Below are 72089 nucleotides of genomic sequence, written 5' to 3'. Positions count from 1 at the left end.
GAAGCCCTGAAGAAATTCTCTGACAAAACTCTGCTTGACCTTCTCCCATCCACACCATGAAGCCACTGTCGGGAGCCTGTGTCCCCAACCTGACCAGGGCCGCAGCTGGTCTCACCGGTCTCTCGTTTCTCCCATTTCCCATTTCCTTCATCACTGGGTTGTGTGCAAACCAAGCGTCAGGCAGGTGTCACCAAAATGTTCATGTCACTTTTACTTGTCATTGTGTAATTAAGTTAAAAAACTGGGTAAACTGATAAATACAAGAGTAGAAAAAAGTTGGATGCTTTGGAAACACTTGAATTTTTAAAATTTTTTTATAAATTTATTTTTCGCTGCGTTGGGCCTTCGTTGCTGTGCTCGGGCTTTCTCTAGTTGCGTCGAGCGGGGGCTACTCTTCGTTGCGGTGCCGTGGGCTTCTCATTGCGGTAGCTTCTCTTGTTATGGAGCATGGGCTCTAGGCACATGGGCTTCAGTAGTTGTGGCACACAGGCTCAGTAGTTGTGGCACACAGGCTCAGTAGTTGTGGCTTGCAGGCTCTACAGCGCAGGCTCAGTAGTTGTGGCGCACAGGCTTAGTTGCTCTGTGGCTTGTGGGATCTTCCCGGACCAGGGCTCAAACCCGTATCCCCTGCATCATCAGGCAGATTCTTAATCACTGCACCACCAGGAAAGTCCAGGAAACACTTGAATTTTAAAAATGGAATTAGGTATGAATGAAAAAACAGTGAAGGACTGAGGAAAAGATAAAAATCTTTAAAGATTCTGCTCTTAGATTTGTTCAAAACCTGTCACTTTAAAGAAACCGTAACAGTAGAAAACACGTTGTGGGGAGAAGGCCTCGTTCCAACAACCAACAACCAACTGATGGATGAGTGGACACATGTTTTAAGTTTAAATAAACTAATTAAAGTGCGCTTTGTGCTTCTTTTTTTTATTTTTATTTTTGCGGTATGTGGGCCCCTCACTGTTGTGGCCTCTCCCGTTGCGGAGCACAGGCTCCGGACGCGCAGGCTCAGTGGCCATGGCTCACGCGCCCAGCCGCTCCGCGGCATGTGGGATCTTCCCAAACCGGGGCATGAACCCGTGTGCCCTGCATTGGTAGGCGGACTCTCAACCGCTGTGCCACCAGGGAAGCCCTGTGCTTCTTTTTTTATGATTCTCTCCTTTAGTTGATTTTTTTTCCATTAACCACCCACTGCATATTCCAGTTCTATCAGCCGAGAGGGTGGATGTACCATAGCAGACAGGTAACAGCCAAAGGTACTCTGAACCCCCTGAATGAATCAGCAGGACAAAACTCCATGTATAGGTATCACAGCCTGAAACCTAATTACCAACTCAAATTAAATATGGTTTATCACTACAGCTCTGCCTTGTACCAATTCCTCCGTATCCCAGTGGCCACCCCAGTATTACTGACCTCCCAGCAGCACTGCCCAACAAAAATATATTTTGAGCCATATATGTAATTTGGAACTTTCTAGTAGCCACGTTGTTAAAAAATAAAAGTAAAAAGGAAGAGGGGAAATTAATTTTAATAGTAAAATTTTTAACCCAATATATTCCAACTATTATCATTTCAACTTGTAAACAATAGAAATATATTAATGAAATACTAAGTCTTCAAAACCTGTTGTGTAATTCACATCACAGCACATCAGCACAATTCAGACTAGCCATATTTCCAGAGCTCACTGGCCACAAGTGGCTGGTGACAGCTGTATTGGACAGTTGAGATATATTGCTGTTCTTATATTCCTATCTTCTAAAATTATTCCTCCTGTTTTATCTTCCCAGTTAATGCCTTAGTCCAGGCTCTGGTTATTTCTTGCCTGGACTATGGCAACATCCTCCCCTGAAGATTATTCCTCTCATCACCAGTTAATCTCAGTTTCTAATCTTGCTGCCAAAACCACCTTCTCCATCATTCACCTTGATTATGCCATCCACCATCCTGTCCTGTCCATCACTCAGGGATCAAAGCCAAAGCCGTGGTCCTCTTCCTCGGAGAATTCCTTAGAGAGCCTTAGGAAAGCTCACTTCCTTCCTGCACCCCCTCCTGCTTCTTTCACTATCACACTTCCTCTCTCAAATTCCTGCACCGTCATCCCCCAAGCCACAATGTAGTTACACCTACCCCATCCTTACGCTGTGCCGTCCTTCCCCCTCCCCAGGCCAGCCTTAATCCCCCACCGAACTCCTGCCCCACGTCCCCACTAGGCAGGCTTCCTGTCTCCTGAAACTGTACCTCTTTGCTCTCCTTGCACTTCCCTTTGGTCAGCCCTCTTCTCTCCTCTGGAAAAAAAACTGAAATTCTCATTTGAGTTTCCTTTCCCCATTAGTTATCATCCAAACACCTCAACTTTCTCACAGCTCATTCCCCTCCCACTCGACTTCTACTCTGTGGGTTCTACCCACCCAACCAGACTTAACGTCCTCTGGCCTTGCCTGGGCTTCCTCAAGCCCACACTCAGCCTATTGTTCTGCTCTCTCTTCACGTGATCTGTCTGGGTGAACTTATCCGTGCTCATGGTGTCAAGTATCACCTCTCTGTTGCCCTGTTTGTAGCTCCTAAGATTGAGTCCTATATCCATTCCCTCCCACTGAGAGACAGAGACTGGCCTGCTTGTGTGTTTGCCTCCACAGCCCAGCACAGTGAGAGCCACGGCCACTGGGGCTCAGTATGCTTGCCATGAGTGGATGAACTACTACTGCCACCATCTACCTTCTACCTTTGGCACTCAGACTTATGCCTGTGTTTTTAATGCTTTGCTCACTCTGCAAACTCCTGGGCTCTTACATTCTCCTGCAGGATCCCTTCCTAGGTGTGACACAGCCAGTTCAGTCCCCTCTGCACTCATCAACCATATTTACCAAGTTGCTTGCATGTAACAAGTCGTTTGCTAATGTTGTCAGTTTATATAATGTAGTTCCTATTTCTGTCTTCATTATTATTGTCTATGTTGTCAGTTTATGTCTACCATGTCACAAATACACTCTTTAGCTATGATGTTTATGTTGACCATCTTACAAATTTTTAAATATTATAAATTAACCAATCTTGTAAATAAATAAGATCTTTATTTATGGTGTGAGTTAAGTTGCTCAGGAATCTACAGTGGTAACTCTAAACATTGCCCAGGTGTGCATGGCACATCCCTCCCTCATCTCCTCTCCCCCATCACCTCTCCCCTCCCCCTCCCTCTCCCATCTCCTCTCGCCCATCTCCTCTCCTAGGTCTCCCAGGCACCCCTGTTACCACCTGTCAAGTCTTCAGGCTTATTTCCATCTTCACACTTATCACAAGGTAATGTTTCTTTACTTGTGTTGTCTCTTTTCCCTTGAGAAGGTGAGCAACTTAATGGTAGGCCCCTACCACCAGAGTCTAGCCCAGAAAAAAGATAATAAATATTTGTTGAAAAATGAGACATGTCCTAACATGTTAATTTAAGTCCACAAGAACTTTGTGCCTTTTAACCTTTAAAGATTTCATGGAAATAACCAATTTACCTCTAAAAGAAGAGTATCATTTCTAATAGTCTCAATATCTAAAATCTTTGAACTAAGCACTGTACTAATTATTGGCTTTAATCCTCCAGCATCTTACCACATTTTACAGATAAGAAGACTAAGGTTTAGAGAGGTTAAATAATTAGTACAAGTTTATATGAATAGGAAGTGATGAGAGCAGGATGGTAGAGAAACATGGCTTTATTTCCATGGAGTACTGTAGGGCTTTAAATTCACCCGTTCATCCAACAAACTTTTATTTAGAACCAGGTACTTGGTAGTTACTTGGTGGAATGTGGTCAGTGAGGAATACAAAATTGATTAACACATAGCTCCTGCCAGAGAGGAGCTCAGAGCTCACTCTCCAGTGTGGAAACCCAAGATAGTCTTGTCCATGATGAGTGTGTTCACTGTGAATGGGAGAGTTTGTTTTAATTGGGATTTAGCAGAATTAAAGTCTGGGAAAAACACATACTATTAAGAAGTGACTTGTTGAGTGTTTTAAACACCTGGAAAGTGATATACAATAAATATCCAATAACTAGATTGGTCAAGTAATTAATTCACAGATTCAGAATGCACTACACTCTAGCTGTTTGGGAACCCACTTGTGGCAGGAAGTGTCACCAAACACACTGAGTCATTAAGTCTTCCTAGTTGGGTAAAGAAATTAGCTTCAGCCACCACATTGCTCAAATTGTTTTATGAAAGATTCTTCCAAACTTCAGTGTCTTACTTCTGTCTGATTCCTGGCCTCAGGAAATTAACCTTTTGACTTCTTGACTTTGCTTATATTTTATTTTACACTTGCGAAACCCTGATAGCCCAACTACTGTCCCATCTTTACTCTAGTTTCACCTCTTCCTAGGAGCTAGTTTTTATCTCCTTACCTTGTTCAGGCTGCCTACCAACCTCTGCTATTTTGTTAGCCATTTAACTCATCCACCCCTGGATGTCTATGAGTGACTCAGGCTCAGCAGGGCAGCTGACAGGGGCTGAGCAACAGCACCACAGAAATGGTACCTTGAACTGATGGGATTACGTAGGAGAGGAAAGAGTGAGCCAGTGAGAGTCACAGGTGCTCTGATGGAAAATGAGCCACATGACCCTCGGCCATTCTTCCATCCAGCTGGCCTCTAGTTGCCGGCCACAGGGCAGGGCAATCTCTCTTGTCTAAAGTGTCTCTCAAACAACTCCAAGCACAAGCACAGCTTCTCTCACCTTCACCCCTATTGCTTCCATCCTTCTTTCAGTGTATGGCAGTGTATTCCATACTCTCTCATCACCAGATCTTAGCATGAAGTCCCCTGACTTGGATGAATCATCCCCTTCTGCCCTCCCTCCCCCCCCCCCCACTTCCTGGGTAACTTGCTGTCATTCAGGTCTCAGATAAACATGACTTCCTATGTGAACCTTCTCTAACAGCCTCCATCAGGCAAGAAAGATCCTGCTGCTCTGTGACCCCAAAGTTCCTTGTGCCTCTCTCCCTTCTCAGAGCTCTTTCATAATTACTTGTTTAATCAACTTTTATCTCCCTTATACTTTACATTTTGTGAAGGCAGGAATCACCTCTCTCACGCCTACTAGTGTATCCCAGTGCCTAGCAGAGTTTGATACATAATTGAAACTAAGTAAATATTTGACTGAAAAGGGCTTCCCTGGTGGCACAGTGGTTGAGAGTCTGCCTGCCGATGCAGGGGACACGGGTTCGTGCCCCAGTCCGGGAAGATCCCACATGCCGCGGAGAGGCTGGGCCCGTGAGCCATGGCCGCTGAGCCTGTGCGTCCGGAGCCTGTACTCTGCAATGGGAGAGGCCACAACAGCGAGAGGCCCGCATACTGCAAAAAAAAAAAAAAAAAAATTTGACTGAAAGAATATATAAATTCTTAGACATCAAGCTCTGCTCTCAGTTGACATCTGATACACCACCAGTTACACCTCAACAATTCAAAAATAACTTGGTTAAAATCTATGTTCACTAAGCTGCAACCACTTCCGTCACCACAGGAAGCAGCTCATAGTTATGGATGAATGCAGATCTGAGAGGAGTGGCGTTCTGAGCTTGAGGAAGGACCCCCTCCTCACTGCCTACTTCAGCCAGTTTATGTGGAAATACACCTGGAGCCAGACAGAACCTGGAATATAGTCCAGTGACTGTGAGGTCCTGAGTAGGTGAACTGATCAGTACTCGCTTTGGTGCAACTAAAATAAACTGAATTCAAAACTGCATAAGTAAATAGGAAGGAAGGGAGGGACGGAGGGAGGAAGGAGGGAGAGAGGGAGGAAGGGAGGGAAGGGAAGGTAAAAATAAAGTGGAATAGAATGAACACAATTTAAGAAGACCATTAACTTTGGTCAACTAAATTGTCAGGGGGAATAGCCACCTGGACCATCTAGTTCCAGAGTTATTTTATGCTTTCAGTCCAGGACAGTCCTCCTCCCAGCAGGAAAATCACTTTCATTTTTGAAGTGTTATAAAAGATGCTGAAAAATAAAACATGATTTGTCTAGACTAAGAAAACCTGGTAAAATGGCTGATAAACATCATTCCAGCATAAACTTTCCAATCAAATTGAAGACAAATCAGGAATTCCCTGGTGGTCCAGTGGTTAGGAATCCATGCTTCCCCTGCAGGGGGCACGGGTTCAATCCCTGGTCAGGTAACTAAGATCCCACATGCCTCACAGCATGCCACCCTCCCCCCCAAAAAAGTCAAAAAAATTGAAGACAAATTTTTCAAGTTGTTATTTTTAATAAATATGCTAAGTTATAATATTGTGAACTAATAACTATTATAAGTTTAAATGTGCATTTGGTACTTATATCAATTTAATTTATTGAGTATATCTACCCACCACATTTTACATAAAAATGTTTGTAAAGGCTGTATATTATCAATTAGCGTGCATATGGGAAAATAGGACTTTCCAATGAAAACGATCAATATTGGTTCAAAATTTTTCATTTCCTTGACAGTGCATTTGAAAAACATTAGTCAATTAATTTAGAAAATCAAACCTTGGTTGCTTTGTTTAATTTTCAGCTTTTTGTTGCTATTGTTTCTATTTTGTGTTGGGCATTTTGCTATAAAAAAGTTTTTTATAGCTAACTGTGCAAGGTAAGCATTACTAGTCCCATTTTATAGACAAAGAAGCAGAGACTCAGTTAAGCAACCCACCCAGGTCACACAGACAGGCCGCACAATAAACTGACTCCAAACCAGGGTCCATTGTAGTTCCTGTGCCCTTTCCTCAGACCTCAGGGCTTCAAGCTAGATACTGTCACCTATCGGCAAGGGAGCTACTGCTGGATGGTGAATTGCTTGCCAGTGGTCCCGTTTCCAAGCCCGGTTTCATGACTATCCATTATAGAAAGGAGATTCAAGTCTAGGTAGGTGATTAAATTAAATGACTTTTAAGGTCATTGAAGGATACAGAAACATTCTGAAATTTCATCACCAACTCTGGAAAAGCTCCACTTCCTCCAGGTAAGTATTCAAGCTAACAGGAGGTAGAAAAATATCTTCTCTCTGTATTACAGTCTTACAGTCTTAAAAAGAGAATGGGATGTGTTCTTTAGAAGGAAGCAAGATTCTAGCATCCTGGCCTTCTATTTAGAATCAAAGAAAATAATAATGTCCTTACTGTTGCTTATGAGTTGAAATGTGTTCCCCCAAAAGAATTTGGAGTTCTAACCCGCAGGACTCGTGAATGTGAACTTACTTGGAAATAGGGTCTTTGCAGAAGATCAGGTTAAGATGAGGTCATTAGGGTGAGGCCCTAATCCAATAGGGCTGGTGTCCTTATAAAAAAGGGGAAAATTTGACACAGAGATACACACACACACACACAAAACACCATGTGAACGTGAAAGCATAGGTCTGGGGAATGCATCTATAAGCCACAGAACACCAGAGATTGCCAGTAGTCCACCAGAAGCTAGGAGAGCGGCATGGAGCAGACTTTCCCTCAGACTGTTCCTCATGGAATAGACTGTGGAAGAAACCAACCTTGGCAAAACCTTGATCTCAACTTCTAGCCTCCAGAACTGTGAGACAAAAATTTCTCTACTTTAACCCCCACCCAATTTGTGGTACTTTTGTTATGACAAACTAACACATCGTTAACTAAGGTTCGTTTGTTTTTAACAGCTTTGTTGAGATATAATTCACATACCATACAATTCACCATTTTGAGAGTACACTATTCAATGTCTTTTAGTGTATTGACAGGGTTGTGCCACATCACCAGTCTAATTTTAGAGTATTTTCATTTCCCGTGGAAGAAACTACATACCCATTAACAGTCAATTCCCATTCTTCAGCTACTCCCATCCTTCACCCACCTCCAGACCTAAGCAACCAGTACTCTACTTCCTGTCTCTATAAACTGCCTCTTCTGGACATTTCATACAAATGGAATCATACAATACGTGATCTTTTGTGACAGGCTTCCTTTGCTCAGCACGTTTTCAAGGTTCAACAATTCATGTTGTAGTACGAATCAGTACTTCATTCATTTTTATGACAATGATTTCTGTGCTACAGATATTTCATATTTTATTTACCTATTTACTGGTTGATAAACATTTGGGTTGTTTCCACCTTTTGGCTATTGTGAACCATGCTGCTATAAACATTCACTTACAAGTGTTTGTGCTCACATACATTTTCATTTCTCTTTGATATGCACCGAGGGGAATTGCTGGGTCATATGGTAACTATGTTCAGTATGTTGCAAACTCTTCTCTCTTTTTTTTTTTCTTGAATTTCTTAGTGTTTATTGATGTGCCAAAAAGAGAAATAAAGAAAAAAAATCAGCAAACACAGGCTAAACTGCTTGGAGTTGGGGTGGGGGAGTATATCCATGCCCTGCAGTATTTGTTTCATTGGTTTTTTTTTTTTAACATCTTTATTGGAGTATAATTGCTTTACAATGGTGTGTTAGTTTCTGCTTTATAACAAAATAAATCAGTTATACATATACATATGTTCCCATGTCTCTTCCCTCTTGCATCTCCCTCCCTCCCACCCTCCCTATCCCACCCCTCTAGGTGGTCACAAAGCACTGAGGTGATCTCCCTGTGCTATGCGGCTGCTTCCCACTAGCTATCTATTTCATGTTTGCTAGTGTATATATGTCCATGCCACTGTCTCACTTTGTCACAGCTTCCCCGTTCCCTTCCCCATATCCTCAAGTCCAGTCTCTAGTAGGTCTGTGTCTTTATTCCTGTCTTACTCCTAGGTTCTTCATGACATTTTTTTCCTTAAATTCCATATATATGTGTTAGCATATGGTATTTGTCTTTCTCTTTCTGACTTACTTCACTCTGTATGACAGACTGTAGGTCCATCCACCTCATTACAAATAGCTCAATTTCGTTTCTTTTTATGGCTGAGTAATATTCCATTGTATATATGTGCCACATCTTCTTTATCCATTCATCTGATGATGGACACTTAGGTTGTTTCCATCTCCTGGCTATTGTAAATAGAGCTGCAATGAACATTTTGGTACATGACTCTTTTTGAATTATGGTTTTCTCAGGGTATATGCCCAGTAGTGGGATTGCTGGGTCATATGGTATTTGTATTTGTAGTTCTTTAAGGAACCTCCATACTGTTCTCCATAGTGGCTGTACCAATTCACATTCCCACTAGCAGTGCAAGAGTGTTCCTTTTCTCCACACGCTCTCCAGCATTTATTGTTTCTAGACTTTTTGATGATGGCCATTCTGACTGGTGTGAGATGATACCCCATTGTAGTTTTGATTTGCATTTCTCTAATGATTAATGATGTTGAGCACTCTTTCATGTGTTTATTGCCAGTGTGTATATCTTCTTTGGAGAAATATCTATTTATGTCTTCTGCCCATTTTTGAATTGGTTTGTTTGTTTTTTTGTTATTGAGCTGCATGAGCTGCTTGTAAATTTTGGACATTAATCCTTTGTCAGTTGCTTCATTTGCAAATATGTTCTCCCATTCTGAGGGTTGTCTTTTTATCTTGTTTATGATATCCTTTGCTGTGCAAAAGCTTTGCAGTTTCATTAGGTCCCATTAGTATATTTTTGTTTTTATTTCCATTTCTCTAGGAAGTGGGTCAAAAAGGATCTTCCTGTGATTTATGTCATAGAGTGCTCTGCCTATGTTTTCCTCTAAGAGTTTGATAGTTTCTGGCCTTACGTTTAGGTCTTTAATCCATTTTGAGCTTATTTTTGTATGGTGTTAGGGAGTGATCTAATCTCATACTTTTACATGTACGTCTCCAGTTTTCCCAGCACCACTTATTGAAGAGGCTGTCCTTTCTCCACTGTACATTCCTGCCTCCTTTATCAAAGATAAGGTGACCATATGTGCATGGGTTTATCTCTGGGCGTTCTATCCTGTTCCATTGATCTATCTTTCTGTTTTTGTGCCAGTACCATACTGTCTTGATTACTGTAGCTTTGTAGTATAGTCTGAAGTCAGGGAGCCTGATTCCTCCAGCTCCTTTTTTCGTTCTTAAGATTGCTTTGGCTATTCGGGGTCTTTTGTATTTCCATACAAATTATAAAAGTTTTTGTTCTAGTTCTGTGAAAAATGCCAGTGGTAGTTTGATAGGGATTGCATTGAATCTGTAGATTGCTTTGGGTAGTAGAATCATTTTCACAATGTTGATTCTTCCCATCCAAGAATATGGTATATCTCTCCATCTATTTGTATCATCTTTAATTTCTTTCATCAGTGTCTTATAATTTTCTGCATACAGGTCTTTTGTCTCCTTAGGTAGGTTTATTCCTAGATATTTTATTCGTTTTGTTGCAATGGTAAATGGGAGTGTTTTCTTGATTTCACTTTCAGATGTTTCATCATTAGTGTACAGGAATGCCAGAGATTTCTGTGCATTAATTTTGTATCCTGCTACTTTACCAAATTCATTGATTAGCTCTAGTAGTTTTCTGGTAGCATCTTTAGGATTCTCCATGTATACTATCATGTCATCTGCAAACAGTGACAGCTTTACTTCTTCTTTTCCGATTTGGATTCCTTTTATTTCCTTTTCTTCTCTGATTGCTGTGGCCTAAACTTCCAAAACTATGTTGAATAAGAGTGGTGAGAGTGGGCAACCTTGTCTTGTTCCTGATCTTAGTGGAAATGCTTTCAGTTTTTCACCATTGAGGACGATGTTGGCTGTGGGTTTGTCATATATGGCCTTTATTATATTGAGGAAAGTTCCCTCTATGCCTACTTTCTGCAGGGTTTTTATCATAAATGGGTGTTGAATTTTGTCAAAAGCTTTCTCTGCATCTATTGAGATGATCATATGATTTTCTTCTTCAGTTTTTTAATATGGTGTATCACGTTGATTGATTTTCATATATTGAAGAATCCTTGCATTCCTGGAATAAACCCACTTGATCATGGTGTATGATCCTTCTAATGTGCTGTTGGATTCTGTTTGCTAGTGTTTTGTTGAGGATTTTTGCATCTATGTTCATCAGTGATATTGGCCTGTAGTTTTCTTTCTTTGTGACATCCTTGTCTGGTTTTGGTATGAGGATGATGGTGGCCTCGTAGAATACGTTTGGGAGTGTTCCTCCCTCTGCTATATTTTGGAAGAGTTTGAGAAGGATAGGTGTTAGCTCTTCTCTAAATATTTGATAGAATTCGCCTGTGAAGCCATTTGGTCCTGAGCTTTTATTTGTTGGAAGATTTTTAATGACAGTTTCAATTTCAGTGCTTGTGATTGGTCTGTTCATATTTTCTATTTCTTCCTGATTCAGTCTTGGCAGTCTGTGCACTTCTAAGAATTTGTCCATTTCTTCCAGGTTGTCCATTTTATTGGCATAGAGTTGCTTGTAGTAATCTCTCATGATCTTTTGTATTCCTGCAGTGTCAGTTGTTACTTCTCCTTTTTCATTTCTAATTCTATTGATTTGAGTCTTCTCCCTTTTTTTCTTGATGAGTCTGGCTAATGGTTTATTAATTTTGTTTAGCATCTCAAAGAACCAGCTTTTAGTTTTATTGATTTTTGCTATCATTTCCTTCATTTCTTTTTCATTTATTTCTGATCTCATCTTTATGATTTCTTTCCTTCTGCTAACTTTGGGGTTTTTTTTGTTCTTCTTACTCTAATTGTTTTAGGTGCAAGGATAGGTTGTTTATTCGAGATGTTTCCTGTTTCTTAAGATAGGATTATATTGCTATAAACTTCCCTCTTAAAACTGTTTTTGCTGCATCTCATAGGTTTTGAGTTGTCATGTCGCCATTGACATTTGTTTCTATGTATTTTTTGATTTCTTCAGTGATCACTTCGTTATTAAGTAGTGTATTGTTTAGCCTCCATGTGTTTGTATTTTTTACAGATTTTTTCCTGTAATTGATACCTAGTCCCTTAGCATTGTGGTCGGAGAAGATACTTGATACAATTTCAATTTTCTTAAATTTACCAAGGCTTGATTTGTGAGCCAAGATATGATCTATCCTGGAGAATGTTCCATGAGCTTTTGAGAAAAATGTGTATTCTGTTGTTTTTGGATGGAATGTCCTATAAATATCCATTAAGTCCATCTTGTTTAATGTATCATTTAAAGCTTGTGTTTCCTTATTTATTTTCATTTTGGATGATCTGTTCATTGGTGGAAGTGGGGTGTTAAAGTCCCCTACTATGAATGTGTTACTGTCTATTTCCCCTCTTATGGCTGTTAGTATTTGCCTTATGTATTGAGGTGCTCCTATGTTGGGTGCATAAATATTTACAATTGTTATATCTTCTTCTTGGATCAATCCCTTTATCATTATGTAATGTCCTTCTTTGTCTCTTGTGATAGTCTTTATTTTAAAATCTATTTTGTCTGATATGAGAATTGCTACTCCAGCTTTCTTTTGGTTTCCATTTGCATGGAATATCTTTTTCCATCCCCTTACTTTCAGTCTGTATGTGTCTCTAGGTCTGAAGTGGGTCACTTGTAAATATCATATATATGGGTCTTGTTTTTGTATCCATTCAGCCAGTCTGTTTCTTTTGGTGGGAGCATTTAATCCATTTACATTTAAGGTAATTATCGATATGTATGTTCCTATTCCCATTTTCTTAATTGTTTGGGGTTTGTTATTGTAGGTCTTTCCCTTCTCTTGTGTTCCTTGCCTAGAGAAGTTCCTTTAGCATTTGTTGTAAAGGTGGTTTGGTGGTGCTGAACTCTCTCAGCTTTTGCTTGTCTGTAAAGCTTTTAATTTCTCCATCAAGTCTGAATGAGATCCTTGCTGGGTAGAGTAATCTCGGTTGTAGGTTTTTCTCTTTCATCACTTTAAATATGTCCCGCCAGTCCCTTCTGGCTTGCAGAGTTTCTGCTGAAAGATCAGCTGTTAACCTTATGGGGATTCCCTTGTGTGTTATTTGTTGTTTTTCCCTTGCTGCTTTTAATATGTTTTCTTTGTATCTAATTTTTGATAGTTTGATTAATATGTGCCTTGGTGTGTTTCTCCTTGGATTTATCCTGTATGGGACTCTCTGTGCTTCCTGAAGTTGATTAACTATTTCCTTTCCCATATTAGGGAAGTTTTCAACTGTAATCTCTTCAAATATTTTCTCAGTCCCTTTCTTTTTCTCTTCTTCTTCTGGAACCCCTGTAATTCGAATGTTGGTGTGTTTAATGTTGTCCCAGGGGTCTCTGAGACTGTCCTCAGTTCTTTTCATTCTTTTTTCTTCATTCTGCTCTGCAGTAGTTATTTCCACTATTTTATCTTCCAGGTCATTTATCCGTTCTTCTGCCTCAGTTATTCTGCTATTGATCCCATCTAGAGTATTTTTAATTTCATTTATTGTGTTGTTCATCATTGCTTGTTTCATCTTTAGTTCTTCTAGGTTCTTGTTAAATGTTTCTTGCATTTTGTTTATTCTATCTCCAAGATTCTGGATCATCTTTACTACCATTATTATGAATTCTTTTTCAGGTAGACTGCCTATTTCCTCTTCATTTGTTAGGTCTGGTGGGTTTTTGTCTTGCTCCTTCATCTGCTGTGTGTTTTTCTGTCTTCTCATTTTGCTTATCTTACTGTGTTTGGGGTCTCCTTTTTGCAGGCTGCAGGTTCGTAGTTCCTGTTGTTTTTGGTTTCTGTCCCCAGTGGCTAAAGTTGGTTCATTGGGTTGTGTAGACTTCCTGGTGGAGGGGACTAGTGCCTGTGTTCTGGTGGATGAGGCTGGATCTTGTCTTTCTGGTGGGCAGCTCCACATCTGGTGGTGTGTTTTGGGGTGTCTGTGGATTTATTATGATTTTAGGCAGCCTCTATGCTAATGGGTGGGGTTGTGTTCCTATCTTGCTAGTTGTTTGGCATAGGGTGTCCAGCACTGTAGTTTGCTGGTCGTTGAGTGAAGCTGGGTGCTGGTGTTGAGATGGAGATCTCTGGGAGATTTTCACCATTTGATATTTTGTGGAGCTGGGAGGTCTCTTGTTGACCAGTGTCCTGAAGTTGGCTCTCCCACCTCAGAGGCACAGCACTGACTCCTGGCTGCAGCACGAAGATCCTTTCATTCACATGGCTCAGAGTAAAAGGGAGTAAAAGTAGAGGGAAGGAAGGAAGGAAGGAAGGAAGGAAGGAAGAAAAGAAAGGATAAAATAAAATAATGTAAGATAAGATAAAATAACGTTATTAAAATAAAAAATAATTATTAGGAAAAAAACTTTTTTTTAAGAGAAACAACAACAACAAAAAAAACGGACGGATAGAACCCTAGGACAATTGGTGAAAACAAAGCTGTACAGACAAAATCTCACACAGAAGCATACACATAAACACTCGCAAAAAGAGGAAAAGGGGAAAAAATAATAAATCTTGCTCTCAAAGTCCACCTCCTCAACTTGGGATGATTCATTGTCTATTCATGTATTCCATAGATGCGGGGTACATCAAGTTGATTGTGGAGCTTTAATCCGCTGCTCCTGAGGCTGCTGGGAGAGATTTCCCTTTGTCTTCTTTGTTCGCACAGCTCCCAGGGCTCAGGTTTGGATTTGGCCCCACCTCTGCGTGTAGGTCACCGGAGGGCATCTGTTCTTCGCTCAGAGTGGACGGGGTTAAAGGAGCCGCTGCTTCGGGGACTCTGGCTCACTCAGGCCAGGCGGGGGGGGAGGGAGGGGTGTGGATGCGGGGCGAGCCTGCGGCAACAGAGGCCACGTGACATTGCACCAGCCTGAGGTGCGCCGTGTGTTCTCCCGGGGAAGTTGTCCCTGGATCCCGGGACCCTGGCAGTGGCAGGCTGCACAGGCTCCCACTGAAGGGAGGTGTGGATAGTGACCTGTGCTCGCACACAGGCTTCTTGGTGGCAGCTGCAGCAGCCTTACCGTCTCATGCCCGCCTCTGGGGTCCGCGTTGTTAGCCGCGGCTCATGTCCATCTCTGGAGCTCCTTTAAGCAGCTCTCTTAATCCCCTCTCCTCACGCACCAGGAAACAAATAGGGAAGAAAAAGTCTCTTGCCTCTTTGGCAAGTCCAGACTTTTCCCTGGACTCCCTCCCGGCTAGCCGTGGTGCACTAACCCCCTGCAGGCTGTGTTCACGCCGCCAACCCCAGTCCTCTCCCTGCGCTCCGACCGAAGCCCAAGCCTCAGCTCCCAGCCCCGCCCGCCCCGGCGGGTGAGCAGACAAGCCTCTCGGGCTGATGAGTGCTGGTCGGCACCGATCCTCTGGGTGGGAATCTTACCGCTTTACCCTCCGCACCACTGTTGCTGTGATCTCCTCCTCGGCTCCGAAGCCTTCCCCCTCCGCCACCCGCAGTCTCCACCCGCAAAGGGGTTTCTAGTGTGTGGAAACCTTTTATCCTTCACAGCTCCCTCCCACTGGGGCAGTTCCCGTCCCTATTCTTTTGTCTCTGTTTATTCTTTTTTCTTTTGCCCTACCCAGGTACGTGGGGAGTTTCTTGCCTTTTGGGAGGTCTGAGGTCTTCTGCCAGCATTCAGTAGGTGTTCTGTAGGAGTTGTTCCACGTGTAGATGTATTTGTGATGTATTAAAGGCAGCCATCGCCAGGGCCAGTGTGACAATAATCCAAACTCTTTTCAAAGCAGCTGCACCCACCAGCATTGTGTGAAGCTTCCAATTTCTCCACATTCTTGCCAACACTTGCTATTGTTTGTCTTTTTGATATAGCCATCTCCATGGGTGTGAAGTGATACCTCACTGCGGCTTAGGTTTACATTTTCCTAATGACCAACGATATTGAGCATCTTTTCCTGTGCTTATTAGACATTTGTATATCTTCTGTGGAGAAGTGTCTATTCAAAACTTCTGCCCATTTTTTTTAACTCAATTTTATCTTAAGCAGTAATGTCCAGGAAATGATGTGTAGGATGTACTGGCTAGTTGTTTTCTAATATGTTAAGGTAAATATGTAATTATGAAAAACTACTTGTCCACACTTTGGAAAACTGTGTTTACTACCCCAGAGCTTCCCAATCAGTGTGCTGCAGCCTGTGTACTATTAATGAGGTACAGATGTCCCTGATGGCAAGCAGCCTCATCTGTTTAACTCAGTGTGCTAGATAAATATTGTCTGCTGCCCAGTTTGAATTGAGTTATTTATTATTATTAAATTTGAGTTCTTTATATATAGAAGATACAAGTCCTTTATAAGATATAGAATATGCAAATGTTTTTTTCCCATTCTTTGGATTGGATTTAGTTTCTTGGTAGTATTGTGTGCCACACAAGAGTTTTTAACCTTGATACAGTCCAATTTATCTATTATTTTCTTTTGTTGCTTGTGTTTTAGGGTCATTTCTAAGGAACGATTGACCCAATTCCTATGTTTTCTTTTAAGAATTTTATATTTAAATCTTTTACGTTTAGTGCTAGAATCCATTTTGGGTTATTTTTTTTATGTATGGACTGGGTAGGGATCTAACATCTTTCTTTTGCATGTGGATATCCAGCTGTTCTAGCACCATTTGTTAAAAAGACTATTTTATACCCATTTAATTGTCTTGGTACTGTTGTCAAAATCAATTATCAATTAAGGATTTATTTTTGAATTTTCAATTCTGTTCCCTTTACTTATGTCTTTCCTAAGCCAGTGCCACATTGTCTTGATTATTGTAACTTCATAGTAAGTTGTGAAATTGGAAAATGAGAGTCCTTCAACTTTGTGCTTTTTCAAGATTATTTTGACTATTCTGGGCCTCTTGCATTTGCATATAAATTATAGGATCCCGCTTACCATCTTCTACAAAAAAGACAGCTGGGATTTTGACAGGGATTGCACTGAATCTATAGATAAATTGGGGAAGTACCTTAACAATATCGTCTGGTGATCCCTGAAAATATAGGATGTCTTTACCTTTATTTTGATCTTTAATTTTTTTCAATAATGTTTTGTAGTTTTCAGTGTATGTCTTGTATGTCTTGTATTTCTGGTGATCCCTGAAAATATAGGATGTCTTTACCTTTATTTTGATCTTTAATTTCTTTCAATAATGTTTTGTAGTTTTCAGTGTATGTCTTGTATTTCTTTTGTTAAATTTATACCCAAGTATTTTATTCTTTTTGATGCTATTGGAAATGTAATTTTTTTGTTAATTTTATTTTTTAGAATGTTCATTCTTAGTGTTACTGGCCAGAATCAGAACTGAACTCAGGTTCGGCTGCTTGTCACTCAAAAGTCAATGTTTGAGAGACAAGGGTTGGTGGAAAAAGAAAGATGCTTTATTCAGGAAGCTGGCAACCTGGGAAGATGGTGGACTAGCATCCCCCAAACCAGCTCCAAGTTGCCAATCAGAGTGCAAGAGCTTTTAAAGTAAATCTTCAAGGACATGCAGGTGGGGGTTATGTGCAGAACAGCACAGTCAGTTCCGAGAATCATCTTAAAATTGGTCATGCAATGTTCTGGTCAAGGTCATCTTGATTGTTTTAAGCAGTTAATTTTCAGCTCCATTTTTTTTCCCATTCCCTTGAGGTCAGTTCCTGGAATTGTCCTAGCCGTAGATTTAGTACTACTCAAGATGGAGTAGCTTATGTCATGGCTACAGTCTGGTCATCATGCAGTTAGCTTTTTCCCTCTGGTGGCAGTTTTAGTATCTGCAAAACAACTCAGGAATGTGCATCTGACAGTGTTATCTATGTCCTTCAGGGAGGAACTAAAGATTCTGTGACTGCTATATGGCCAATTTACTGTTTAAACTGTTACCAGTTCTCTTGGCCTAACAGCTATTTTTGTCATACAAGTCTATATCTTTTCAATCACTAATTCTTGAGCGATGCTTTTGTGACTTAGGGGATGCCCCTAGTGACTAAAGCCTTTTTCTGCAAACAAGAAACAGGGGACATGGAAGGGCTTTTGTACCTGGGAGCTTCCCACAGTGTCCTGCTTGGTTTCATTAATGTATAGAAACACAATTTATTTTTGTATATTGGTCTTGTATTCTGCAACCTGGATAAACCCATTTAGTTATTCTAATTAGTTTTAGTAGATTCTTTAGGATTTTTTAATATAAAAGATTATGCCATCTGCAAATGGAGGTAATTTTACTTCTTATTTTCCAATCTGGGTATGTTTTATTTCTTTTTCTTGCTCAATTAGCCTGCCTAGAACCACCATTACTATGATAAATAGAAGTGGCAAGAACAGACATCCTTGTTCTGTTCCTAATCTTACAGGAAAAGCCATTAGTATTTCACCATTAAATATATTAGCTGTGGGTTTATGGTAGATGCCCTTTATCAGGTTGAGGTAGTTCCCTTCTAGTGCTAGTTTGTTGAGTGTTTTCATCACAATAGTGTTGGATTTTTGTTGAATGCTTTTTTCTCTTTTTTCATTGATATGATCACATGGTTTTTATTCTACTAACACGATGTTTGTTGGTTTGGGGATGTTAAACTAACCTTACATTTCTGGGATAAATCTCACTGATGTTGGTATATAATCCTTTTTATATGTTACTGGATTTGGTTTGCTAGTATATTCTTGTGGATATTTGCATCTATAGTCATAAGGGATATTGGTCTGTAGTTTTCCTTTCTTGTGATATTATTGCCTGGTTTTGGTATCAGCATAATACTGGTCTCATAGAATGTGTGTTAACTGAATGATAAACAGTTACTATTTTTTTTCTCTCTCTCTCTCTCTCAAGTCACTGCCAAGTATTTTCACTTTCTTGAAAAGTGTGTGTACCTATAGGTATTCTGATTTTTTTTTTTTTTTTTTTTTTTGCGGTACGCGGGCCTCTCACTGTTGTGGCCTCTCCCGTTGTGGAGCACAGGCCCTGGACGCACAGGCTCAGCAGCCACGGCTCACGGGCCCAGCCGCTCCGTAGCATGTGGGATTCTCCCGAACCGGGGCACGAACCCGTGTCCCCTGCATCGGCAGGCGGACTCTCAACCACTGCGCCACCAGGGAAGCCCAGGTATTCTGATTTTGGTCAACAGTTGATTGAATATTCATCCACTTAATATTTACACTGAAATAACTTTTAGGCATTTTTTTGTCAACGCATTCTGGTTTCAGTCCCAAATAGTCATGTTTTCATTTTATTTGGCTTTCCTAGTAACCCCAGACACTGTGTAGGAACTGGGGAGGCTACTATGAGTGAGATAACCACTACGACAGTCCTTGAGGATTTTCCAGTCTACTGGGGGACCCAGACAAGTAAAGTGGCCTTTGCAATGCAGCATGCTGAGAGCCATGATAGGGGAAGAACAGTGTTAAGAGAGTACATCAGAGAAGTGCCCATGTCAGACTTGGAGAGAAGAGATCAGAAAATGATCGCCAGAAATGTCTGATCTGAGACAGGAGAACATGTGGGAATTAGTTAGTTAGGTGAAGAGGACAAAAGTTCTTAGAGAAGAAAGATTGTTCTAGGCATCAGGAAGAGAAAATAAAAATGTCAAGAGGAAGGAGAGAACAAGGCTGTGTGCAGGGCTGAGCAGCTCTATATGGACCCAGCTGGAGCGGTGCAAGTAGGAGCCATTGGGACAAAACCTTGTAACCATATGAAAAATTGTTATAACAAGAAAGTAAAATATCTCCACTAGAACAATGGACAGAGCTGGAAGTATCATTGGAAACAACTCTGTTCAAACTCTCCCTCCTTTCAAGGATCTCTCTGTGACATACTGATTAAGGATCCTATAGCTGCTGCCTAAACCATCAAGGAAGGAGCAGGCAACAAGCTCTGATGGTTAGAAAGTTCTTTCAAAGTTTGAGTTATTAAAAAAATTTTCTATAACTTTATTTCCTAGTAAAGTTCTTCCATCTGGGGCAATAAAGAATGCCTCACCCTCTTTTACAGAAAACCATCTCAGATATTTGAAGACAACTTTGATATTTCTATTTAGTCCTATTGTCACCAACCAGTGCTTTCCAAAAGACCTTCTGTAATGACGAAAATGTTTTATAATCTACTCTGTCAAGTGTGTCAGTAGCTACATGTAGCCAGTCACTCCCATACTCAATAGAGCTGCTCTAGACCAGGTCTCTACATTCACTTACACTATTTTTGTGTCATTATTGCTAGGCCTTAAGCCATTCCTAGTTACTGTTTTGAATCAAAATGCACCACAATAAACATGATATGCTTCTCCGTGTGCAGCCAACCAAGCAGTCAAATAAGATGATTGATTACCTTCTCTGCAGTTTGGGCTTGCCAATAATTCAGTTTAAGATTGTCTTAACATTGGGGTAAGTTAGTGCCTGTAGTCTACTAAAATTCTTAAGTTTTTTGGATATGTGTTGCTATTAATCCAAGTCTGTAACTCTCAACCTCCATTTGAACAGCTGATCCTTAAATGAAGGCAAAAATTTATTGGTTCTTGACTCTGTCATGTAGGACAGAGCGTTAGCTTTCTGTTTTTCCTTTGCCTTGATCATAAATTTGATAAGCTCACCTTCAATGGCATTATGCAAGGAAGACACACGTGTTTAACAGGACAAGGCCACAGCAAAGTCCCCTGTCACGACACTAGAAACTCTCATTAATCAAGATAATTTGTATTCAGTTGTTCAACCAGGTAAGAATATTATAACTATATTATATTATATTATATTATATTATAACTATAACTATAACTATATTCCTGGTCAAAAGTGATCAAGGAGGTAGTCAAGTTCTTGATCTGGATAGTGACTCATGGATGGGATCATTCATCAAGCTGTGGGCTTTTGCTTGTATGATGTACTTCAATTAAAACTTTCTAACAGAGTATTGAAAAATACTGACATCCAGCATTGCAATCTCTATTCAGAACTCTGTTCACAAAGGCTTTAGGTCACAGGCCTCTTCCCCAGCTCTGCATGGCCACCCCTCCTAGGGAGCAGGTTTATTCTCTGGAGAAGTTGAATAGAAATTGAACAAGAGAGGCTCAGGACTCTCTAGATACTGGGGAGGCCTCGTGTGAGGTGGGCATGAGGCTGAGAACAGAAGGATTTTGTGAAAGGACACCTGCTGAACTTGGGGTCCTAGGTCCCCTTTCCATACCTGATCCCCAGAATGATGGCATCTGGGCATATTCTTCCCCAGACAAATTAGGAAATTCTTCTCTGGAGAAACTGAAACCAACCTACAGAAAAACACAAAGTCTGAAAAGATGGAGTGCTGCCTGATCGTCTAAAATGGTTTCAGGATCACATTTCAAATCCTTTCCCTCCTCAAAAATGTAACTCATTTGAAGCTGGAAACTTCAAAGTTAATTTAAATCTATTAGGTGCTTGATTAAATATCTCCTCCGCTATATTGGGATTCAGTTCCCTCTCAACAGGGCTATTTTGCTTCCTTTTCCACCTTGAACATGGTTTTCCCTTGATAAAGGAGTGCAAGAATTGAGTTGTTCTGAAGCCCCCTCGCATGTTAATGGTGTGCCACCTACCCCTGAGGGGTGGCCCCTGCTTTATTCTCACGGCTTCCTTTTTACCTTCTTCTAGCACTAGCAGATGAATTATTTTCTAGCAAAAGAAATCTCAGAGACTCTTTTTTATTTTTAATTTATTTTTGACTGCTTTGGGTCTTTGTTGCTGCATGCGGGCTTTTTCTAGTTGCAGTGAGTGGGGGTTACTCTTCGTTGCGGTGCTCGGGCTTCTCATTGCAGGCTTCTCTTGTTGTAGAGCACGGGCTCTAGGTGTACAGGCTCAGTAGTTGTGGCTCGTGGGCTCTAGAGTGCAGGCTCAGTAGTTGTGGCGCACGAGCTTATTTGCTCCGCGGCATGCGGGATCTTCCCGGACCAGGGATCGAACCCGTGTCCCCTGCATTGGCAGGTGGATTCTTAACCACTGTGCCACAAGGGAAGCCCTCAGAGACTCTTCATGGAATACAAGAAGTCTGGCTCAAATCTTCCAAAAGACAAAACAAAGTTTTACAGTTTCCTTATCAGGTAGATACAGTCTTTGTTCAAGTTAAATACACACACGCCCTCTAACCTGTAATTTGTTCCCTAAAAGAACACATCAAGCTGCATATCCCATGAGAATCTGCACTTATTAAGTCAAACCTTAGGATCCCGAAGTATTAGCATGCAGTCAGACTTCAACTGGCCCCGGCAGCCCCACATCTGGCTCTGGCTTTGGAGTGCACATCAAACACCCCTCTCTCTCTCTTCTGGCACCCCCACTATATGCTGTTATTATTTAAAACTTTCTGAATTGTTTAAATGGCAATGTAATTGCCAAATCCTACATTAAGTTGCTGTTACAATATTCTCCCCTTTTAAAAATCAGTAAGGGGCTTCCCTGGTGGCGCAGTGGTTGAGAGTCCACCTGCTGATGCAGGGGACACGGGTTCGTGCCCCGGTCCGGGAAGATCCCACATGCCGCGGAGCGGCTGGGCCTGTGAGCCATGGCCGCTGGGCCTGAGCGTCCAGAGCCTGTGCTCCGCAACGGGAGGGGCCACAACAGTGAGAGGCCCGCGTACCGCAAAAAAAAAAAAAAAAAAAAATCAGTAAGACATTTCTTGAACTCCTACCATGTACAAGGCATCGCGCCAGGTGAACAGAGGATACGGAAGGAAAGATGGAGAATAGCAAAGTCCCAGCTCTGCAGTCAGTGCAGCCACTCATGACCTGCATGACTTTGACCTTATTAATAACCCTCACTGAGCCTGTTTCAGGCTAAGAGATTAGCATGAGAAAAGGTACAGGAGAATGAAATTACATAGTGCAAAATAGAAATCTTTGGATTAAAAGAAGTAGCAGAACAAGGCAGCACGTGCTGAGGTGTGATAGAGGTGAGTGATGCAGAACGAGGAGTGAGGGAGAGTGGCGAGAGGTTGCTGTCACCTGAAGCAGGGATAGGACCTCGGTAAGGAAGGTGGGGCTGGGGTGGGGAGGCTGGAGCTGGTTCATTAGAGAAGGGGAAGGAATTTATAACACAATAGCTAACGTTTATTGTGCACAGCAACACATACTTCACATGGAGCGTCTTACTAATCCTCACAAATTCCCTATGAAATGTTATCATCCTCATTTCACGGATGAGGAAATCAGTGTAGAGTAGCAGGAGGGGGAAGGGCTTTCTAGGAAGTGGACCAGTTACCTGGAGCCAAGGGGCAAGGCCTGCTGTCCCAGCAGCTGCAGCTCAGTTCCCTGTCCTGCCTGGTGATGGGTTCAGTCTTCTGTGAGCAGGTCTCCTGGGAAGGTACCTTGGGCTCCGAGCCTCCGAGTATGCAGTGAGCCTCCACCCATCCTGACTTTTGCTTATTTTCTCAATAGTTTGAAGGTAGTATTTCATATAGTGGGTTCTACCCTCTCACATCCTTCCTTTCAATGTTCGAAACACAACAGTACTCCTAAGTGTGTCGTAAAGACATTTTACCATGGTCCTCTGGTGATTTTATGGAAGAATGTCAATATTTGACAGCCACCATTTGACGAAGGGCACGTCACTCTTCTGAACATTAGCTGAAAGATTCTGATCTTTTCGAAGAATGGATTAGAAGCTAAATCCTCAGAGACAAACATACAGCCCTCTGTGCACTCATGCATGAAGATCTTGAACAGCGTCTTTCTCCAGCTAGGGGAATTTAATAGCCCTAGGCTTTATGCGAGAGTTTATGAATCGGAAGTTGGGATGAGAATTTAAGTATTGCAGACCCAAGCTTTTCCAAAGGTCTACATGTCTTTAGCTAGATTATATAGAAAAAAATAAAATTCTAGTTAATTATGACTTTGTAGATACTAACTCTAAGCATATCCTATCCATTTTAATTACAATATTAACTTTAAGCTTTCAAATTACATTAGCAAAATCCAAAATAGATAATCCAAGAAACAAAGAATCTCTTGTTTTCTAGAATAGACTCAGATCTATGTATTGTTTTTGTACTCTAGTCTTCGTATTTATTTCTGTCTCACCGACAAGTGCTAAAAGACAGAACGCTTAATTCAGGTAACTTTAAGTCTGGCCAGTGAATCATATCAAAATCCATTTGTACTAAAGTGCTTGTGAATGAGTCTTACTACTTTCTGGATGGCTACTGGCTTAGAACTTTCTTTCTTTTCAAGTGTCTTCTTAAAGACTGTGCATAAGAATGAGGGGGTATTTGGGAAGTATCCCCTGAGATTTTCGCAGATGCAAGTCTGCAGTGCATGAATGGTCAATGTAGTGGCCACAACCATGGCTTCTCAAGTCAAGTCTGGTCCCGTGGGTCTGAGGTAACTTCACCTCTCAGACAATTCCCACAAATATAAATGGAAAAAAATGGCATCTACGTCAGAGCGATAAGTGAGACCATGCACAATTCAGGGTGTACTGTCAGTGCTCAGTAAAACGTAACTAAGTATGAAAGAAAATTAGAATGTACCAAGTTGTTTAAAAATGTTTAGCACCATTTTCAACAGTAGGTGTCGCTCTCTCCCTAAGTGCTGGAAGGCGTTGCCTTCTGTTAGTTCAGACACCTGTGTGTTCCAGAAGTATTAGGGAATGAAAGCAGATGATAAAAGAATTCCCTTATATACCTTACAACTAAACAGCACAGTTTTAGGTACAGCCCCCAACTTGCTGTTTGAGATTTAAGAGATTGATTAAATAGACACACACACACACACACACACACACACACACACACACACACACAGCAGTAAGAGTTGGAAAGGGAGAATGAAAAAGGCCATAGAACCAGGTACTAGTTAGAAAACATGGTCTAGCAAGAGTCTCAGCTGTAACTTTCTCAACTCTTATTTGAACCTGTTTACTGTATAAGTGTTAAAAAAAAAAGAAAAAAGAAAAAAGAAAAAAGAAACTTACCAGAAGATGGCTCCATATTTTTTAAAAATTATAATTTGGTACTACCGTATACAAAGTTAGAATTATCACCTCTTGCTTTAAATTAGACTCTAGATACTTGAAATTAAACCAGCCCTAATAAGTTTAGCTCCATTCTTCTTTACATTTTCTAAGTGGAGAAAAGACCTGCTTCGATATCCTCCATTTTATTAGGTCAATACAATTTCCCACAATAGGTAGCCTGATAAATACATGTTGAGACTGCCAAAAGTTTAGCAAATGAAGCACTTAAAAAGATAAAAACTATTCCTTTTATGACAAAATTTAATAATTTAGTGATTTCTATACTTTTCCTTATAAGAATAAAAGGTGACAAATGGTGTTCAAAATTGGAAACCAAATAATCAAACAAAATCACATTTATTTCAATAGCTCCAAGTGCAAATACAGCAAGTAAGTACACAAAGTTTCAAGATACAGCTTTAAGTATAATGAAAACTTGATATACAAAAAAGAAAGGGTAAATAGCAGAAATAAAGCTCAATGTTTAAAAAATTCAAGTAACCTGAAAACCTTTAGACTAAAATAGTCTTTCAGAAATGCCTTAATTTATAGATAAGAGTAGTACATTACAGTCAAAAAGGACTTCTCAGAAAGAGAATCACCCCAAACTGGTCAGCTCCAGATATGAGCAGAAATTCCCGGTGCTGGCTATTTCAGAGTTAGCACTCACTCACACTATACAGATTGGTGTGGTTCAACCCATGGCATCTGATCTTTAAGCAAATTCCAAAATAGTATTTAAAGTTCAGTACTACTAAGAGTTCTTGAAATGGTCACTATATATTTAAAAGGTTTGAAGACCAATTTCAGCTTCAGGCCTATGGTACAACTTGGGAAAAAGACATACATTAATATTCCTTCCATTACTTAAATCCTTTTTGTAAAGTTAGCAACATGGCCTTTAAAGCTTCCTCAGGGAAACTGTACTTAAACATATAAAAGTTCCCACTAGGAAGATAATTAAAAGTTGTTAATGTTCTCTTTATCACTTAGCAACCAAGACACATGTTTATTTCCACTCCCCAGAAGCAATGTTAGTAACTAGCTTCAATTCAGGAAATGTGTATCTGCAGGAAGGTTTATGTGAGATGCTTATTCAGTCTTTTTCTCAACCTTCTTCGTTTTCTCAATGTAGGCAATAAATTGAGAGTCTGTTCCAAAAAGTCTATCCCACCATGTAAATGTCGAAGCATAGTTTCCAATGAAGTTCATGTGGTGGAAATCGTGATGCCGAGAACCAGCATAGAAAGGAATGAGATTTAAAGGGTTGAGAGGAATGTCATAACCACTGAAATAAAAATGATAAAGAGTATTAAGAAAGTAAATACACCCTAATCGACATTTTCATTGATAGTAATATGCTTGTTAACCATTCAAATAACATTCCACTTTACCTAAGTCACTTATTTCTGACATGTTTACAAAAGACAAAAACTCACAGCAAATGGTGCATATTCTAGAAACCACTTTAAGAAATTAAAAAAAAACTTCAACAATTAATAGACATTAATATTACACATCAGGGGATGAAAGAGGGGTTATAGTAATGAATCTTTAGACATAGATTTTCATGACTTTTTTTTTTCTGTTTTAGAGGACTTTCTTACCATAGTTTGTAACACCCATAATACTACATATTTTTTTTAGTTAAAGTTATATGAAATTAGTACCAAGCATTACAAAGGTTAAACCTGAGGATTACTGTTTTGCAACTTCTTTTAGAGTACCCACCTTTATTTCTAACTACAAGTCTAAAATCTGATATCTACAATTATACCAGTCTGAATCACCCCAATCCTTCCCGCCCTTAAGGAGTATGAAGGGGGAAGGAAGGAGAAAAGAGCAATGGAAGGAAAGAATGAAGGAAACACCATCTACCACTTTTCTGCCTAAGACTAGAAGCATTAATTTTGCTACTTTAGTGACTCAGAAACAATTCCTAGAATTTCATATTCTGCTTTCACAGATGAAAATTCCCAAATAAAAATGCAATAAATATATAATCATTTTTTAAATGATGAAAAATTAGGATATTAGGAATTTGAAAAGGCATTTAATAGAAATAATTTACCAAAAAATGCCTTCCAATCAACAGAAAGGAAGCATGTGAAATATGAACATATCACAAGCAGTTTTCATCAGTGCTGGGCAGTGGAGTACACAAATGTTTTATTCACTGAATCCATTCGGTGGATGTTTCAATATTTTTTTCAAGTAAGAGTTAGGTTTAGGTTCATTACAGAAGGATAAAGTAATTGCTGCTCCTGAATTACAGTATTTAACCAAATTTTTAAGAATATTTTCATTTGAACAATGTTTCAGGAAGACTCTGCAAGGCATGAAATCCAAAACGCAAGAGGGAAGAGATATGGGAACATACGTATATGTATAACTGGTTCACTTTGTTATAAAGCAGAAACTAACACACCATTGTAAAGCAATTATACTCCAATAAAGATGTAAAAAAAAAAAACTGACAGATTTTACTACATAAAAATTTAAAACTTCACAATTGCAAAAGAACCATCAAGAGTTAAAATTCAAATGACAGATGGAGAGAAAATATTTACAACATAGGTAATAAACAAAGCTTACACATGAACCAATAGGTTATAAAACGTATAGCCTTAACAGAAAAACTGGCAAATGATATAAAATGGTAATTCAAAGAAAAAATTACTGTTGGTCAACAAGCACAAAGACAGGTTGAGCAGAAGGACATGCTCTCACTCCCTCTTGTGAGAGCACTGGAATCACAAGTAACTGCTGAACAATCATCGACAGGAAGACACTGGAACTCACCAAACAAGATACCCCACATCCAAAGACAAAGGAGAAGCTGTAATGAGATGGTAGGAGGGGCACAATCACAATAAAATCAAAACCCATAACCGCTGGGTGGGTGACTCACAAACCAGAGAACACTTATACCACAGAAGTCCACCTACTGGAGTGAAGGTTCTGAGCCCCACATCAGGCTTCCCAACCTGGGGGTCCAGCAATGGGAGAAGGAAGTCCCAGATTCAGACTTTGAAGGCTAGCAAGATTTGACTGTGGGACTTCGACTGGACTGTGGGAAACAGAGACTCGACTTGTGGAAGACACACACAAAGTAGTGTGTGCATCAGGACCCAGGGGAAGGAGCACTGACCCCATAGGAGACTGAACTAGATGTACCTGCTAGTGTTAGAGGGTCTCCTGCAGAGGCAGAGGGTGGCTGTGGCTCACTGTGGGAACAAGGACATTGGCAGCAGAAGTTCTGGGAAGCACTCCTTGGTGTGAGCCCTCCCAGAGTCTGCCATTAGCCCCACCAAAGAGCCTCTAGGCTCCAGTGCTGCCTCAGGCCAAACAACCAACAGGCAGGGAACTCGGCCCCACCATTCAACAGACAAATGGATTAAAGTTTTAGTGAGCTCTGCCCACAGAGCAACACCCACCTCTACCCACCACCAGTCCCTCCCATCAGGAAGCTTGCACAAGCCTCTTAGACAGCCTCATCCACCAGAGGGCAGACAGCAGAAGCAAGAAGAACTACAATCCTGCAGCCTGTGGGATGAAAACCACATTCACAGAAAGACAGACAAAATGAAAAGGCAGAGGACTATGTACCAGATGAAGGGAACAAAATAAAACCCCAGAAAAACAACTAAATGAAGTGGAGATAGGCAACCTTCCAGAAAAGGAATTAAGAATAATGATAGTGAAGATGATCCAGGACCTCGGAAAAAGAATGGAGGCAAAGATCGAGAAGAGACAAGAAATGTTTAACAAAGACCTAGAAGAATAAAAGAACAAACAAACAGAGATGAATAATACAATAACTGAAATGAAAAATACACTAGAAGGAATAAACAGCAGAATAACTGAGGCAGAAGAATGGATAAGTGATCTGGAAGGTAGAACGGTGGAATTCACTGCCACGAAACAGAATAAAGACCAGAAAGAAATGAAGACAGCCTAAGAGACCTCTGTGACAACCTTAAATGCACCAACATTTGAATTATAGGGGTCCCAGAAGGAGAAGCGAGAAAGGACCCAAGAAGATATCTGAAGAGATTACAGTCAAAAACTTCCCTAACATGGGAAAGGAAAGAGCCACCCAAGTCCAGGAAGCGCAGAGAGCCCCAGGCAGGATAAACCCAAGGAGAAACATGCCAAGACACATAGTAAGCAAACTGACAAAAATTAAAGACAAAAAAAAATTATTAAAAGCAAGAAGGGGGCTTCCCTGGTGGCGCAGTGGTTGAGAGTCCGCCTGCCGATGCAGGGGACATGGGTTCGTGACCCGGTCCAGGAAGATCCCACATGCCGCGGAGTGGCTGGGCCCGTAAGCCATGGCCGCTGAGCCTGCGTGTCCGGAGCCTGTGCTCCACAACGGGAGAGGCCACAGCAGTGAGAGGCCCGTGTACCAAAAAAAAAAAAAAAAAAAGCAACAAGGGAGGGCTTCCCTGGTGGCGCAGTGGTTGATTATCTGCCTGCTAATGCAGGGGACACGGGTTCGAGCCCTGGTCTGGGAAGATCCCACATGCCGCGGAGCAACTAGGCCCATGAGCCACAACTACTGAGCCTGCGCATCTGGAGCCTGTGCTCCACAACAAGAGAGGCCACGACAGTGAGAGGCCCGTGCACCGCGATGAAGAGTGGCCCCCGCTTGCCATAACTAGAGAAAGCCCTCGCACCAAAACGTAGACCCAACACAGCAAAAAATAAAAATAAATAAATTAAAAGAAGACTCAACATTAAAAAAAAAAAGCAACAAGGGAAAAACGACAAATAACATACAAGGTCACCCCATAAGGTTAACAGCTGATTTCTCTGCAGAAACTCTACAAGCCAGAAGGGAGTGGCATGATATAGTTAAAATGATGAAGGGGAAGAACCTACATCCAAGGTTACTCTACCTGGCAAGGATCTCGTTCAGATTCAACAGAGAAATCAAAAGCTTTACAGATAAGCAAAAGCTAAGAGAATTCAGCACCACCAAACCAGCTCTACAGGAAACACTAAAGGAACTTCTCTAAGTGGGAAACACAAGAGAAGAAAAGGACCTACAAAAACAATGCCCAAAGAATTAAGAAAATGGTAATAGGAACATAAATATCAAGAATTACCTTAAATGTGAATGGATTAAATGCTCCAACCAAAAGACACAGGCTCCCTGAATGGCTACAAAAACAAAACCCGTACATATGCTGTCTACAAGACATCCACTTCAGACCTAGGGACACATACAGACTGAAAGTGAGGGGATGGAAAAAGATATTCCATGCAAATGGAAATCATAAGAAAGCTGGAGTAGCAATACTCATATCAGATAAAGTAGACTTTAAAATAAAGAATGTATGAGAGACAAGGAAGGACACTACACAATATCAAGGGATCAATCCAAGAAGAAGATATAACAATTATAAATATATAAGCATCCCACATAGGAGCACCTCAATACATAAGGCAAATACTAACAGCTATAAAAGAGGAAATCGACAGTAACGCAATAATGGTGGGGGACTTTAACACCTCACTTACACCAATGGACAGATCATCCAGACAGAAAATTAATAAGGAAACAGAAGCTTTAAATGACACAACAGACCAGATAGATTTAATTGATATTTATAGGACATTCCACTTGAAAAGAGCAGATTATACTTTCTTCAAGTGCACATGGAACATTCTCCAGGATAGATCACATCTTGGGTCAAAAATCAAGCTTCAGTAAATTTAAGAAAACCAAAATCATATCAATCATGTTTTCTGACAACAACGCTATGAGATTAGATATCAATTAAAAGGAAAAAAAGTGTAAAAAACACAAACACATGGAGGCTAAACAATACGTTATTAAATAACCAAGAGATCACTGAGGAAATCAAAGAGAAAATCAAAAAATACCTAGAAACAAGTAACAATAAAAACACGACGGCCCAAAACCTATGGGATGCAGCAAAAGCTGTTCTAAGAGGGAAGTTTATAGCTATACAATCCTACCTCAAGAAACAAGAAAAATCCCAAATAAACAATCTAACCTTACACCTAAAGGAACTAGAGAAAGAAGAACCAACAAAACCCAAAGTTAGTAGATGGAAAGAAATCATAAAGATCAGAGCAGAAATAAATGTAATAGAAACAAAGAAAACAATAGCAAAGATCAATAAAACTAAAAGCTGGTCCTTTGAGAACATAAACAAAATTGATAAACCTTTAGCCAGACTCATCAAAAAAAAGAGGGAGAGGACTCAAACCAAAATTACAAATGAAAAAGGAGAAGTTACAACAGACACTGCAGAAGTACAAAGCATCATAAGAGACTATTACAAGCAACTCTATGCCAATAAAATGGACAACCTGCCAGAAACGGACAAATTCTTAGAAAGGTAAAACCTTCCAAGAATGAAACAGGAAGAAATAGAAAATATGAACAGGCCAGTCACAAGTAATGAAATTGAAACTGTGATTAAAAATTTTCCAACAAACAAAAGTCCAGGACCAGACAGCTTCACAGGTAAATTCTATCAAACATTCAGAGAAGAGCTAACACCCATCCTTCTCAAACTCTTCCAAAACACCACAGAGGAAGGAACACTCCCAAACTCACGCTATAAGGCCACCATCACCGTGATACCAACACCAGACAAAAATACTACAAAAAAAGAAAATTACATAGCAATATCACTGATGAATATAGATGCAAAAATCCTCAACAAATTACTAGCAAACAGAATCCAACAACACAGTAAAAGGATCATACATAAGGCAAATGTTAACAGCTATAAAACAGGAAATCGACAGTAATGCAATAATAGTGGGGGACTTTAACACCTCATTTACACCAATGGACAGATCAAAGGATAAAATCCTTTTATCCTGGGCTAAAAGGATTTAGCCCAGGGATGCAAGGATTCTTCAATATACACAAATCAATCAATGTGATACACCATATTAACAAATTGAAGAATAAATACCATATGATCATCTCAAGAGATGCAGAAAAAGCTTTTGACAAAATTCAACACCCATTTATGATAAAAACTCTCAAGAAAGTGGGCACAGAGGGAACCTACCTCAACATAATAAAGGCCATATATGACAAACCCACAGCAAACACCATTCTCAATGGTGAAAAAGATCCTCTAAGATCAGGAACAACACAAGGATGTCCACTCTCACCACTATTATTCAACATAGCTTTGGAAGTCCTAGCTATGGCAATCAGAGAAGAAAAAGAAATAAAAGGAATACAAATTGCAAAATAGAAGTAAAACTGTCACTGTTTGCAGATGACATGATACTATACACAGATAATCCTAAAGATGTCACCAGAAAACTACTAGAGCTAACCAATGAATTTGGTAAAGTCCCAGGATACAAAATTAATGCACAGAAATCTCTTACATTCCTATACACTAACAATGAAAGATCAGAAAGAGAAATTAAGGAAACAATCTCCCATTCACCATTGCACCAAAAAGGATAAAATACCTAGGAATAAACCTACCTAAGGAGGTAAAAGACCTGTACTCAGACAACTATAAGACACTGATGAAAGAAATCAATGATGACACAAACAGATGGAGAGATACACCATGTTCTTGGATGGGAAGAATCAATATTGAGAAAATGACTATACTACCCAAAGCAATCTACAGATTCAATGAAATCCTTATCAAATTACCAATGGCATTTTTTATAGAACTAGAACAAAAAATCTTACAATTTGTATAGAGACACAAAAGACCCCGAATTGCCAAAGCATCCTGAAGGGAGAAAACAGAGCTGGGGGAATCAGACTCCCTGACTTCAGTCCATACTACAAAGCTACAGTAGTCAAGAAAATATGGTACTGGCACAAAAACAGAGATATAGATCAATGGAACAATATAGAAAGCCCAGAGATAAACCCACGCACCTATGGTCAACTAATCTATGACAAAGGAGGCAAGGATATACAATGGAGAAAAGACAGTCTCTTCAATAAGTGGTGCTGGGAAAACTGGACAGCTACATGTAAAAGAATGAAATTAGAACACTCCCCAACAACAATACACAAAAATAAACTCAATATGGATTAAAGACCTAATGTTAAGACAGGACACTATAAAACTCTTAGAGGAAAACATAGGAAGAACACTCTTTGACATAAATCACAGCACGATCTTCTTTGATCCATCTCCTAGAGTAATGGAAAATTTAAAAAAATAAACAAATGGGCCTAATGAAACTTAAAAGCTTTTGCACAGCAAAGGAAACTATAAACAAGATGAAAAGACAACCCTCAGAATGGGAGAAAATATTTACAAACAAATCAACAGACAAAGGATTAATCTCCAAAATATATAAACAGCTCATGCAGCTCACTATTAAAAAAACAAACAACCCAATTCAAAAATGGGCAGAAGACCTAAATAGACATTTCTCCAAAGAAGACATACAGATGGCCAAGAAGCACATGAAAAGCTGCTCAACATCATTAATTATTAGAGAAATGCAAATCAAAACTACAATGAGGTATCACCTCACACCAGTTAGAATGGGCATCATCAGAAAATCTACAAACAACAAATGCTGGAGAGGGTGTGGAAAAAAGGGAACCCTCTTGCACTGTTGGTGGGAATGTAAACTGATATAGCCACTAAGGAGAACAGTATGGAGGTTCCTTAAGAAACTAAAAATAGAATTACCATATGACCCAGCAATCCCACTACTGGGCATATACCCAGATAAAACCACAATCCAAAAAGACACATGCACCCCAATGTTCATTGCAGCACTGTTTACAATAGCCAGGTCATGGAAACAACCTAAATGTCCATCGACAGAGGAATGGATAAAGAAGATGTGGTACATATATACAATGAAATATTACTCAGCCATAAAAAGGAATGAAATTGGGTCCTTTGCAGATACGTGGATGGACTTAGAGACTGTCATACAGAGTGAAGTAAGTCAGAAAGAGAAAAACAAACATCGTATATTAATGCATGTATGTGGAATCTAGAAAAATGGTACAGATGAACCAGGTTTGCAAGGCAGAAATAGAGACACAGATGTAGAGAACAAACGTAGACACTAAGTGGGCGGGGTGAGGTGGTGGTGGTGGGATGAATCGGGAGACTGGGAAAAAAAAAGAAAAAACCCAGAACAAAGACAGCCATGCAGCCTCACCAGCCCCTGGGGAATGCAGTGCATAACCTTGAAGGCTCTCTGCCCTCCTACTGACCAAGATTAACAAGACTGTAATGTTCAGTTTGCAAAGGGTGTTGGGTGCAGGGAAAGCATTCTTACAGGTTCCTGCTGGGCGTGTAGAGAGGGGCCCTTTTGGAGGGCAGTTCTGCAGCACTTATCAGAATTTTATTTCATTTTCTCAAATGATACATGAATATACTCTCACCATAAAAATGACAACAGCCATAGATAGGAATGTAAAAAAAACCCAAATTATTATTTGAACTTTTATCCAATGATTATGTTCTCCTGTTTATTAAAAATAGTAACATTAACAAGGTTAACTTCCCCTATTACTCTACTTAGGAAAAAAGATAACCTATGACAATGATTACGGTGCATGAAATGGGTGAAGGTGGTCAAAAGGTATGAACTTCCAGTTGTAAGATGAATAAGTCTTGGACATGTAATGTACAGCATGGAGGCTGAAATCAATAATCCTGTGAATCTGAAAGTTGCTAAGATAGTAGATCTTAAGAGTTCTCGAATTTGTAACTCTGTGTAGAGATGAACAGTGTGGTGAGCATTTTGCAATATATACATATATCAAAACATTATGTTGCACACCTAAAACATAATGTTACATGTCAGTTACATTTCAATTAAAAAAAAAACAGAAATAAAGATAATCTATGACCATGAAAAAAGGATATTTTATGATACTTTTACCTGAATAGAAACCATAGCTTACCTATGGACATCAACAGTTTCTATCAAACGAATGGTTACCCAGGCCCAAAGAAGAATAACATGATCACATAAAAGCATAATTCCAATGAAAAATCCAGTTCCAAGAATTAAGGTTTCCAGAGGATGTGCATATTCAGCTTCCATTCCAAATGGAGCCTAAAATAAGTAAGAATTCAGTGATGGTTAATTTTATGTGTCAACTTATCTAGGCCATGGTGCCCAGCTGCTTGGTCAAACACCAGTCTAGATGCTGGTGTGAAGGTCTTTTTTAGATGTGATTAACAGTTAAGTCAGTAGACCATGAGTAAAGAAGAGGACTCTCCATAACCCAGGTGAGCTTCATCCAATCAGATGAAGGCCTTAAAAGCAAAGACTGACGCTTCCCAAGAAAGATGGAATTCTCAAGACTACAATACAGAAACCCTGCCTGGTTTCCAGCCTGCTGCCCTAAGGAATTGAGATCCAGGCCTGCAACATCAACTCTCACCTGCATTTCCAACCTGTGAGCTGCCCTACAGATTTGATTCACCAGCCCCCACAAGTGCATGAACCAGTTCCTTAAAATAAATCTGTGTGTGTGTGTGTGTGTGTGTGTGTGTGTGTGTGTGTCTCCTATTGATTTTGTTTCTTTGGAGAACCCTAATATATATATTCTAATTTATTTATGTATATCGTTTTATAAAATTATATCTCTTCTATATGTTATGATAGTACAGTCATCCCTAGGTATCCCAGGGGGATTGGTTCCAGGACCCCCATGGATACCAAACTCCAAGGATGCTCAAGTCCCTTATATAAAATGGAGCAGTATTTGCATATAACCTATGCACATCCTCCCATATACTTTAAATCATCTATAGATTATTTGTAATATCTAATACAATGTAAATGCTGTGTAATTGTTGTAAATACAATTTAAACGTTATGTAAATAGTTGTCCACTCGAGGCAAATTCAAGTTTTGCCTTTCGGAACTTTCTGGAATTTTTTTCCCAAATATTTTCAATCCTCGGTTGGTTGAATTCATGAATTCAGAACCCATGGATACTGAGGATCAACTATATATCTAGCCATACATATATAAACATTAACAGTAATTCTCAATAAAATTTTTTTTTGTTCTTACCGAACATTAAAAGGTCTAGGGATGTCCTTAAAACAATCTATTTTAATAGCTGTCTTTGATGGTGTGAGATAAAGGCATTAAACAATTGACTTGAATTCTAATTTTGGTTTATGCACCTGAATTTGTTCTGCCAAGAAAGGGATGTTTGGTTTACCATATCATGTAATTAGGATCAATGCAGAACATACCAAAATAACAAATTTGACAAAGCTAACATCAAAGCAGTTCTGATAAAAATCACTGTTTTGTGGGAAGGAGTTAGCAATGATGTGGAAATGTGTTAAAACTAACTTGGAAATTGTTTTAGGAGTTTAACGATTCAAGGTTTGTTGTTCTGGGTTCCCACTTAAATGACCTTAACAGCACTAGAGGCCTCTATCAAACTGCCAGGGACCCAACTGTGTGAGGATAGTGCTCTGGACCCAAAGACAAAAATGAACGATTTCACGTAACATTTTTCTTTCAGGTCTCAATTTACCATGAAATTAAGATATTAAAGAAAATCTGTAGAACTCCCTTTGTGTTTAGGTGTGTGTGTATTATATTCTTAACAATCATGCCAAAGGAAAAAGAAATAAAAACATCACTGACAATTTTTTTTAAAGTCCAGGAGATTTTTTTTTAAATGACATTTTTGCCTCTAATAGAAAAAAATGGATTAAATATAGTTCTAACATACCTGAAACTCATGATGAATTTTATGAATATGCTTATATATTCTTTTGTGGTGTAAGAGCCTATGCAGGAAATAGTGCCAGGTATCCTCAATCACTGCACAGCCACAGCATCTTGCCAAAAGCATGTACCTTTAAGATGAAAATACTGTAATGAGGATTAAATAACTTTTACTTAAACAATCTAGACTTTTACCTGGGATCACTGCTGGAGACACTGCATAAAAGCAAATACCAGCTTGACCTAACTGGTTTTATTGATCAACAAATTCTCAAAACAATACATATAGATGCAAGCTAGCTATATGATACCACCTGAAGAAGGGTTAAAGAAGCTGACCACCATACCAATTCTAATTCGCTTTAAAAAAAGTCACAGGTATAAAGTCAGAGTTAAGAAACAAAACTCAAAATTTCTAGGAAAAGAGTAACATTGATAAAAGACTTGAATTAAGATTAATAAGAGTAAAATCATCGTTTTTTTCCTGACAAAGAGAAGCATATAAGTGCAATGGGCAAAATATATTTTATATACATATGAACACATACACAGAAATTCTTTTATATGTTGAATATACAGTAATAGGAAAAGCACATATCTATATACTGTACATCTGTATTCAGGTTAAGTCAGAACAGACAGCTGAATACAAATAGTATTTGAACACAAATATTTATGCTCAGATAATATATGTTTCTGTCTGTATGGACATAATTTTTATAAACTTCACAAACTATTCTCTCATTTTTTCTTTCATTTTAGACTTAAAATGCAATATATTTTTTCTTGGCATAAGCATGTGTATCTGTGTACAATCATATAATGGATGCTATGGAAACTTCTGATGCAAGAAACTCACCTTCCAATAAAAATATTACACTAAAATATAGAAACATATAAAAATGGGGACATTTTAAGTTTCTGTTACGGTTTACTTTTCTACATTTTATTTATTTCCAAAGTTTAGAAGAAACAAACATTGACCCAATGAAGACAGAAATTAACATTAAGGATATTTTAATTGAATGATAAACCATGACTGAGTATAAAAAGCAAATCTTCATCTACATACCATCTTGGCATTGTTTCCCAATCATAAGGAATATTGAAATACTCTGTAAAATAATAGGTTCCACAAATCAAAGGAAGCTGGATACAAAAGTGATTAAAGAGAAGTACTTTAAAACATTTCCATTGATTTTCCCACGTTTCTGGTTTATCCTATGGAGAAAAAAATCAAAATATTTAGTATTAGCCTCTGCTATCAGGAGTTTCACCTGAAAACTAGAAGTAAATTCCTAGCTTTTTCTCTAACGTTTATATGGGGACTTAAGTTTATGTTATTTAATTAATCCTATGTTATGTGAATTCTATATTATAATTGCTGTGTTACAGTAACTAAGGTCCAGGAACCACAACACACACACACACACACACACACACACACACACACACTTCTAAAACCTCAACAACTATTGATATTATCACTACTTTAAATAGGTGAAGAAATTGTCAATAGACAAACCCAGGCATAATGGTCCCAATGATCTCTACAAACCAAAGGAGCACTACAGAACGAATAACTCTTGTCTTTGCTGCTCACAGATCATTTACTTCTTTTATCAGGAATGCCAGAGGAAGAAATGTGTTACGCTAAGATCACAGTTGGGTTCTCCCAATCGCTGAGGCAGCTGCACACATAGCATTGGAAGCCTTATTACACAGGTAAATCAACACTGCCAGCCATTCAGCGGTTTTCATTTCCAGAAATAAGTGCATTTTTGTTCTTATACATTGACAGAATTAGAAACTCTCTGAGCTGGAAGAACTTAGAAAACAAATGTGTCCAGTGGTTCCCAAAGAACGGAGAGCTACTGCCCACAGATGAAGTTCACAGATTAAAGTCAAAATGAGGAAGTGAGATTACTGTAGTGAAACGTTCACAAAACCTCATCAGGATTATCGACTTGCTTAACAAGCCATATATAAAAGTCTAAAATTTATTCAATTTAAAGGGGTGCAATTAGTTAAAAAGTGCTTTTGGTTTTACAAAAAGATGGTGATAATAAATAGTTACTGCTTTGTTTTAAATGTCCTTACCTAAAAATTCAGAAACTTACCAATGCAAGTGTTTTAACTGAACCGTAATATCCCAAGGATGAAACCACTGACCTCAGCAGAGGCCCAGAGGTCAACCTCCCTGCCCAGGATCACACAGGCAGTTATTAGCGGAACTTGGACTAACTAAAGTCTAGGGTTCCAGTGTTGTTCTTGAAATTCTTTGGGAGAGTTACCTTCCCTGACAAAAAAGAAACAGCATTCAACTGGTAATCAGTCTGGAGAGCTGGCTCTAACCTCTGGGGCTCTGTGAAGCTCACATCTCAGTCTGCTCAACAATAAAATGAGGAAATTAGGCGAGATAATTTATAATTGTCTATTTCTACTCTGAACATGATCTGACCCCGCTCCTCCAAACTTCCAGTCTGTGATTGGGGACAAAATAAACGGAAGATTCTGGCTTGGGCCGGCAAAGGCACTCTTTTTCCCATAGAACTATGTTTAACTGACTTGTGATATCCTGGCTAGACTCTAATACTGATGTAGCTGCAGAAATTAACATAAAAATGAATCAACTGTAACTAAAAAATCACATGTTTTACTGTTTACCAGGCCCACAGACTTCAGACAGAATGTTTTTAGTGTATAAATCCTTGAGGAAAATCCCTAGAGAATTATCAAGACGTAGACTTAAAAAAATCCTGCAAGGTCTACTTCATTACTCTCTCATTCCTGTGAATATTCTCCCCAGTAGCAAGCATGTGCATTAGCTGTCTATTCTGTTTCAAAGCAGAGTTTTCAGTGTTAGCTCCACCAGCAACTTTTTCCTTGTACCCTCACTGTTTCAGGGTATCTGCCTTTAAAATGTGTAAACCTGTGTACACTGATTTTTTGGCTTGTTTTTAAACCCCCTTATATTGTGAAAACTTGTACTGATTATCTTCACAACTAATTTTAGTATCAAAAAATCTCAAAGCAGGGACCTTAATGGTTGTGAAAGTCAAGGAAGACATGCTAAGTACAGACTTGAAGGCTTTCGATCTCTGTTTATCAGTAACTAGTTGTAAACTAGATTACTTCGTCGTTTCTTTTGCCACATTTTATTCTAAAGTCTTCATAAAACCTTGAATGAAACAGGCCTTTCTCTCTCTGAAAAAGTTACCACCTCTGACCAGTGAGTCAACTGTAGAGGGCAGAAGACAGACAGGGATACTTTGGCCTGCACAGCCATACAACAAATCAGCCCCATAAATAAACCAATGGGTGACCCGTGGCAGCCAGAATTCCAAACATGCATGAGAACTTAGACATCCAAACTCAATTCTGCCTTTCAAAGTAGGCCTTTTTATAAGAAGTATTCTGGAAATGTTGTGCCCTTTATTTAGGGTAACAGGATACTCTCCTTTAGGCCACAGCCCTTTTAATTCCTTCTCCCTTTACCCTTTGTTCTTCCCTCCTTTGGCTTGGAGTCCACAGGCAGCTGACCCTCTGCACTATCCCCAGAGAGAATCAATGTTAGTACTTGCTTAAAGTGAGACTCACTGGGAGAGGCTACAAAGAGAAGAGACTGGTCGGAGAGGATGTGTGCACTGACTGCCACCTGCCATGGACTCAATGAGTACAAACCAGTCTCCTTAGGTGAACACTCCCAAGATGCCTGCTTTCCACCAAGACTGTGTGCCCTTGAGTTTGAGTTTGGCATGACTTGTTGAAAAAAGTTAACAGTAAGCATTAGAAACTATCGTGGGTTTACCAAGTGTCAACAAATCATTTCTTTTTCTAACAAGCTGGTGTAGATTCCTTCCTGGGAACTGTGTCAAACTCATTAGTCTACACATTACTAGAGTTCACTATTTTCCCTATGTTTAAAACTGAGAAGAGGCACTGCGTATATCTCAACACTTTGTCATGCATAGCAAGCTCTCAAGAAACATTTAGTACACTGAAGTGAATACCTAGAAGCTAGGAACATCATCATTTTGGGGGGGATGACATGAATGCTGCAGAATTACCATGATATATTTAGGGTAAAAACAAAACCTTAACAGTCTTGATCAAAGTCTCAGCATATTAACATACATTTAAGAGTTGAGATATCAAGGGCTGGAGTGAACTGCAAAATAATACTCATGAATCCCCATAACCTTCCCTTCCAGCTAATTTTAAAATTAAAATTTATGTATGATAAAACCTCTCCATAAAGTGGGTACAGAAGGAACATATCTCAACATAATACAGGCCACAGATGATAAGCCCACAGCTAACAACATACTCAATGGTGAAAAGCTGAAAACATTTCCTCTAAGACAGGAACAAGACAAGGATGACCACTTTTGCCACTTTATTCAACATAGTATTGGAAGTCCTAGCCACAGCAATCAGACAAGAAAAAGAAATAAAAGGAATCCAAATTGGAAAGGAAGAAGTAAAACTGCTACTGTTTACAGATGACATGATACTACACTGTACATAGAAAATCCTAAAGATGCCACCAGAAAACTACTGGAGCTCATCAATGAATTTGGTAAAGTTGCTGGATACAAAATTAATACACAGAACAGAAAACTGTGAGACACGGATCAAAGACACTGAAAACGACACAAATAGATATAAAGATATACTGTGTTCACGGACTGGAAGAATCAATATTGTTAAAATGACCACACTACCCAAGGCAATCTACAGATTCAATGCAATCCCTATCAAAACACCAGTGGCATTTTTCACAGAACTAGGACAAATAATTTTAAAATTTGTATGTAACCACCATAAACCTCCTAGAAGAAAACATAGGCAGAATACTCTGACATAAATCGTAACAATATTTGTTTGGATCTGCCTCCTAAAGCAAAGGAAACAAAAGCAAAAATAAACAAATGGGACCTCATTAAACTTAAAAGCTTTTCTGGACAGCAAAGGAAACCTTTGACAAAACAGACAATCTGCTGAACGGGAGAAAATATTTGCACATGATATGACTGATTAGGGGTTAATATCCAAAATATACAAACAGCTCATACAATTCAACATCAAAAAAAAAACTGATTAAAAAATGGGCATAAGAACTGAACAGACATTTTTCCAAAGAAGACATACAGATGGCCAAAAGGCACATGGAAAGATGCTCAACACCACTAATCATCAAGGAAATGTAAATCAAAACCACAGTGAGGGCTTCCCTGGTGGCGCAGTGGTTGAGAGTCTGCCTGCCGATGCAGGGGACATGGGTTCGTGCCCCAGTCCGGGAAGATCCCACATGCCGCGGAGCGGCTGGGCCCGTGAGCCATGGCCGCTGAGCCTGCGTGTCCGGAGCCTGTGCTCCGCAACGGGAGAGGCCACAACAGTGAGAGGCCTGCGTACCGCAAAAAAACAAAACAAACAAACAAAAAAACCCACAATGAGATTTCACCTCACACCTGTCAGAATGGCTATAATCAAAAAGACTACAAATAACAAATGCTGGCGAGGTTGTGAAGAAAAGGGAACCTTAGTACACAGTTGGTGAAATCTAAATTGGTACAGCCACTGTGGAAAACAGTATGGAGGTTCCTCAAAAAACTAAAAATAGAACTACCATATGATCCAGCAATTCCACTCCTGGGTATATATCTGAAAAAAATAAAAACACTAATCTGAAAACACCCACAACGTTCATAGCACCATTCTTTACAATGGCCAAGATATGGAAGCAACCTAAGTGTCCATTAACAGATGAATGGATGAAGAAGATGTGGCATATATACACAATGGAATACTACTCGGCCATAAAAAAGAATGAAATTTTGCCATATGCAACAACATGGATGGACCTGGAAGGTATTATGCAAAGTGAAATAAGTCAGAGAAAGACAAATATGTATGTTATCACTTACATGTGGGGAAAAAAACCCAAAATAAATGAACAAATATAACAAAACAGACTCACAGATATAGAGAACAAATTAGTGGTTACCAGCAGGGAGAGGAAAGGGGGAAGGAGTGAGAGGTAGGGGATTAAGAAGTACAAGCTACTATGTATACAATAGATAAGTAACAAGGATATATTGTATAGCATAGGGAATATAGTCAATATTTTATAATAACTTTAAATGGAGTATAATGTATAAAAATTTTGAATCACAATGTTGTACATCTGAAACTAATATACTGTATATCAACTATATCTCAGTAAAAAAAATTTTTTTAATTAAAACTTATAAACCCAAGTTAGATAAACATCACATCTACTTAAGGCACAATTTAACAAATTATTCTTGAAACCTTAACAATAAATGCTCTAGGGTTGTGCTGTCCAATATGGTAGCAACTAGAAATGTGGCTATTGAACATTTTAAATACAGCTAGTCTTAACTGAGATGGGCTGAAATTAGTGTAAAATATACACTGGATTTCAAAGACTTATTATAAGAATAAGAACATAACATATCCCATTAAAACTTTTAAATTTTGATTACTTACTGAAATGCAACAGTTGAGATTTATTGGATTAAATAAAATATATTGCTAACATTATTTTCCCTATTTCTTTTTACTTTTTAATGTATTCTACTAGAAAATTACACATGTGGCTTCATTGTATGTCTATTGGACAGCGCTGATCTAGTCTATTTTGAGTTATAAAGTTATATTTACCTTAAAAATATTCAACAAGACTAATGACAATACTCCATTGCAAGTCCATCATACTCACCTTTTGAATTTTGTACTTTTTCATGTAAGGTATAAATTGAAACAAGAATCCAGGTAAACAGAACAAGAAATAAAGGACCTCATGAACTATGAGTGATCCCCATGTTGCAATCTGGAACTTTGTATAATTATTCAACATATAGTTCCAAGCATTTTTAAATGGTTCCTGCAGAGGATTCTCAGGTAAAAGTGAATCTACATATTCCACAGCCAAGGATGCTGAACTAAAGATGCTGATACTTTCATTTGTTGCCATTTTTCAAATCTCTGCAGACAGCCTTATAATTCTGCAAAAATAAGTAAATAAATAAATATATAAATAAGCAAGCTAAACAATGAAATTCTAAGAAAACAGTTTTTAAAATGCTTCTGATTAATTTTTAAATTACTATAGGAGTGCCAATCGCTCAGGTCCTAAACATGATTAAAAACCCCAGTCTACAGGATGTCATCATCACCTCCATTTGTGGTGTATGATTTCAAAGTCACCTGTTAACTTTCAAGAGCAGGATCTAAAGAACAATAGTGGATAAGAAATTTCAAGCCATCTTTAGAGACTTTTCAGTGTGGTCTCCAGGAAAAACTTGTAATTTCAATGAGCAATAGTTGGGTCACTTAAAACTGAAAGAATCTATAAAGAAAAAGTCTGCCAAACATGACTTCATAAAAATTAAATACTTATAATGGTGAATAAAAAGACAATCATAAATAAAGTCAAAGATCAAATGACAAACTGGGAAAAATATTTCCAAAAATTATGACAAAGGGCTACAATGGCTGCTTTAGAAAAAGCCTAAAAACCCAACAGAAAAATGACAAAGACCATTCACGGAAGGTTCACAGAAAAATAAATACAAATGCTTACTAAGCAAATAAGCAGTTCAATTTGACTCAAATAGGAAATGCATCCTAAAACAAAATCTTTAAGTTTCATAATGCCCAGTACCCAGTAACAATTTGGGGAAATAGGCACCATTGTACATTGTTGATGGGAGGATTAGTCTATAAAATTCATAGTATTTATTACAACTCAAAATGAATACACCTTTTGACCCAGCAATTTTCTCACTCAAGTGTACCAAGATGAGCACACTAAGACTGAAAGAAGCATTGCAAAAATAGCAAAATAATAATAGCAAAAAGAAAGAGAAAAAAGTAAAACAAAATGTTAAGTCCATCAACAAGAAATGAATTAAATAAATTCTATCAGGTCCTTCCAAAGACACACAGCCACATAAAAGGAGGAAGATCTACACGTTCTACATAGAAAGATGTCTAAGATACAGTGTTGTGAAACAGCAAGTTGCAGAATGTATAGCAAGAACCCCACATATTTTTGTGAAAAGGTTATATACTTTATGCAGTTTCGTACATATGTACATATGACAGACACACACACGAACATAGAAAATGTACAGAAAATGCATATGTATACACGGTTGGCGGGATTATGAAGAGGAGAAAGATTTTACTTTCCATTTTATACCTTCTTACAATTTCAATTTTTTTCATGAGCATGTTTTACTTATTTAATAAATAAGCTTAATAGGTCACCAAATCAAAAAACAGAAAAACTTATGAAGAATGTCACTTTCCTAAAAATGTTTACTGATGTCCCTAATTTATGAATTATGATGGGCCACTCTAAAAACAAATATATTAAGCCTCGGAAACTCTTAATAGTATTTAATGCCCCCTTCCCCCATAGACCTCTTATCATAGAGGATCCTGGGAAGCTTAGCCAGCTTCCTCAGGACTCTGAATTCACTTTGCATCCCTATTCCTCTGTCCTACTCATTCTCAAGTGACTTACAGCATGGGGACTATTGTGCCACAGCCTGTGCTCACTCACCCTCTCCTCTAAGACTGTCTGGTCTTGTGTTCTTATCCTATCTCATCAAGAACTTGTCCATCACTCTTTCTCATCTTTCCCTCTTCACTGAGTTCATCCCATCAAGTTTAAAAACATACTCAAGGGCTTCCCTGGTGGCGCAGTGGTTGAGAGTCCGCCTGCCGATGCAGGGGACAAGGGTTCGCGCCCTGGTCCGGGAGGATCCCACATGCCGCAGAGCAGCTGGGCCCGTGAGCCATGGCCGCTGAGCCTGCGCGTCCGGAGCCTGTGCTCCGCAATGGGAGAGGCCACAACAGTGAGAGGCCCACATACCACAAAAAAAACCCCAAAATACCCAACATACTCAAGTCCTCCTTTCTTGAGGAAAGTTTTCCTAACCTCCATCACCTCTCCCCCAAGCCACTGTTCCCTTTCTCTTTTTCTTTGGACCAACCAACTTCTGTCTCAAGGGAGAGATCAACATACAGCCTCTGACTGGTTAATTCTCACACACACAACTCACTCAACTACAGCTGACCCTTCAATAACACAGGTTTGAACTGTGCAGGTCCCCTTAGACTCAGATTTTTTAAAATAAATATATTGGAAAAATTTGGGGAGATTTGCAACAATTTGAAAAAATTCACAGATAAACCACATAGCCTAGAAATATCAAAAAAAATTAAGAAAAAGTTAGGTATGTCATGAATGCATAAAATATATGTAAATACTATTCTTACACAGGCATAAAGTGAGTGATATTTAATATAAAATTAATGTGTTACTGCAAACCAGCCTATTATCAGTGAAGTGTTTTTTTAAAAAAGTAACAATGTTTCCAATACTGTATTACGGATATGACTAATACTATGCTATAAAACTTTATAATGATTCATTTATTAGTGTATAGGCTGAGCTACTGTAAAGCAATAGTATCGACTACACGAGGTGACCACAAAGCAATCATATTGCTGCTTCTTCACTATCAATGCATGAATCCTTATACATGTGAATAAATATGAATTTCTTTTTCACATTATCTTTTCATTTTTGATGTCTGGTGTTAGTAATATTCATAACATCCACAGTGTTTTGTATCATATAAGACAATGTTGATGTAGGTACTGACAGACCATTCATCTTGTAAAAAGACATAAACTTACGGTATCAATAAATACAGCACAGTACTGTAAATGTATTTTCTCTTCCTAATTTTTTAACGTTTTCTTTTCTCAGCTGTTTATGTTATCGGTAAGGCTTCGGTCAACAGTAGGCTATCAGTAGTTCAGTTCTGGAGGAGCCGAAAGTTATGTGTGGATTTTCAACAGCCCAGGGGTTTGGCGCCCCAATCCCCGAGTTGTTCAAGGGCCCACTGTGCTTGCAATCTAGGTCCCCATCCACACCAAAATGTCTTCAGTATTCTAAATTACAAAATAAAAGTTGTTCCATTCCTCATTTTTCATGAGGTCGTTACCAAATCTAATGATGCTAAACCAACACCAGTTACTAGCTGTGTGACCTTGAGCAAGTTAAGTCACTTCTCTAAGCCTCAGTTTTATTATCTGCAGAATGTAAAGAATAACAATAGTAACTAGACGATGGGAATCTTTTCATGATATACATGTATATCAATTCACCACAACATACACTTGAAATATCTTACAGTTTTGTCAACTGTACCTCAAAAAAGCTGAAAAAATAGGGAATATAAATATAGTTCTTCTCATGAGTCCAAGAAATAATGCACGTGAAGTACTTAACATAGGACCTGACACATGGTAGCTACAAGAAGCTAACAATTATTAAGGACTTTCTATAGGCCACTAACTTCTAAGAGTGTTACATGCTTTCTCTATATTAAAGACTTTAATCCTTACCACACCTTCAAGGTAGGCACTTTTATTATCCTCATTCTACAAATGAAAAACTGAGGTTTAGAAAGATTAAGTAACTTTCCCAAATTACAAGAAAACTACGTGGGGGAGCCTGTGCTCACATTCATTATGCTATACTGTGATCCGAAATAATAAAGCACATAAATATTATAGTAAGAGAGGAATAATTCCCACAGTTTACCCAAGCCCCTTGAAAGAGCATTCCATATAGGCTGGAATATTTCACATATATGTGAAAATGATTTTCACATTTCCCATCCATTCTCCAGCAATTACAATGTTTCCTATTCTAATCAATGCACTGAATTTACTCTTACTAAGTAAAATCACTAAGTCTCCTAGCTTCCAGATCCAACAAACATTTTTTTGAGTTTATTTTATCTGGCCAGTCTGGAAGATTTGATACTTCTCACTTTGAAATGCCCGCCTTTCTTGGTATTCATATGTATTCACTCTGATTTAATGTGTGGTACTATGTGTAGTCACTGTGCTCCCTGCTGCCCTCACCCCTGACTTCAAAACATAAAATCTAGTGAGGAATACAAAGAAGTAACCAAATTGTCACAAAATCTGTGACAAGAACAATAAAGGGTTGGAAATATAGAACAGAGAGGCCCAGGGAAAGAGGCATCCTAGAGAAAGAGGCATCTAAACTCAAGCCTGGAGCATGGAGGGGAGTGACTAGATTAAAAGAGAGTAAAGTCGGGTGCGATGGGGTTGGGGTGGATAGTTTTGAATAGAGGAAACATCAGTTCCAAAGACTCAACCAGGAGATGAGAAAGGATACAGCACTTTCTGATTTAGTTAAGTCTGTGGTACAGCTTTTGAGAAAGGAAGGCTCAAGAATTGAGGCTGAATAGTTTCCCAGAGATGCTTTCTTTACTCCTTCCAACTATTCTAGATTATCTGGAGTGAGCTAATCTGCTCCTGTTGCGAGAATATGCTGATATCCACAATCTCTCTCTCTCTCTCTAGGCCTCTCTCCTAAACCCCAGGTTCTGATTATCCAAAAATCTACTGGTCATCTCCAATTTAGACAGTTCAGAGGCACGTCACCGTCAACATGTCCAACGTGTTCCGCCACTGCCTCTTGCAACCCTACCCACACACTCCCTACCTCCTGTACCGCGCAGTGAACTGGTGCCACCACCTACTTAGCCATCTGGGACAGAATGTTCCAGACCTCTATCTCTGCTGCCCGGGTTAAGTCTTCACACACTTACCCTATTTAGAGATAACTGCTTTAATTAACATTCAGGAGTTTACTCTCCAGACTCAAGGGAGGGAAATGGACACACTGTTGACAACTGAAGCAAAAAATAGGAATTAAAGAGGAAAGGGGAAGGGAAATAAAGAGTGGATTTTCTTTTCCTTTTTTCACCCTTGCACAACTGGATTGACCGGAGGCCTGCTACAGGCTCAGACAAAAGAAATGTAGTCATTTGTGGATTCCCTTAGTAACCTTCAAGTTTAGCTGTCGGAGTGCTGTCAGCAGTGCCTGCCCTTCGCCGTGCCCGGATCGCGCCTCCAAGCGTGCCTTTCTTAAACCCTCCCTCCAGAACACGATGCCAGCATCCATCTAAACAGCAGACAGGCTTCACCACCCCTTCTCCAGACCCTTAGAGTTCCAGCGAGCGCCTCCCCACTGATAAAGACATAGGTCTCTGCTCTCCTCCTCTCTCACCTTCTCGCCCCCACCCTCGGTATTCCTACAAGAAGGCCTCTGACCGTCCTCCGCTTGGGCCTCTCTGCCCACGAAACAGCGTCCCTTGCCAGTACGTCCTCTGCCCAACTCCCATTCATCCTTCAGTACCCTCCTCGGACGCTCTTCCCAACCGCACGCCCCGCCGCGCACACAAACTGATCTTGCCCCCCTCCTTTTGTACAACTCTGGTCACACTGGCACCCTGGGCTGTGACCACTGTCCCGGACGGCTGAGGGCCGTGCCCGGTTCCGACACTGACTGAGGGATTTCACCCTTTTCCACCCGTACCCGCCGCCACGCCCTCCATCCCGGCCTCCATCCGCGGCCAGCGGCCGTACCCTCTTCCATCCCGGCCACTCACCTGCGCTCCGCTGTACCTGCTGCCGTCTCCTCCCGAGCTTCGCTAGGCTCAGCCGCTCAGGCGGTTCCTCCCGCCGTTATTGGCTTGCGAGGGCCCCCGCCCCGCCTTCCAGGTGCTGTGATTGGTCTGCGCAGCTGCCGGCATCGTGTGACTCGCGCGAATGGAGCACTGGTGCCGCGGCCATTGGCTGAGCGGATGGAGTGAGGATCGTGAGAGCTGGGCGTCAGACCAGTAGCGGCGCCGCGGAGCCTGGGGGCGGGAGCGCACAGCCAGGTAGGTGGGGCGGAGGTGAAACAGTGAGGGGTCGCGTATCAACCTCGGACCCGCTCCTAGGCGCCTGAGCGGTCGGGGGGCAGCGATTCTGCGGGCTGTGAAGTGATTTCGCCGCGCTGGGTTCACAGGTCGCAGCTTTCGCTGGTGCACCCCGAGTTTAGACCACCTCTTTCTCTTCCCCAGCGCCCCTTGATAACTCCCACGTTTACGTTTACGTGGGAGATGGGGAACTTCAAATGCAGCGCCATTCCTGTTTGCGGACGGGAAGCCGAGGGTCCGGGAGGTTTAGGAGAGACTGGACGCGGCAGTTGGCCCTGCCCGCGGGGTGACCGCCGCCGCGGACCCGCACGGGGCTCACACTTGCAGCCAGGCTTGACCGCCTTCCGACCCTGCAGGGGTGCAGGAGTGTGCATGGATGGGGGTCATCCACGAATTTAAGCTTTCGCTTCAGAGAGCCTTTTAAAACTTGCACAAGGGCAACACGCGGTCTAGTTGAAGGCACTTTCTATGCAGGACTTTGTACAAACGGGATAATGTCGCTTCTCATGGCTGTGATCGGACTGGCCCTCCTGCCTGAAATAAGGGGTCAGGTACCATCTGCTTTAGGAAGCCCCTTCTTGAGGGATATGTCTCTTGTTAGGTCCAGTGACCTCTACCCATTCATCTAACTGTCCCATGTGTTTGACACCCACGTTCTTTGTAAAGTATCATGACAGAAAAATCACATCAAATGAAAAGAAACGTGATCTGTCCCTTGAGTGTTCAGAGCCCTGTCTTTAGGAGGTCTATGGTGTCCTGGGGTGGATGCTGTGCTGCACCACCTAGGTCCCCCCTTCAGGACTAAAGCAGGTCTTCAGCTACTGAATGTTGGCAAAAAGAGCCACTTTCCCATGGCATAAAGAGCCACTTTCCAGGGGGCAGCCTGAGTCCAGTGACTGGTTGATGCAGGAGTGCATCCCAGCCCCTCACCCCAATTTAGGATTCCTTTGGCCGGCCTAGCTCTAGGCGCCCCCCTAGAGGTTGTGGGTGTGACTGCACCGCAGCCCAAGTTTCCCTTTGCCCAAACGTGCCGCCTTCTGTCAAGGAGTGTTAAGAGCATGCGCTATGGGGTCAGACCTACCAGGTTGTCACTCATTAGCAGTGTGCTCTTAGATAACTTATTTCTCAAAATTTTATCTAGTACTTCTGTAAAATGGGTATTATAATAATGTTTGTTATGACAATAAATGTGATTATGTATGCAAAGCCCTTTGCACAGTATCTGAAATACAGGAAGTGCTCAGTAATACTATGTTTGTTATTATCTGACTTAAAATCCTACCACAGTAGCGATATATATTTTTTATATCGGAGCAGATGTATGTATGTGAAGGGGTCAAATTATTATTTTAAATCTTGGAGATTCAGAGCTGAAAGGAAATACAGAGATGGCTCCAAAATTACAGAAATAAGCTCAACTCACTTATTTCCTTACAATGAAGAAATGGGAGGTTCAGAGAACTGCAACAGTAGTGATAATTTATTGAGGGTCTTCTGTATGTCAAACCCACTAATATACACCATTTCTTTCAAACTCCACAATAACCTTGTAAGTGACATAGACACTACTGTTGCCATTTTAGAGAAGACAAAATGTCGGAGGTTAAGAAATGTGTTTAAAGTGGTGACAGCTAGCAACTGACAGAGGGGCATGCAAACTGAGAGCCATCTGATTCCTATGCCCATGGGCTCTGCAATACATCACACACTGCTTTTTTCCTTAGAGTCGTGGAGCCAGGGTTAAAATGCCGGAAACTTGATTCAAAGTGTGATTCAACTTTTCCATGTAGCCTCCTCTCCAAAATGAGACACGGCGGCCGTAAAAGCCAGTAGGACACAATTTGCTCAAGACCAAACTGAAACAAGAGGCAGGCTAATCCAGGGGTCCCCAACCCCCGGGCCAGTACTGGTCCGTGGCCTGTTAGGAACCAGGCTGCACAGCAGGAGGTGAGCAGCCCAGCAGCCAGCGTACAAATCTTCATCTGTATTTACAGCCACTCCCCATCGCTCACATTACCTCCTGAGCTCCTCCTCCTGTCAGATCAGCATCGGCATCAGATTGTCATAGAAGCACGAACCCTACTGTGAACTGTGCATGCAAGGGATCTAGGTTGTGTGCTCCCTACGAGAATCCAATGCCTGATGATCTGAGGTGGAGCTGAGGCAGTGATGCCAGCACTGGGGAGCAGCTGCAAATACAGATTATCATTAGCAGAGAGGTTTGACTGCACAGAGACCATAATAAATCAATTGCTTGCAGACTCATATCAAAACCTTATCAGTGAGTGGCAAGTGAAAACAAGCTCAGGGCTCCCACTGATTCTGCATTATTTTAAGTTGTATAATTATTTCATTATATATTTACAATGTAATAATAATAGAAATAAAGTGCACAATAAATGTAATGAGCTTCAATCATCCTGAAACCATCCCCCGACCCCCACCACCATTCTGTGGAAGAATTTTCTTCCACGAAACCGGTCCCTGGTGCCAAAAAGGTTGGGGACCGCTGGGCTAACCCATTACATCACTATGTAATATTATGCTACCCTGTCTCATAACTCATCAACAGCTGACATTATAAATACATGGGTCCTCATGCTGTCTATAAGGGATGATAATAAAAACCAGGAATCATATGCCAGAGTCCATAAGGGATGGGAGGGGAACTGAAAGTATACACACCATTCACCTCAACCCCAGTCATCACTGCTTTCAGTCAAGAAGGTGTAGAGCCAAGCAAAGCAAGCAGCAGAGTTGCTTTACAATGCATTTTCATGGATATAACCTTGAACTCTGCTCACACCTGGTGGTTCCCTTGGCAGGATTTCTAAGACTTCTGACCTCTCTTTTTTGTACAATAATCTGAACAAGCCAGGAACATTTTTATAAGCCTAAACAAAACAAAACAAGATGTTTCAAATTGGAGAGACAAAGGCTGCCGGGGGGTGGGGGGAGTACATTCAAATTCTCTGAAATCATGGAGTTATGAATCTAGCTACTGACAAACCTTGGCAAACAGTTTTATGGTATAGCTATTAAAGCTTCAAAGAAAGAAAAGACAAAGAGGTAACTGACATGCTAAGTTTTTTAAGACTGTCACCCTAATAGATTATATTTTAAGAAAAGCTTTAAAGATTTTTAGATAAATCTTTAATTGACAGATTCATGGAGCGTTTCATGGAAAATTAGTGTTTGGAAGTGATCAGGAAACATAATGACACACTTTTCTTGGTGCCACTGTCAGAAGCAGCTAGCATTGCTCCAAGTTCATTAGATCCTCAACATGTTTGTTGACAATGGATGTGCTTGGAGCCACACTAATGCAGAAATTCATGTTTTCATAAGGTGAACACAGGCTTTTTCTTTTTCTGATTAAAGTCTTCATATTTCCACTTACAACGGAAAATTCAACTAAGTTGGTAATAAATGTGGTTCTATGTTTAAATGTGAATACTCTATATTAACTAAACAAATTTTATCACAGGTATAATTCTTTCCTCTTGATTATTGACTGTTCTCACAAGAGCTCATGCCTACCTTTTAAATTTCTGAGAAACAGCCACTATACCCCATCGCCCCCTTCCATCTCCTCCTCCTCCTGTCCCAGCACCTCAGCTGTCCACCCCACTCCCCCATGCCCATTTCCTCAATTCTTTTTATTTGGTATCAAAACCACAATTTATTTCTCAGTTGTTTTAAAGTAGGTATTTTTTCTTTGACTTTCTTTTTGGTCCAGTGCTATTTGTTTTATCTTTATCTTGTGCCCTGCCCATATTAGGGACAGAAGAATATAAAACTTTAAATTTCACCAATCCTTGTGAGACTTTTTCCTTGATTATTAAGGTAGCTTTTTCTTGGAGAACAGTTTTCCATGACTTCAGTTGTTGAACTTAACAGACTTGCCTTGTAGGTTTCTTTGGCAACAAATTTTAAATATTGATTTATGAAGTTAGAAAATGCAAATTTTATAAAAGAATACAAAAAGTGAACAGGCAACTTTCTTAGTAGCAAACTAAATAGATAAAAATCAAGGACAATGTGAATCAAATAATATACAAACTTTTATTCAAAGTTAATTCAAGAAAGACATATTTTGGTCATTTTTAAAGTAAGATTAATTGAAGATCTCAGAAAAATTCTATCTGATCAACACAGATGGCTACTCACAGAAAGTTGTCTTTTCTGTTAATAGCAGCTAAATTTATACACACAGAAAAAATTCTTAAGACCATGCAAATTCAGTTGAATTCCATACATTCATTATATTCATCAAAAACCTGCAGTAATGTTCATGCCAAACTGTTAAGAAAAAAATTTGAAATACACACCAAAACATGACCAAGATTAAACCAAAGAAAATAATAAATAAGCATAATTTATATTTTATTTTAAAAAGTTTGGCATCACACATGTATTCAAGTGTGTTACACCAGTTCATTCCTCAGAAGTGGCATTTTAAAGTGTTAAGCATTGTTAAATATCAAAAAATACAACTCTGTTTTACAATGTAGTACTGGCATAATTCAAAGTACTGTGCCAATTATAAATAGTATAATCAAGTTTCAAACATCTTTTCAAACATATTTAAAGGAAAGCAAATAGACACACATTTATATGCACACAATTTATTATACTCATGTAATCAAACATATTTTATAAAAGCAAACAGTTTTATCCCTCAACTAGTTTGTATACTTACACAGTTTCATACCTGTTCAAAGATTTTCAGTTCCTGTGTATACAGATTTTCAGGAGAAGGAATAAAGATGAAACTTAATTTTACAAGAACACATATTTATCCCCCTTCACAAAATAATCCAGTCATTCAAGATTGGTAACTAGTCTTTGTGAAAGCAACTATTGTCCAAAGACTACAGAATAATACTGCAGTCCAAGTTTCTTATTAAAATTCAGTCAGCTGCTGCTCACTGCAGAAAAGCTTACACGGTGCATCTACCAAAAATAATCTTCAATATCTGAGGCCTATAAAGGCAGATGATCTTATCTTCTGCGGAGACTTAAAGTGCAGCTACGAGTGGAGAAGTGCTAGACTCTCAGTCACTTCAGAAGTACTTGTTGAAGTCTGCTTCTTCTCATGTGTAAATGTGCTGAAAATGTCCTTCAGGCTCATAATGGTTTATCAATAACTGTGACCCCTGAACAAAGAAACGAAGAAATAAAACAGAAGTCACAGGAAGCATTCTGTATCTCTGAGAAAATACTGAAGTTTTTATATTATTACTTAAGAGGAACTGAACAGATCATGATGTTTCAAAATCTCTTTCTTAGAAACTTTAGTATTACTATCATTTTAATCTAAATGACAATGAAATCTTTGTTTAAAAATTAGGGACCAAAACTACATAAGACTATTCAATCCAGAGCTCGTCTTTTGCTCTTCACAGTTACAATTAAGGGAAAATAATTTTACTCAAGAAATACTAAGATCCACTTAATACTCAGAGGGGCACAAACAGACTTTTAAGAGTGATGAATATTTTCATTACCTTGATTGTGGTGGTTTTGTGGTTATATACATATGTCAAAACTAATAAAACTGTACACTTTAAATATATGCTATTTATTCTATGTCAGATATATCTCAATAAAGCCATTTTAAAAAATTTCACGTAATTTTGAGGAATGCTATCCTGGGATCCTACTCTATATATCAATAGTTCTATTAGGTGTTGTTTTAGATGACAAGTAACAGTGATGGTTAATTAGTATAAATTTCTTTTTTCCCCACTATTAAATCTATATTAGAATGTTACTGAAACATTCTAATATTTAAAGCAATATAAATATCATCAGAATAAACTACATGCAACATATACTTTTAAAGACTCATCATTATATTTATTAAAGAGTATTACCATTTCTCTTACGAAGAGAATGGACCAAACTGATATTTTATAATTTAATCAGTGCTGTGCTTAAGTAAGACAATTACTCTGTAGCCTCACTGTAATAGTATCACATGGAGCCCTGCCAGGGAAGATGTTATAGGGCTCATATCTTTTGGATATTTGAGTAATTAAAGCCTTGCTACATTGTGAATTCCATGACACTGCATACAGATGTAGCCATATTAAATTTTATGATGCCACACTGGAAAGATTTGTAATTTTGAATACAAGTGACTACAGAATGACAAAAGGATACTAGTGCTTTATTTCAGAATATACATATCTGATATTAATTATTTTGAGAATAAGAAATAAGATATACTTTGAGAAAAGACTTCCTTCTTATATAGGAGAAAAACATTCTTTTTTTTTTTTGCGGTACGTGGGCCTCTCACTGTTGTGGCCTCTCCCGTTACGGAGCACAGGCTCTGGACGCGCAGGCTCAGCGGCCATGGCTCATGGGCCCAGCCGCTCCGCGGCATGTGGGATCTTCCCAGACTGGGGCACAAACCCGTGTCCCCTGCATTGGCAGGTGGACTCTCAACCACTGTGCCACCAGGGAAGCCCCGAGAAAAACATTCTTAATGTAAAAATCATAATGATGTAATCCTTTCGTATTATAATAGAAGACTATAAGAAAACTGAACAATTATTACCTGCGTAACTTCTCCCTGTGCTCATACAAGATGACACAACTGTCCATTTATCAGTTGTTGGGTTATAATATTCTACTGATGCCAAGTTACAGGAACCATCATCCCCTCCAACTACATATAACAGACCGTTAACTGCACAAACTCCTTTAAAAAAATTACACAGAGAGAAAACAATTATTTTAAAAATTTGGATGAATATAAGTATCCCTGAACGTGTCTGGTGAGGTGATCCAGAGACACGTACTTCCTGGAAAGAGGCAAGGAGAGAAGATGGGGGAACCCGAAAAGAATTCCTTTATATCTGAGAATCTAATACTAACTGTAAGCTCCTACTCATATGTTACTTATGCAGTAGATGCTTTATATATGCATTATTTCATTTAACCTTCACAATAACCTTACTTTACAGGTTAGAAACTATTTTAATCCCCATTTTATTAAAAACAATAGAAAATTAAAAGTCAAAGAACTCTCCCAAAGTCAGCTTCTAAGGAAATCCTAAGGAAAAAGGAAAAATAAATATATATATTAGTAGAAAGTAAAAATGATTCTGAATTTTAATTATTATACTGACTGGTCAACTATTTTATCTCCTTTAAAAGGGAAAACAGTATTATTTATTTAATTATTATGAGAATAAAATATTTTTTGGATTTTTGCAAAATTCAAAACATCTAGAAAAGTATAAAGAAAAAAAGTCCACCACTAATCCTATACTGCTTAGAATCCTGATCATCGAAATTCTGGCTCTTTTCTACATGTATATACTCAGACACTCCTTTTTTTTTTAACCCCAAAGTAGCTCATACTACACATGCTACTTTTTACTCACTCCCACCAAACAATATATACCTTGGACATTTCCCCAAGTTAATAAATACAGATCTACATAATTTTTAATGGCTGCATAGTATTCCATGTATGATAATACCATAATTTGTCTTTTACTGATGGATTTTAAGTTATTTTCAGCTTTTTTGCTCTTATCAATAATGTTACAATGAACAAGGATCTCTTGCACATTTTGCATACTTCTGCAATAATTTTCTTAATATAAATGTTTACAAAGAAAACTGCTGAGTGAAAAGATAAACACATTTTAAAAGCTCTTTATTTCAATTTATTTTTTAAAAGCATATTTAATAATTTTAAACACGACTCAGAGCTTTTATGAACTGGTACTACAGGGCATCAAAACATCCAGAAGGGTGCTGCCCGCACACTGGTCTCTTTACAGACAGTTTTGCTAACACAATTAATAGGTGCTTGTAGATTTTTAACGTAACAAAATAATGAGCCCAAATCTCTACACAGCATTTAAAAGCAATAGTATCTTCTGTGCAAATGGAGTGGATCTGCTTTACTCAAACTCTGTTGTGCTACTATGATAGTTTCTCGACAGGAAGCAAACTCATATCATTTTAAAGTAGTTCAAATACCTGAAAAGCAAGAGCAGGATGACAATAGCTCTACATACACAAAGTATCTCCTTATTCTTCTGGCTAGAAGAAATGAGCTAATTTTGATTTGAAAACAATGAAACAAGGGTAGAGAAAAAATAAGACTAGAATAATCTTTAGGAAAATAATAACAAAAGTTCAAATGCAAATAAATTTCCTAATCCAGGAAGCACATGCATGTATGCTTTTCTAACGTCATATGTGCTGGGCCCCAGATTTGTGGGTCTTACTATTAATAGTTCTGGACTATCCATAGCTGAGAGAGTTTTAGTACTTCACCAAGTACCAGTTGTACCAGTTGGATGAGGTAAAAGGTCAAGTAAATTAATTTTATATTTTGCTCTGTTGAGCAAGTTCTTGCAGTCCCATATACTTATCTCCCTTAGTGATCACATTTAAATTAAAGAGAAATTAAGAAGAACATTTCTGGGGGGATGGAGGGTGCATCTTGCAACATCATCCAGTGGTATACAGTGAGTTTGAGAATCATCAGGAACTTATTTTGGATTATGGGAACTGGCATGAAGACAATGGCATTTTTAAGAAAATGAGAATTTCCCAAAAAGACTACCCAGGTACCCTGAATCTATTTTCCACTTCTATTTCCCTTCTACAGATCTTCTTTTTAAGTAGGTAGTTCCGTACCTACTTAAAGAGATCTTGAAGACCTCAGCTTTCTTAAAATTATTGTTGTTGTTATTTTAGCTTTTCCATTTTCTAGAAACTCTTAACTGTATTAAAATGAGGTTGCTTCTTCACGCTTCCCCTCCAGATTCAGATAAACAACTAGCTTTTTTATCTGGTATAAATATTTACTCAACTAGACTAAATTCCCTGAGAACTGGGCTCCAGAATGTGATACAGGTAGACACTCAAAAATGTCTGTGGTAAGAATGAATGAATTCAAGTATCAAATAAAGAGGGTTCTTCCTCTAATTAAGTCTCTACATTCATCACCAAAAAGTAAACTTTGACAGATATTATAAGTTAACAGAAGGATCACATCAACCTGTTATGTTCAGACACTATACTAGGCATTCACTATATAGGATTATTAGAAACGTTTCTGCCTTTAAAGAGCAAGTCTATTAGGGAACTCAGATCAGTAAAAGAACAATGGAAATACACAGTGATACCCTGAATACAATTCAGTATAAATTTCGTAATCATAAACTAGATAGATACCTGCATTTCTTCTACACATGTTCATATCTGCAACCTGCCTCCATGTGTTGGTGGCGGGATCATACACTTCAACACTTTTTCGTACTAAAGGGCCATCATGACCCCCGACAGCATACAATAAGTTGTTTAGCACACCAACACCTGTAAAACACAAAGAACCAAACAATAGTAGAGTAAAAGGGACAAGAAATTTATAATATATTAGGGTTTCTTCAAATGACTTGTAAATAAAACTTCTGAAATGATTATTCATATTAAAAGTCAATATTAAAGCATACAGCCTAAGAAGTAGAAACAAATAGAATTACAAATGAGAATCTCAGAACTATTGTTCTAAAAAAGCATGTCAAATACAATAAAAATAATATGGAGGTGAAACACAGAGAGGGAAGTCCTTTACATGAATCTTTTGAAAACAACTTTCGTGATAAAAGCAAACCAATATTAGAGCATAAAATCTGTAAGCAATGGATATGGAGTTGATTATTAAGCAAGTTCTCCAATAAGCACTAGAAACAAAAACCTAAAAGTAATGCCAAACAATATAAATAATTAAACAAAACAGAAGCCTTTAATATAACACTTTAGAAATTTTACAAAGTGAAATTTAAGTGCAGCTACCTACCAACTCTACCTGCATAATGCAAAAGACATTTTAAGTGTCACTAGAATCAGCATATATTTTCTGATAATATAAAGAGATGCCATCATTTCACTTGTTTAATTCTTTTCCATCATTTCCATGCTTCAATTACTAAATGAGGTTCTTATTCACCTGCTCCACTCCGTCTGGTACTCATTTCTGCTATATAGGTCCACTCGTTTGCTGTGGCGCTGTAGCATTCTACTGTGCTCAGACACTGACGTGAAGCTCCATCATAACCCCCGACAGCATAAAGCAGACCTAAACATGGAATCACAGAGAAAGCCAAATTCATAAAAAGCTATTTTTTCAAGTCAGGAAATAATATATTTTCCTCCTTGGTAGCAGAGTTTACCTTTAAAGTATTAGGAACTATTTAAAATCTTGCCTAATGGTGATAGGTGGACTTACCAAATCATATTATTAAGATCTGCAGAATATATATGATATTAATTTAACACTTTCATCAATAATCTGACAGAACAAGAAAGTACACTCAGTATACCTTTGGATAAACACTGTTTGGTAAGTGAACATCCTGGAAAACCAAATTAAATATCAAAGTTATCTTAGTAAATTGAAAAAAAAGTTGAATCAAGAGTCAGTACCAGTATACAATGGAATATTATTTGGCAATAAAAAGAAGTACTGGTAAAATGCTACAGCATGAACAAACCTTGAACATTATGCCAAGTCAAAGAAGCCAGTCACAAAGGACCACATACTGCAATGTATGATTTCATTAATATGAAATGTCTGTAAGTGGAAAATCTATAGAGAGACAGAAAAGTAGATAGTGTTTGCTGAGGGCTGGGAGGATGGGGATGATAGCCAAGGGGAGTAGGACTGCTTTGTGGGGGTAATAAAAATGTTCTAAAATGAATTGTTATGACAGATGCACACTGGATTGTATACTTTAAATGCATGAATTGTATGGTATGTGAATTCTATCTCAGTAAAGCTGGTAAAAGAAAAGTTGGTGCAGAGGATTATACCCACCATGGGGAGGGGGTGGGAACCCACAGATTCGCCCAACCAAGTAAAAAAAAAAAATCATACTAACTAAACTCTTTTGGGGGACAAAGTAGGATATAAATAAATAACTGTGGCAACCCATCCCTTAAATGTTAAACAGCCCTTCTCCAGATGTAAAATTTCATATTCATGCCATCTGGTTTGTTCCCCAGATGACTGTATTAAAGTCAGTTAGTAATATTACACAGGTGACACAGAGAGAGGGAGAAGGAGGGGGACAGAGAGAGAGGGAGGGGGACCAGAGGGCAGGCGTGCCTTATTTTAAAAAGGGATAACTAGCATTTTCCAATAGCCACTATTTCCCTTTTAAATGGCCCTTTGGTTGCCCATTTAGAAAACCAGAGTCCGGGTTACAGGAAGAACCACTCACAACCATCGGGAAGCCGACCCACCTCCAACTACGGCAACACCCACACTGCTCCTCCTTGTGTTCATGGGGGCCACGTGGAACCACTCGTTAGACTTGATGTTGTAAGCCTCCACCGAGGACAGCCCTGTAATAAAGCACAACGCACTGCACCTCAGGTTCCTTATATGTATTAGTAGGGGAAATACTTCAGCTGCATTAAAGTGGGCCAAAATCCAATTATGTGACGAAGAGGAAGAGCGAGCTCCTACGCAAGCTACTGACATTTACTGGCTTTTTAAACTTGGGAAGATGACTGACACTGAAGCATGAGAAAGAAAATTTACATACTGAGCACGCTTAACATCATTTAAAGGAATTCTGGATGGAAATTTTAAACTTATCTTCACAATACCTGTTAAAACATTCAAATGCCTCCTAATTTTGCTAGGCCTTGTTCCATAAATGTGATCGCTATGTTAATTCTAACAGCAATGAAGCAAAGATAAAAGAAAATTGCCTGTACTCCCGTCAAAGCCTCCTACGGCATATAACAGTCCGTTCAACACAGCAGCCCCCAGGGTGCTTCTCCGGTCTCGCATGTTAGCAACACTGGTCCACTGATCTTTCACGGGGTCATAGGAATCCACAGTGCGGACCCTTAAGGAGCCATTAAAGCCACCGACAGCAAAAACGAGTCCAGCCATGTAGACCATCCCTGAAAAAGAAATACAGCAGTTAATGATGCATGTGCAACCCAACTGCTACCAACATCTAAAGACTGCATTCCAAACAGTCTACAGCTGTTGTCAGAACAGAAGTCCCCCTCAGGAGAAGCCTGGCTGAATAGGTCCTAAGAAACACTATTCATTAGTGAGAATATAGAATGAATAGACTGTGCTCCTTACTACTACTGAAAAATGCAATGGCATGGGCTGAGGTACTATTTTGACTCTTGGCTTCTTCAAAGACTTACTTACAGACGTAAACAATGAGCCAATATTTTCCAACTACTTGAACCTGTACACATCTCCCATGGCTTTCAATTTTGGACCTTCTACTCAAAAATACCAGACCAAGTGCTCTTCAAAAGAATCAAGGGCATGAAAGATAAGGAAAGACTACGGAACTGTCACAGATCAGAAGAGACTAAGAAAACATGACAACTAAATGCAATATAACAAGGGAGGATCAAGATGGCAGAGTAGGAGGACATGGAGCTCACCTCACCCACAAACGCATCAAACATACATCTACATATGGAACAATTCTCACAGAAAACCAACTGGAAACTGGCAGAAGATCTCTTTTACAACCAAAGCTGCAAGAAAGATCTCCATGTAACCCAGCAGGATGGGGGGAAAAAGGCATTCAGAACAGGACTGGCACCCCTGGGAGGGATCTGTGAAGGAGGGAAGGTCCACACAGGCAGGACCTCGCCCTGGGGAGCCCCTCTGCCTGCTACGAAGTCTGCCAGGACAGACAGAGGGACTGGAGGTGTTACAGACCTGGGTTCTTGGACTCTTCAAGCAACAGAAATTGATAAGAGGCCAGATGAGGAATTCAGGCAAGGCTTTATTGGGACTTGTGCTTAGCACGAGGGAGCAAAAACAAGTAACAGGTTCCCTTTCTTGCTCCCTGAGGAGAGGGGAGCTGTTTCCTTAAATGGGGTGAGAGTGGGGGCACATAGGTGGCTCAGGCTGGAGGCGTGGTTTAGGTGGTCTGCCCACCCCTTGGTGGTGGTGTGTGCAGGGATCATGCCCAGTACTCTGCTTTTGCTCCTAGCACTTCAGAAGTGGCAGCTGGGTTTTGGCCTTATTATTCATAATTACCCTGACTACACATGTGCACAGTTATTTTTAGTCCCTTAGAGTTTCTTTGTATTCTGTTGCTCAAGGAGATGTTTGTCCAGGTGCAAGCACTGCAGTAAAGGGTCCCAAGTCCCAGGTCCCAGCCTGTCTCAGAGGGGCCTGGTCTCTGCTCTCAAGGAGTGTGTGGGTGCTGGTTTACTAGCAATCAGAGCAGAGCTGATAGCTGTAACCTCACCACGCTTCCCAGTCTGAAATGCATGATGGGCAGGGATGCTAGTATGCACAGCGGCTAGATGCTGAGTCTTGGGCAGACGGGCCCAGGAAGAGGACTCTGTCTACCTGCATGGAGACAGCTTGGACGGCCTGGGGTATGGCCTTATCAAACCTCAGAGTCCACTGTCAGCATTCACACCATGGGGGAGGGTCCAGATCCAGTGGACATTGTTGGTGCACACACTGGGTCACACCACAGAAATGCATGTTTTGGGTGGGCAGCCCCTTGGGAGGAGTATACAGGGGTTCCTTTTCTGTCTGGAGCACTCTAGTTCTGCCCAGCCCACACTGAAGCTTGGAGCCAGATCTAGTGCAGATAGGTCCTGGGAGAGGCCTGCCACAGAGGCAGCCCAGGTCCCAGGTGGCAGCACAACCACCTTGACTCCTGCAGCCACAGCACCCCAGCCCCCAGCACCAGCCCACTCCACACCACACACCATAGCCTAGCACTAGATGTGGGACAAACACAGTGGAGAAAGGGACATGACCTTGGGCTGCTTCTGGGCAGAACTGCAGATGACTGCAGAGGCGGTGCATAGGTTCACTGTGACCACATGGGCCTCACTTGCTTCACTTCACCTCCTTTGCAACGGAGGCCTCACTTCACCTCCTTTGCAACAGAGCAAGGGCAATGGAGCCATATCAAATCTGAGACTCAGGGTTTCTACTCAAACAAATGGGGAGCAGACCTTGCCCCTGACAAGGCTGTGACATCCACAGAGAAAAGAGGAGGCTGTGCCCAATATTCAGGGCAGGCTCTAGACACCACAACTCCAATCACGCCCCCTTATCAAGGGAATAATGGCCAGCACACTCTAAGGAAAGATATGGTTGACATACAGCCCTTGCACCAAAAAATACTGGACTTACACAGTCTATACAGGGATGCTCCCACATAAAAACAGCCCTTTCAGACCACAATAGACAACTGTTTCTCCTAAATTCATAGAGACAGACGAAGTCAAGTAAAATAAGAAAGCAGGGGAACTACTCCCAATTAAAAGAACAAGAGAAATCCCCTGAAAGAACAAATAATGAAACAGACCTCTCCTATCTACCAGACTTATAGTTCAAAAAGGAGGTAATAAAGATGCTGAAGGGATTAAAGATTATTGATAGAAATGCAGATCACTATAACAAGGAACTAGAAACTATAAAATGAACCAGTCAAAACTAGACAACTCAAATTGAAGAGATAAAAACAAATCCAGAGGCAATGAATTGTAGACTAAATAATGCAGAAGAACGAATAAGTGATCTGGAAGACAGAATGATGGAAATCATCCAATCAGAGCAGCAGACAGAAAGACAAATGAAAAAAACAAACAAACAAAAAAACCCCAAAGTAACATACAAGATCTATGGGATAATATAAAGCATACCTATGCAAAATAGGCGGGTTGCAGAAAGAGAAAAAGGGCTCAAAAATGTATTTGAAGAAATTATGGCTGAAAACCTCCCAAACTTAAGAAAGAAACAGATATCCAGGTAGAGGAAGCACAGAGGGTCCCAAACAAGATGAACCCAATCACACCCACACCAACACATTTCATAATTAAAATGGCAAAAGAGATACTAGGTCAAAAAACAAGCCTCAACAAATTTAAGAGGATAGAAATTATTTCAAGCATCCTTTCTTTCCACAACAGTATAAAACTAGAAATCAACCACAAAAAGAAAAATGGGAAAAAACTGAACACATGGAGACTAAACAACATGCTACTAAAAAACCAATGGTCACTGATGCAATCAAATAAGAAATCAGAAAATGCTTTGAGACAAATGACAATGAAAAACACAACCTTACAAAAACTATGGGATGCAGCAAAAGCAGTTCTAAGAGAGAAGGTCATAGCCACACAGGCTTTCCTCAAGAAAAAAACTCAGATAAACAACCTAACCTACCACCTAAAAGAATCAGAACAAGAACAAACAAAACCAAGGTCAGCAGAAGGAAAAATAATAAGGATAAAAGAGGAAATAAAGAAAATGAAGATCAAAAAAACAACAGGAAAGATCAATAAAACCAAGAGCTGGTTTTTAGAAAAGATAAACAAAATTGACAGACCTCTAGCTAGGCTCACCAAGAAGAAAAGAGAGCGGATCCAAATAAACAAAATAAGAAATGAAAGAGGAGAAATAACAACCACAGAAATACAAAAAATCAGAAGAGAATACTGTGAACAGTTATATAATGACAAATTCGACCTCCTAGAAGAAATGGAAAAGTTTCAAGAAACATATAACCGGCCAAAACTGAGTCAAGAAGGAACAGATAATTTGAACAGACTGATTATTAGAAGTGAAATATAATCTGTAATGAAAACAACTCCCTGTAAACAAAAGGCCAGGACCATACAGCTTACCTATCCTTCTCAAACTATTCCAAAAAATTACAGAGTAAGGAACACTTCTAAAGTCATTGTATGAGGGCACCATCATCCTGATACCAAAACCAAACAAAGACACTACAGAAAAAGAAAATTACAGGCCAATATCTCTGAAGAATATAGATGCAAAATTCTTCAACAAAATATTAGCAAACCAAATCCAACAATACAGAGAAAGGATCATATCTCATGATCAAGCTGGATTCATTCCAGGGTAAAAAGGGTGGTTCAACATACGCAAATCAATCACTATAATACATCACCTTAACAAAAGAAAAGAAAAAAAACACATGATCATATCAATAGACACAGAATAAGCATTTGATAAAATTCAACATCCACTCATGATGAAAACTCTCACCAAAGTGGGTATAAAGGGAACATATCTCAACATAATAAAAGCCATTTATGACAAAGCCACAGCCAACATAATACTCAACGGTGAAAAGCTGAAAAACTTCCCGCTAAATTCAGGAACAGGACAAGGATGTCCACTATTACCACTTCTATTCAATATTTTATTGGAAGTCCTAGCCACAGAAATCAGACAAGAAAGAGAAGTAAAATGTATCCAAATGGAAGTGAAGAGGTAAAACTGTCACTATTTGCAGATGACGTGACACGCTATATAGAGAACCCTAAAGACTCCACACGAAAAGTATTAGAACTAATAAATTCAGAGTGGTGGCAGGATACAAGATTAATATACAGAACTCTGTTGCATTCCTTTACACAACAACAAAATATCAGAAAGAGAAAGTAAAAAAAAAAAAAATCCCATTTAAAATCCCAACAACCTAAGAATAAACTCAACCAAGGAGATGAAAGACCTATACACTGAAAACTATAAAACAATGATAAAGGAAGCTGAAGATAATTCAAAGAACTGGAAAGAAATCTCATGCTCTTGGAAAAATTAATATGGTAAAAATGACCATACGATTTACAGATTAAATGCAATCCTTATCAGAATATCCATGATATTTTTCAAAGAACTAGAACAAATAATACTAAAACTTATATGGAACCACAAAAGACCCAGAAATGCCAAAGAAATCCTGAGGAAAAAGAACAAAGCTGGAGGCATAACTCTTCCAGACTTAGACACTACTACAAAGCTACAGTAATCAAAGCAGCATGGTATTGGCACAAAAACAGACATATAGATAAATGGAAGTGAACAGAGAGCCCAGAAATAAACCCACACACCTATGGTCAATTAATCCACGACAAAGGAGACAAAACTATATAATGGAGAAAAGACAGTCTCTTCAACAAATAGTGTTGGGAAAGTTGGACAGCTGCATGTAAATCAATGAAATTAGAACATTCCCTCACACTATATATAAAAGTAAACATAAAATGGTTTAAAGACTTAAATGTAAGACATGATACCATAAAACTCCTAGGAGAGAACATAGGTGAAACATTCTTGGAAATAAATCATAGCATTATTTTCTTAGAGAAGTTTCCCAAGGCAAAAGAAATAAAGGCAAAAATAAACAATAGGACCTAATCAAACTTAAAAGCTTTTGCACAGCAAAGGAAACCATCAACAAAATAAAAGACAACCTACGGAATGGAGAAAATATTTGCAAACGATGAGATTGACAAGGGGTTAATAACCCAGATATACAAATAGCTCATACTATTCAAAAAAGAACCCCAAACAACCCAATCAGGAAATAGGCAGAAACCTAAATAGACATTTCTCCAAAGAAGATATATAGATGGCCAACAGGCACATGAAAAAGATGCTCAACATCTCTAATTATTAGAGAAATGCAAATCAAAACCACAATGAGGTCTCATCTCACAGTGGTCAGAATGGCTATCATCAAAAAGTCTACAAATAATAAATGCTGGAGAGGATGTGAAGAAAAGGGAACCCTGCTGTTGGTGGGAATGTAAATTGGTGCAGCCAGTATGGAAAATGGTATGGAGTTTCCTTAAAAAAAACTGAAAATATAACTATGATATGATCCAGCAATCCCACTCCTGGGCATATCTGGAAAGGATGAAAACTATAATTTGAAAAGATACAGGCACCTCAGTGTTCAGAGTAGCACTATTTATTGGGTTGGCCAAAAAGTTCGTTTGGGTTTTTCTGTAACCTTGTGGAAAAACCTGTACGAACTTTTTGGCCAGCCCAATACAATAGCCAAGACATGGAAACAACCCAACTGCCCGTCAACAGATGATTGGTTTAAGAAGATGTGTTACATATACAATGGAATATTACTCAGCCATAACGAAGAATGAAATACTGCCACTTGCAGCAACATGGGTGGACCCAGAGAATATCATACTAAGTAATAGTAATATGCCAATGCTAATTTCTTAGTTTTGATAACTGCATCACAGTTTTATAAGATATTAATATTAGGGAATTACACACACACAAATAATTTGTGAGTAACACTTTTCTACACAAGAAACAAATCTTTAAGTCCAAGGACAAAATTCTGATGTACAGGAATTCATAAAAAGTAACATTGTTAAATGGCCAAAATAACACAAAAATAATGCAAGTAAAGTCAGAAGATAAAAGATTAATACAAATAAACATTCACACCACAAATGACAGACAAAAAGGCTACTTCCCATTCACACCACAAATGACAGACAAAAAGGCTACTTTAATACGTTAAGGCTACTTAACGTATTAAATCAATAAAATAGTATAATAAAAAAATGGCAAGAATCATGAACTGACCATTCAGAAAGATGTTTAACTTTCCTCATAATAAAAGTGCAAAGTAGATAATGAGATAGCATTTTTCACCTACTAGATTGCAAAACTCAATTTAATTATAAGGTGTTATAGGGTATGTAGGGAAATTTGTACCTTCATATTTTACTGTTAGTGGAAGTAATAATTGGTATATCTTCCTTGCATACTCTTTGAATCATTAATTCTAGTTCTAGAGTTTTATCCCACTAAAATATATTAGCATACATACATAATAATATATGTATAAGGAATTCATTGAAGTACTATTTATAACATAAGATTAAAAACAATTTTAATGTTCAATTAAAAACTAGTAAAAATTATACTACATCCAGATCCCTGTCCAACATACTAGACAGCTCGAAAGGAATGGGTTAACTTTATGCTGTTATGTAACAATTTCTAGGATATACTGTTAAAGGACTACCATGGTAGAAATGTTCTGTTATACTTAGAACTCATTTGCTATGGGAGCTATGATTTATGGATCCAGGTTTGAGTCACAGGAAGAATCCTTAGAATTTGCAACTGCCTCTTCTGATTACAGTTTTGGATAAATAAAGTCTATATCAACAAATGTTTGTAAAATGAATGCTTGGAAGAAGGAAACTGTGGCTTATTAGCTAAGTCAGGAATCTCTTAGAACCAAGGGTCCCAACCTTAAGAATTCTCAACACTTCAGCAAAGGTAAGTAGGAAAATATCCAGCAAATTGCTAGCTACTCCACTTTATACTAGAGAATCTAGTATAAAGAATATGTAAATTGAAGACAGAGCAGCTATCCCCATCGATGTCTTATGAGTTGCACGGGGCTCCTCAATCACTCTGTAATCACATGGTTATTTTAATCAAAGCTTTTCCAATAAAGATTCTTCTAGCTAATAAAATAAGACCTGAGAGAGAAGCTCCCAATGACCCAGCAATAGGGAAATGACCGCAATGCATGATGCTTACCTGCCCTACATCTCCTGGAAGGCAATTCTGCTACTTGGTGCCATCGTTCTTCTTTGAAGTCATAGCATTCCACACTGCGGATAGCCTTTGGTGCTTGTCCCCCAACCACCACCATTAACTGCAAGGGCAGAAGTAGAGGCACTTGAACCAACAACTACTGCATGTTCAGGGATTTAAAATGTCTTACAAAGACAATGACATGGAGACTATTAGGATGAAGATGGTAGGGGGAGCTGGGGGAAAACAACCACCTTATCAACATTTAATAAACATCAACAAAGGGGACACATGTATGTTAGAACTACAATTCTATTTTCTAGCACATTTAGTCAAAAATAAGGATATCAGAAACTAAGTTTCTGATCCTTCAAGCAAAAGCAGTATTTAAGCCAAAAACAGCAGGCAGTCAGCACTGGCAAGGCTGCAGTGTCATAGGGCTTGCTATAAACTAGATCCCAGCTTTGTAATGACCAGGGATTAGATCTCCACAATCTAGGAAAGCAGACAGAAGTGAAATTTATGTCAGTGGGTAGGTGAGATGAAAAGGACAATAAGGTATTAAAGAAAGATGGAAGAAGGAAAAAAAAAAACCTATTGAAAAAGGAGAACTAATTTAATTGGAGTTCACAAGAGAGACAGATTCCCAGATGTCAAGTAAAGAGACCTCCCTGGATGCTCCACAAATAAAACAACCAAGAGGACAGATAATGGAGATACTAGAAATCATAACGAATGAATGAAGAACAGTCCAGCACTGAGAATAAGTGAGGTCCATAAACTTCTTCAATTCAATTCAATCCAACAACTATTTATTAAATGCCTATCTTCCATATTTGATCAGAACTGTGCTAAGATGTTCTACATAAGAAATGTAAGACAGGGTCTCTACCCCCAAGAGCTATTAGATATCACTAAGGAGACAAGACTCTAAAGTACTTCAAGAACTATATACAATTATATGTGACCAGAAAGCTATGATTAGTTATAGACATTAATTGCTATTCCTGATCAGAAAATGAAACATAGCCATAATTTAGTGAAAGCTTCCTGGAGGGAGTAGAACCTTGAGAGATAGATGGGATTTAGCAATCAATGTGTTGATTTAGCAATCAATGTGTCTTTTAATGAGTATAAGTGGGCACACTGGGCACTCTTTGGAAACACTGAAAACACAGCTGTCAATTCAGAAGAACGTATAAGTTAATGATGTCACGTGTGTAACACTGTAAAGAATGGCAAGGACCTGTCAAGGGAAAAGTGAGATGACAGGAAAAACGGATGTTCAAAAGAAACAAAAAATGAAAACAAACAGAAGATGGAATGACTCATGCATACAAAAAGGGAAGGTTTGCAACCTTGACTGAGCAACGACCTACCTGTACTTGGAACTATAGAAAGATGGGTACACAGAAATCAGAATAAATCTTGTTTCCGAAAAGAAGCCTATTTTAGTAATTTATTTACTGGAAAGTATAAAGAATTTTAAAGGTCTTAAAAAGAAGACTGAATGTAGCACAGTTATATAATTTTTTTTCTGACCTGCCATTCCTTTAGTGTTGAATACAAATAAATAAAAGGAAGAATTAACAAAGAAAATCTGCAATACCCTTCCCTCCTAATCCCAAAGGGAAAAAAGGGAGGGGCAAGGTTATGAAATCACAGAGGTGAAACAGACAGTAAGATCAATCCTGTATCTAGAGGTCTATAGAAGACCTACCTGTGCTTAACTTTTAAACTCTGCCCAGCAGTTAGACAACAGTTGAAAGAGGTTTGGTTAACATCTCTGATGAAGATCAGTTTAAAAAAATCTCTAAAGGGAATACTTTTCAAATAATCCTTGAGAAACAATATGGTTTATTAGATTTCATGATTCTCAACTATGAATCTTGTGATTTCCACACAATAGTTCACTTCTTGTAGATCAAAATGAGGATGGAAGGAAATATGTGCTACCGAATATACAGAAAGGTAGTAATATCTGTTCTTTACTCACCCAAGAGAAGTAAAATGGGGTGAGGATTTGGAACTCCAGGAATGAGATAATGGGGAAAGGAAGAATGTATCATGGGAAGACAAGAGCAGGAGAGCAGGGATATTTGTATGAGATCAAGAGACGGTGATAAAAACCACTGTGCTACTAGCATCAAAAGAGGTGTCATGACTCTGACACCCCAATTATTTGTGACGCCTGATCTGAGAAACATCATACTAGTTTATGTTAATGCAAAGGAATAGAAAACTGGGAAGACATTTGTATGGAAAAGTTAAATGTGACGTATTTAAGGAAGGCAAGGGGTCGGGAGTTACACAAATTCAAGTGACCATCCTGAAATGTAGATCAATTAAACTTTGTTCTTTCATTTTCTTCACCTATTAAATATTAGTTTTGCCTCCTGAAATACCAAGTTTCATAATTTTCCAACTGGAAATCTTAATAGATATCCTGGGGTAAAAAAAAGAAAAATAAATATATAGAAATAATAAGATTGCATTTGTAAAAATACAGATTCCAAAGATAAAAAGAAGCTAACAACAAAGCACAGTAGCAAAACATATACAGTTTTTCATTATACTGTCCAAATCCAAGAGTGCCTTACACAATCCCAAGACGGTTTACTGACGATACAAAATATCGTCATATAAATAATATCTGAGATATAAAATAATATCTGAGATATAAAAAGATCTTTGATGCAAATTAGTATGCATCCACAGAATCAGAGCCTAATTAGTCACTGTCATGGTAGAAACATTATCTATTATTCCAGCATTGCTACCACATTTTGTCTCATAGGTCTTACCATGATTATGATATGTCAGCAAGAGAAATTAATCTTTGCCTCATTCTTACCTACCTATTTAGAATTAATCTTGAGTACAACCACTCTAAAATGACAAACAGTGCTACTGAAAAACGTGTCCAACACAAGCACTTTTGCAAAAACATGTGCAGATAAATAAACTTTGAGGAGAGACTATGCAAATGCAAAATCAGGAGCTGAGTAGCTCCCTGCTACCTGTCAGGTCTGCAACCCTCCTCCCCAGCCACCCTGAGAGAACAGAAGAGAACCTTCATGGATCAGCATACCCACCACAAAATCAGAGCTAAAGAACTGAGAAACCGAAAGTTTAATACAGTTAGGAGGGTCACTCCAAAGCCACAACCAGAGAAGCCCAGAGAGTGTCAACTGAACAGATGATCACAACTCTACATAAGAGAAAATACTTGATAGGATTTTACCAAAGACTCTTTAGAATGTTTTCAAAAGCGACATGCTTATTACAGAAATTAGAAGAGAATTAGTTTTCACTCTAAAGGTTAAGGCATAGCTAAAGATAGCAAAGCTAAAGATGCCAGCAGAGGGAACATGCAAGTTAAGTAGAGA

General features: G+C 39.1%; 2 protein-coding genes across 2 annotated transcripts in view; both read right to left on the bottom strand.

Annotated features, from left to right (window-relative positions):
* Positions 1 to 25082: 25082 nt before the first annotated feature.
* Positions 25083 to 49019, bottom strand: MSMO1 (methylsterol monooxygenase 1). The gene is made up of 6 exons (XM_082838959.1): positions 48993 to 49019; positions 43202 to 43487; positions 37526 to 37674; positions 36458 to 36584; positions 34655 to 34809; positions 25083 to 26029 (listed from the first exon to the last, which is right to left on the bottom strand). Exons 2-6 carry the CDS (start codon positions 43454 to 43456, stop codon positions 25834 to 25836), a joined length of 882 nt encoding a protein of 293 aa, XP_082695085.1. The 5' UTR covers positions 43457 to 43487; positions 48993 to 49019; the 3' UTR covers positions 25083 to 25833.
* A 4390-nt stretch (positions 49020 to 53409) lies between these two features.
* KLHL2 (kelch like family member 2) overlaps positions 53410 to 72089 on the bottom strand; it is a 126289-nt gene continuing 107609 nt past the window's right edge. Inside the window, exons 9-15 of the mRNA XM_082838949.1 lie at positions 68704 to 68821; positions 61062 to 61259; positions 60588 to 60689; positions 59293 to 59421; positions 58518 to 58658; positions 55873 to 56016; positions 53410 to 54463 (exon numbers count right to left, since the gene is read on the bottom strand). Coding sequence (XP_082695075.1) covers positions 54435 to 54463; positions 55873 to 56016; positions 58518 to 58658; positions 59293 to 59421; positions 60588 to 60689; positions 61062 to 61259; positions 68704 to 68821 — 861 coding nt within the window. The 3' untranslated portion in view covers positions 53410 to 54434. The remainder of the gene's footprint in view (positions 54464 to 55872; positions 56017 to 58517; positions 58659 to 59292; positions 59422 to 60587; positions 60690 to 61061; positions 61260 to 68703; positions 68822 to 72089) is intronic.

This window comes from Leucopleurus acutus (genome assembly GCF_964270905.1).
Source record: "Leucopleurus acutus genome assembly, chromosome: 4".
In the NCBI taxonomy this organism is placed as follows: Eukaryota; Metazoa; Chordata; class Mammalia; order Artiodactyla; family Delphinidae; genus Leucopleurus; species Leucopleurus acutus.
The sequence above is the reverse complement of the archived record's forward strand: the minus strand, read 5'-3'. Positions and strand labels throughout refer to the sequence as shown.

What these genes read in the sequence shown, in the direction of transcription:
- MSMO1 (XM_082838959.1), bottom strand. Translation starts at nt 43,456, where the DNA reads ATGGCAACAAATGAAAGTATCAGCATCTTTAGTTCAGCATCCTTGGCT. An exon ending in AAAAGTACAAAATTCAAAAG is followed by an intron (nt 37,675 to 43,201) that starts GTGAGTATGATG and finishes TTTTCTCCATAG; the next exon opens with GATAAACCAGAAACGTGGGA. An exon ending in TGGGAAACAATGCCAAGATG is followed by an intron (nt 36,585 to 37,525) that starts GTATGTAGATGA and finishes TTCATCTTAAAG; the next exon opens with GTACATGCTTTTGGCAAGAT.